This window comes from Lytechinus pictus, chromosome 14 (assembly GCF_037042905.1).
Source record: "Lytechinus pictus isolate F3 Inbred chromosome 14, Lp3.0, whole genome shotgun sequence".
Lineage (NCBI taxonomy): Eukaryota > Metazoa > Echinodermata > Echinoidea > Temnopleuroida > Toxopneustidae > Lytechinus > Lytechinus pictus.
This window is the reverse complement of record NC_087258.1, coordinates 19001814-19073902: the sequence shown is the minus strand read 5'-3', so window position 1 is coordinate 19073902 and position 72089 is coordinate 19001814. Positions and strand designations below refer to the sequence as shown.

The 72089-nt window shown below is 36.4% G+C and overlaps 4 protein-coding genes across 5 annotated transcripts in view; 1 reads left to right on the top strand and 3 right to left on the bottom strand.

Annotated features, from left to right (window-relative positions):
* Positions 1 to 15134, bottom strand: part of LOC129276517 (Parkinson disease protein 7 homolog) — a 21167-nt gene extending 6033 nt beyond the window's left edge. The window contains exons 1-5 of one of the 2 annotated variants that reach the window (XM_064109420.1): positions 14796 to 15134; positions 7390 to 7491; positions 5872 to 5931; positions 4808 to 4877; positions 3115 to 3201 (exon numbers count right to left, since the gene is read on the bottom strand). In XM_064109420.1, the coding sequence (XP_063965490.1) occupies positions 3115 to 3201; positions 4808 to 4877; positions 5872 to 5931; positions 7390 to 7491; positions 14796 to 14876 (400 nt within the window). In that variant the 5' untranslated portion in view covers positions 14877 to 15134. The remainder of the gene's footprint in view (positions 1 to 3114; positions 3202 to 4807; positions 4878 to 5871; positions 5932 to 7389; positions 7492 to 14795) is intronic. The other variant, XM_064109421.1, reaches the window with a different exon arrangement.
* Positions 15135 to 21941: 6807 nt separating this feature from the next.
* Positions 21942 to 33363, bottom strand: LOC129275747 (cholinesterase-like). Its single transcript, XM_064109144.1, has 7 exons — positions 33190 to 33363; positions 30812 to 30988; positions 27062 to 27221; positions 25862 to 25939; positions 24091 to 24209; positions 22936 to 23106; positions 21942 to 22388 (listed from the first exon to the last, which is right to left on the bottom strand). Exons 1-7 carry the CDS (start codon positions 33361 to 33363, stop codon positions 21942 to 21944), a joined length of 1326 nt encoding a protein of 441 aa, XP_063965214.1.
* Positions 33364 to 38786: 5423 nt separating this feature from the next.
* Positions 38787 to 56670, top strand: LOC129276521 (OTU domain-containing protein 3-like). The gene is made up of 9 exons (XM_064109494.1): positions 38787 to 38918; positions 43509 to 43795; positions 44459 to 44607; positions 45783 to 45895; positions 46341 to 46463; positions 47149 to 47301; positions 48107 to 48215; positions 48699 to 48865; positions 51987 to 56670. The coding sequence occupies exons 2-9, from the start codon at positions 43536 to 43538 to the stop codon at positions 52155 to 52157; spliced, it is 1245 nt and encodes a 414-aa protein (XP_063965564.1). The 5' UTR covers positions 38787 to 38918; positions 43509 to 43535; the 3' UTR covers positions 52158 to 56670.
* Positions 56671 to 58284: 1614 nt separating this feature from the next.
* LOC129276154 (sperm-associated antigen 7 homolog) lies at positions 58285 to 68210 on the bottom strand. The gene is made up of 6 exons (XM_064109301.1): positions 68054 to 68210; positions 66120 to 66276; positions 65158 to 65242; positions 63920 to 64009; positions 63048 to 63207; positions 58285 to 61858 (listed from the first exon to the last, which is right to left on the bottom strand). Exons 1-6 carry the CDS (start codon positions 68130 to 68132, stop codon positions 61638 to 61640), a joined length of 792 nt encoding a protein of 263 aa, XP_063965371.1. The 5' UTR covers positions 68133 to 68210; the 3' UTR covers positions 58285 to 61637.
* Between the last annotated feature and the right edge of the window lie 3879 nt (positions 68211 to 72089).

The following is a 72089-nucleotide window of genomic DNA, read 5'->3' as shown; positions in this document are numbered from 1 at the left end:
TTTTTTGAAGTGAGACCAAAATAATGACTGAAAGACTGTTATAAAAACCCTCTTTTCCCTAAGGAATGTACCCCCCCCCCCCCCCCTCTGGAAAATCCCGGATCCGCCTCTGTTGACGATGGTTTGTTGAAGAAGTTGAATAAGATCAACAATTCATTACTAGTATTATTCATTATCCATTACATAGTCATGATATTTGTGTTCATTGCACATATAGGCCAGTATTCTGAACTCTGGTTTAAATTTGTGGTTTAACTATGGAGAGCCAATTGAGGCACAAATCCCTAACAGCACACATCCAATTTGACACCCACATTGTTCCTAATTGTCTGGGAATGATAGATTAAGTATTTTCTTCATTATGAAAACAGTTTTTTACTTAATAAATATACAATAGAAACATATTTTATTAATTTCTGGCTCTCCATAATTCTAGCAGAGTTGAACCATGGTCTAAGTTAAACCTGACTTCAGAATACGGGCCATAATCTTTATATCCCTCAAAAAGTGAATGTCGTTAAATTCAAGCATTACCAAGGCAACATTTTTTAATACAAATGAACTCATGCCGAACATTTACTGTAGGTTTTGTTCAAAATCAAGGTGAGACAAATCTAATGCATGTAGATTTGGTAATCTTTGCTTTATTTGTCACCATTATCTTCTTTAATCTTATCAATATTATTTGGCAAATTAAGATGTTATTTGGTTTCTATGACAATGGCTTAAGATGTTAGATTTATACATTAAGCCACAAACATAATATTATCTTTATTTAGCAATGTAAAATTAGGGTAAATTGAATGATCATATTCTACATTTTTATCAAAATTTGTACTTTTCTTGATAAAAATAATCTGTTGCCATGGAAACAGCTCATTGCAACATTGATTTTCATCAATAAATTCAGGCGTCACCAAAGCGACATTAAGTTTTGATTAAAATTAAATAAAAAGTTCAAAGGTAACACATGTGGTTAGGTAATTTTTATCATATTTTCACCACTATCTTGTCATTCATGTTATTTTCTACAAATTCGATGTTATTTGGTTGCCATGGCAACGGCTTAACATATTGTATTCATACATTGAACCACAAACATATCTTTGTTTAGCACCATAGAATTAAGGGGAATGGAATGACGATCATATTCTAAATTTTTATCAATATTCTTACCATTTTGGGGGGAATAAGCTGTTGCCATGGCAACGGGCCATTTGCAACATGGATATTTATCATTAAATGCAAGCGTTACCAAGACAACACTATTTGTTGTCATAGAAATGAACTCATGCAGAACATGTACTTTAAGTTTTGTTCAAAATTAAATGAGTGGGGTAGAGTTAACGCATGTAAATTATGTAATTTTTATTGTTATTTGCCACCATTATCTTGTCTTCCATGATATCTTTTTGAAAAAGATATGTTATTTGGTTGCCATGGTAATGGCTTAAGATGTTGTATTCATACATTGAACCACAAACATATCTTTGTTTAGCACTATAGAATTAAGGATAATGGAATGACAATCATATTCTACATTTTTATCAATATTCTTACCATTTTGAGGGGAATAAGCTGTTGCCATGGCAACGGGCCATTTGCAACATGGATATTTATCATTAAATGCAAGCGTTACCAAGGCAACATCAATTGTTATCATCCAATTGAACTCATGCAGTACATATACTTTAAGTTTTGTTCAAAATAAAATGAGTTGGGTGATGGTAACGCATGTATATTGTGTAATTTCTATTGTTATTTGCCACCATTATCTTGTCTTCCATGATATCTTTTTGTAAATGAGATGTTATTTGGTTGCCATGGTAATGGCTTAAGATATTATATTTATACATTTAGCCACAATTATATCTCTGTTTAGCACGGTAAAATTAGGGGAAATGGAATGACGATCATATTCTACATTTGTATCAATATTCTTACCATTTTTGGGGAAAATAAGCTGTTGCCATGGCAACGGGTCATTTGCAACATTGATATTTCATATTCAATAAAAGTATTACCAAGGCAACATAAATTTCATTCTTTCTAATGAACTCATGCAGTATATTTACTGTAATTTTTGTTCAAAATTGAAGGAGTTGGTCAAAAATTAAGCATGTAAATAAAGTTGATTTTTATCATATTTTTCACCTGTCCATTGTCCTGTCAACCATGTTATTTGCGTAAATTAGATGTTATTTGGTTGCCATGGCAATGACCTAAGATGTTATTTATACATTTGGCAAACAACATATCGACGTTTAGCACTGTAAAATCAGGGGAAATTAAAGATAAATCAGATTCTACAAAGATTTTTAATCAAACTTTGTACGTTTCTTGGGGAAAATGAGCTGTTACCATGGCAACGGACCGAATTGGAACGATCTTGGTAATCTTGAAAAACTCTAAATTTCATATGTATTCAACTGGACGCTAAAAATTATTATCTTGGTCATCCATACCATGTTTATTTACCATTAAGAGGGGAATACACAGTTTTTTAAAGAAATGTATCCGTTGCCATGGCAACGGCCGAAAATGGCTTTAAAAAATTTACCTCCCATCTTTAAAATAAATGTTGTGGCATATACTAATACTTGTGAAAGTTTCATGCTTTAGTCATAATTTGCACAATTGTTGTGATTTTTGGAGCTAATCCGCTCTACTAAATGCCATTTAGTCCATCAACATTTTGTCTAACAACCGTTTGGCCATATAATCACTTTGTCTAATCACCAGTTAGTCTATGACCATTTCGTCTAATAACCAGTCGGTCTAATACCCACTTTCTTGTCATTTATTTCGCCCAATTAAACACTTATCCAATTAGACCAAATGGTTTATGGACTAAATGGCTATTGGACCAAATGAGTATTAGACAAAATGGTGAGTGGACGAGATGGCAATTAGACCATGTGGATAGAGGACGAATTGTTGATAAACCGAATGATAGCAGATGAGTTGGTAATTAGACGAATTGGCATTAGACCAATTGGAAATAAACCAGCATTGTCACCATAGTAGATGCCACTGGATATTATAATAATTACTTTTATGTAACAGGGTCCAGCAATGTGAAGCCCCTCTTGATAAATAAAAAAAAAATCTTACCACTATTTTCAAGTTTCTCTTTAACTCCAGGGTGTGAAGTAATTGTTTTCTTTACTCCAACACTATGTGTCATCAATGCCGTTGGTCCTAAAATATACAACACAGATAACAGAATAAAGAGAAGATCAAGCGTACTGATGACTTTCATGAATTAATATTAGGGCAATTCCATAAAATATGTATGTCCGACCCCCTATATGTGGGAACTTCGTGTAATTTTCTGTCTCTGACTTTTATTCTTTTGATAGTCTGTAATGTTCTCAAATGACCATGACTTGGTCAGTTTATGAAGTGAAGTTCAACTTGAAAAATGGGGTCGGACATACAAAATGAATAAATCTCACATTTTGTAATCCCCCTACTTTCCAACTAATGGGTGGGTGTTTCATAAAGCTGTTTGTAACTTACTAATGACTTTACAAACAACTGGTGATCCTTTCTTAGGTACTGAATCAATGCCAATCAACATCTGGTGAGTATAGTGAGACTACCACATATCGACAACCTCTTTTGAAACCAAACACATTGCTCGCATTAAAATTATTGCCTATTTACAAACGACACGCACAGGAGAGTAGTTGCAGTGTCCACAGGAACTGTAAGAATCAATTTCACGAGAGAAAAAGAAGGATGAAAAGGTAAAACTTAGTAGAATTTATCAAAATTGTATTGACCGGTCCAAAAACCCGCCGAAAGACAGTTGTTCATACCGAGAAATCCGATAGGCAACAGCTTTAGAACAAATATCCGTCATCAATCGTTGAATCATGTGTCAGAGCTCAGAGTGGATGAAGTGAGATGATCATTTAGCATGTTGACATCATAGAACTGATTTGGAAGAGTCAAAATATTTCGCCACCGCCGTAAACTTAGTGTATCGCCGGTGGTCGGTTTCAAAAGAAGGGTGCAAATGAGCAAATGTAAAATCATTGCATTCGTTGTTCGCCGATATATACGCAAATAGAATCGGAGTTGTCAATCGAAACATGGGAATCTGATCTGCTCAATTTTCTGCACAAATGAGACAAAAACTAGGTAAAACTGATAAATATTTTCGCAGATACGATGCTTAGAAAATTAGCTAGTCGATAAGGGGTATAAGGGGTAGTTCCAACCATGCAATTTACCACAAGAATTAAGGATCACAAGTCATTCATGAATTCAATCATCTTACAAACACCTTTCTGAAACACATACACAGGGATAATATTAGGAGCTAGGTTAGCACCCCCAGTTTTCTGTTTAATGAAATGCATATCATCTTCTTTGGTGTTCTACTACTAAACATCAAATTTGTGTTATTCTGTGATATGTACAAATACATGCAATATGATTAAGCAATCATAAATAATGAAAACCATAGAAATGTGTATTAAAGTGTCCACATCAAATACACAAACTGAAGGCCAAATATGTAGATAAAGCCTGGCAAACACACTGCAAATAGGTTTAATCTGCAGATTTCCAGCACTTGATACACTGCTTTGCTTTGATTTTCAAGATTCTTAATGAATCTTTTTGCAATTATTTTTTTTTGGGGGGGGGAGAGCAGAAATTGTGTTTTCTGTGAAACACTAACGTCTGTGATATGATTCTGTTTTCTGGAAAACTGGAATTTTTACCTAAGTTGACAAAGATAAATAGTAATTCTCAAAGATTAGAGAGAAGGTTCAGCCAAGAAAACTCAACTCACCAGCACAGATAGCTGCGATGATCCTCCCAGAATCCTCCTGTGCCTTCAACAGTTCACCAACTTTCTTGGACTAGGTAATGAAAGGGTCAAAGGTCAGAATAAACAAATTAACAGACAAGGGTTTAAAACCTCATGGAAAACCATTAAAAAGGGAGGTATTATCATTATTGTGTACAACCTATGGACTCTCATAACATACAATTTTGGGGTGTTGCAACTTGCAAGACACTTGCAATAGATCGAAAGTCAATTATAGGTCACAAACTCAATTCACAATTGAATTGTATATTCATTATATTGCATATTTGCGATAGACCGATGGTCTGTTATTAGTATGAATTGACTTGCTTTAGCTAAAATTGAGCCACCACTTGTAAATTTGCATATGAAATTTACAATGATTGCAAAAACTTTCTTGAAACGCCCCCGATAATTGATTGGCTGTGTACATGTATGTGAACACTCCACCAGCAAAGGTGGTGCGACTTTCCTCAACACAGGACCTGTATTTAACATCCTATCAGAGGGATTGAGTATTTGCCGATATAACATCCTGGAACCATAATACAGAGGGGAACACAACACATAACCTACACTTACTTAGGTCATCATCAGAAATACGAACCTTTGTTATTAAACCAAAATAGTATTTTGAGGGGAAAAAAGAGCATTTTGGACCCCCAAAAAAGAAGAAGATATTTTACAAATTTCTCACTGTAACAATTACGAGCCTGTAACTGTTTGATAAAATAAAAAAGGCATGGTATGGGGCCAGAGCAATCTACGCATAAGCTCACTATAAAGGATCATGCAGGTCCCAGACAGACCATTTAAGCACTTCAGCTCTGTCTATGGAAAGCAGATCGCACAATTTACATAACTATGGAACATACTGATGATCATAAACTTTTATAAAAATTAAATAAACAAAATTACCTTATTCATAGCATAAAAAGGAATAAATATGCCCCCAAAGGGAATGAATTGCAAAAAAAAGGAGGAAAAGATCTATGGCATCGCTGCAACCCCTTCAGTAGAATTCAAACCTAATTTTATTTACCTACCTCACACAGATTCTTTGCTCCTGGCCCACCCCCTGGAAGTATGATAACATCATAAGGTCCCTGTTGAAAGAAACATCATAAAAACCTTGTTAATCATACAGTCTTTCCATTCAGGAAATATAATGGTGGACAATGATTAAAAAAAAAAATCTTTGGTAAGGTATTCAATTCAAACGTTTGTCAGAGTACTTTACAGAAAATGCAAGATATCCCTCTCCGAAGTATACCTCTCTAAGAAAAGAAAATGCATATAAAAATTATGGGAAGGGTCCTTCCCTTGATATACTCTATAGGATATTAGATTTGGTATTCAAATCAGGGTTCCAGTTCTGGCTTTGTGGTTAGAGTTTAGGATTCGGGCTGAAGGTTTGAGTTTAGGATTAGAATCAGGAACAGAGTATAGAAATTGTTTTCTTGAAGTCACAGGTTTCTAAGAAACCGTTTTACCTCAAGTAACTGGAATAATATTTGATTGAGTAAAAGCCAAGCACTGGAAATACCTGCAATAGAGCTACATCTCTAGGGTCAATTCGCTTTCTCAGCATACTTTTATTATCTTACTTTTAGCATATTCAGTGAAATATATAGAGTAAATACATGTATCCAATTCCAAACTATATCTGGGAAAGGGACATTACCTCCACCTACTGGATAATCACACTTGAAATGCTTTAGGGTCAATGAATTCTCCCACAAAAGCTAGTCTGCAGGCACAGACTTATATTTGACACTTCAACCAATAACAGGTCTAGAGCGAAGACTAGACTCCAAAGACTCTGTCTGTGTCAAGAGCCAGCCACAGTACATACATGTAGTGAATCTAGTCTAACTACTTCAGACTCTGCATTATGCACTATGCGGATTGCGAAATCCAAGGGTCTATGCCTGCAGACTACACAAAAGCTGGTAACCATCCTAGCAATAAGACCCTATGCTCAAGATACCTCAGATTGGGGTCTCTGGCAAAGCTGTAGGATACTGAAATCAGACTGCTTTAAATGGGTTAAAATTATTCAAGGGGACGTTCACCCTGAAGAAAAAAATTTGTTGCAAAAATACCAGAAAAAAATATATTGGTGAAGGTTTGAGGAAAATCTGTCAAAAATTAAGAAAGTTATTAATTTGACTTTTTTTTTCATTTGTTCCTTCATATACCAGCAGCTGCCCAAATATGTTATACAATATGCATAAATTTCAATTTTTTACTGGATCACGACTAATTTTTTTTTCATTCAGCAGTAGGTGTGAAATAATTTGTCTGTTGAAGGTACAATGAAAACCATTTTCAAAATTTTGAGAAATATTGTACATTTCATTGATTTTTTTTTTACTACGCAATATATGTGGGAGCTGCTAGCACATGTCACAAATAATAATAGTAAAATTCGAACGACTTCTTTATTCTGTGTCTTTGATAGATTTTCCTCAAAGCTTCACCGATATTTTTAAAAGTTACTTTAACGATTAACTCTGCGTCAAGGTGAACTTCCCCTTTCGGTTGGCCTTTGCTCTCCTTACCTGTGAAACAGCTTCATCCAGAGTGACGTCAGGAACGATGGTGACATTTCTGCTGCAAATCACTGGATCCTTGCCAAACAATCCTGCCACAGTGACTTTAACCTGGAAATAAAAAGTCGACAAGGTCATCAGGTTTCCCAGCTTTTCAAGAAAACAAAATGCCCTGATTTTTCCCTGATGAAGTTTAAAAATTCCCTGATAATTATTTAAACCCATTCCCAGTTTCGCATGTTTTCTAACTTGTTGCAGTGAATTACATGTATTTTCAGCATAAAAACAATACTGGTATTGTAAAACTAATTAGTACCACCATAACCAGTCATTCAATTAATGTTGTTTTGATATGCAACAAAACATAACAGAGTCTGACTACCGTGCTTTCGACTTTTGGGCTGCTCGAAATTCCCTGATTTTTCCCCCATTTGAGACATTTCTCCCTGATTTAAGGTAATTTTTATCAAATTCCCTGATTTTTCCGTGACTGGAAAAAAAGTAAAATAATTTTCCCTGATGGGCTGGGAACCCTGGTAATAAATTGTTCTTCAAAACAGCATTTTGTAACATCGCTCATCGAAGCTACGTCATAACGAAGCGGATCAAGAGTCAAGTCTATTGTATTTGCGGTGTTTACGAGTGGATACACGAGATCGGTCTTGGTAAGAAACTTCTCATTTTTAATATTTATACAAAGAGATTTTTCACACCTTCATACGCATTAGGCGTATGAAGGTTTATAAATAAATATAGTCAAGCCAAAGATATCAATTTCTAGTAGTAAAGATGGATTTCCTAGGGAAAAAAACTGCTCTGGTTTACTTTGCCAAAGCCCTCCACAATATCTATCCTGAAATAAGACTTGGAGACAAGCGTTTTAATTTCAAAACTATAATAACAAAATTTTAGGTGTCACTTTTGATCCTCGTCTGACATCGCAGAGCCATATTGAGGATGTAGTGACAAGACAAGGTGCAAAAGAAAATTCAATATTCTCAAAAGTCTTACTGGAACTTCATTTGGAAGCTCGTCTAAATGTCTTCTTATTGTTTATAGGGCAATTATAAGGTCGTTAATGGATTATGAGGCATATGATAGCGCATCCCCAACAATAAAATCAAAATTGGATGCAATTCAATATCAAGCTCTAAGGATTTGTGCTGGAGGGCTCCCTCTTACCTCAAGGGAGGCCCTATAAGTCGAACTCGGGGGGAATTTCACTCGACCTCAGAAGGAAAGCTCTAACAGATAAGTTCAGAAAAAAAATTGAAATACACGAAGACCATCCAATTTTGAATAATGTAAAATCTTGTTGGCAACTCGAGCTATCCAAATCCCGAAACAACTATAAACCTTTCGGAATCAGAGCAGAAAAAATAAATTACCCTATAGAATCATGTGTACACGTTTTTCCTCCATGGCTTTTCCAACACCCCAAGGTACAGTATCAACAGAATTATACCAGCAACAAAGGAGCCTTGACCTTATTAACTTAAAATGGCAAAATCAACTCCATATTTATACAGATGGATCCAAAGAACCCATCACTGGAGCTTGTGCAGCCTCTTTTTATGTTCCAGCTTTTCATTACTCGCAGTCTAAACATCTCACCGACCATATTTCGTCTTACAGAGCTGAATTGGCAGCAATAATTTTAGCCCTCAGCTGGTTAGAAACAGTTGATGTTTACATTGGTGTAGTGATTTTCAGTGATTCACTAAGTTCCCTCGTAGCAATATTAAAACAGAGATGTACCCTTTGTTAGAGAAATTCTTATTTTATATGCAAAATTGAAATATCTAGGTTTAGACATAAATTTTGAATGGATCCCCAGTCAATGCGGTATTAGTGGAAACGAGATGGCAGACACGAAAGCCAAAAAGGCGTTGCACAAAAAAATTGGAAGTTAATAACAAATTATCTTTTAAAACCAAAATAAAGCATCTTATTTCTAAAAAATATACACTAGAATGGCAAAAGAGATGGAATGAATCTCAACACCTACTTAAACTATACCATCTCATTGTCAACCCTCCATTTTTTTGCTCTCTGAATAGATTATCTGAGACCATAATCCATAGACTTCGATTTGGTTTTATAGGACTAAACTATGATTTAAAATGATTGAACATACATCCCACTGGGTTTTGTGACAGATGTGGACCTTATAAGTAAGAAACAGTCAAAAAAAAATTAATCGAATGCCAAAGGTATATAATAAAAACAGCCATGCTACTCACAGAAACAAGAATATCAATCCCCCTAAAAATAAGTGATCTTTTAAAGAGTAGGCCTACTTAATTTGAAACACAGTCTGCGCTAGTCCGCAATGTCTTTAGAAAGGGGTTATACAAAACCAAACCTTATCCTTACATTGGATATTTAATTTGGTGATTTTTTCAGGATAAAATAGAAAAGGGAAAAAAAGAACATACATGCATGGTCAAAATCATTATCTAAAAAAAAAAATGTATTATTTTTTCCACTATTTTTACGCTATTAGCTCCCCATATGAATTGTGGCTTGTTCGTTTGGATTTTCCTCGTGTTTAGGTGTATATTTTCTTGCATATTACCTACTGTATAGGCCTATATGCATGCCTTTTAAGGAAGAGACTGTGTTTTTTTTCTGATGAATTCATAATTTACCAAGATGAACATACCATAATACTAGTAAGCCTATATTTCATATATGTGTGTATACACATATTACATAAATGTGTTTAACGATAGGCCTACATCAGGAACATAATAGTGAAACCTGTTTCTCTCTAAACGCATATAATTTTTTATGGGTCTATATGTGTATATATGAATATGTTTGCATATATGTACGTCCCTTCATGGAAGAGAGTAGACTACGTTTTTTTTATTTTAATTTTTGTTTATGTATTCATAACCTACTGAGACGATGTACGCATGTATGACTGTAAAGCGCTTAGACACGTCGTTCCGATGTATTAAGCGCTATATAAAAAACGGATTATTATTATTATGTGTATAATTATGCACGCCCATGATATATATACCGGGAGAAAATAAGGGTACCTATGTGTAGAGACAGGCACTAATTTCATGTATCATGTGAACACTTCCTTTAATCTAGATTGTATGCTGTGTGAACACAGCCTCTACTATAACTATAGAAATTCCTCTCTCTTGGATACAAGATGTTAATGACAATGCATCGCTTTCTATTATGCTAGCCTTATTAAGCTGCTGCATTGGGCAATTTATAGGGATCTATTATAATATCATGCCTTGCTCACTGATGCTTGGCAATGACATAGCAGTAACTCCTAGTAAAGCACAGGGTCTAAATAGGAGACACAGTTTTAGTTAGAAGTTGTTGTTTTGAGTCGATTACGAATGGATCCAATGCTGAAAGCGTATAGTGGCCTGCGGAAGTAACATACCCCGGCAGATACAGCCTACAGCTCTGCAACGCAACGGCATCTTCAAGTTAAAGTCCTGAGCCTCCAACCAGGCCTTCAATCTCCAACTTACTCAGAGATCCATTATTAAGGTTAGCTTAGTACATGTAGTTAGTAATTTATAGTTTAAGTTTATAGGCCATGATACAACATGTGTGTGTGTCCTCCCTCGATCTCTCTCCCTCCTTCAATTACCAAATGCAATATACAAATTTTCCCCTTAGGTAAAATATACTAACCAATATGTAATTATATGCATTTTGTGCGGGCATGTATGCATGTACATAATTATGAACTTACTAATTCCATACATTATATACTAAAAAGTCATAATTTATTATTATTTGTTCATTCATTTACGCATCTTTTGCATAAAACTATAATAACCATTATTATTATCATAATTAATTTGTTTTTCAGTCTTTCCTTCTTGCACTTTTCACTGACACTCCCTTTCACACAAGCCCCCAAATCCATTTTTTTTTCTTTCTCTCCGTGCTGTAGGACAACATAATAGAAGGTACTAAAAGAAATTCTTAATTCCAATCGAAACAAAAGCAAACGGAAACCAAAAAAGAGAAAAATAAAAGAAAAAGAAAATAAAAGGAAGAGGAAAAGAGAAGAAAAGAGGTAGAAACAAACGAAGACAAAGAAGAGAAAAAAAGAAAGATTACCTGAAAAGAAAACAAAGCTCAAGACAAAAAAATATTTAAAAAATAATGACCGAGTCTGAGAAAGAAAAAAAAAGAAAGTAAAATTAAAAAAAAAGATGTTGTAAATCGGATCAAAAATCAGATCGAAAATCGGATCGGCAGTTAAGCTTCTAAAATCGAAATCGAATCGAAAATCGAATCGGCGATGTTTAAAAACAAAGGAATACATCAAAATGTTGTTCGCGGTCGCGCGCATCTTCCTGACAAAGTCACAAAGACGAATGCATTGGAATGGAAGTCGCCAACATGCGCGATCGTTTGGAACATGTTTTAAAGCCAGGGGTTTTGAGGTGTTATAGCTTTAAAATAAACCGAGTGATTTTTATTAGAAAGATAAACGAAAGACGCATCTTCCGAGCAAAGGCGCAAAGGAAAATAAAATGAAAATATTTCTCATAGATCACAGGTTAATGAACGATCTGCGGGACATCTTTTAGAAGTATTTTTAGGTGCTAGCGATTTAGAATTATTGGAATGATCTCTTACGACGCATCATCTTAAAGTCGCAAGTGCAATTAAAATGAAGTAGAAGACGCAAGCACGCACGATGATTTGAAATATGTTATTAAAATGTTTTGGGTAGCTAGCGTTTTCAAATCAATTTGAAGTTCACGGCGGGGTCCGCTATCACCACGAGGTTGAAGATAAGATTTATATCATTATAAAGGGGGTAAGAGAGTAGCGCAGTGAGCTCCGTCGGTAATACGACCTTTCAAAGTTCACGGCGGCATCCGCTATCACCACGAGGTTGAAAATAAAATGTATATCATCATAAACGATGTAAGAGAGTAACGCAGTGAGCTCCGTCGGTAATACGACCTTTCAAAGTTCACGGCGGCATCCGCTATCACCACGAGGTTGAAAATAAAATGTATATCATCATAAACGATGTAAGAGAGTAACGCAATAAGCTCCGTCAGTAGCACGATCTTTAAAAGTTCACGGCGGGGTCCGCAATCACCACGAGGTTGAAAATAAAATGTAAATCATCATAAACGATGTAAGAGAGTAACGCAATGAGCTCCGTCAATAGTACGACCTTTCAAAGTTCACGGCGGCATCCGCTATCACCACGAGGTTGAAAATAAAATGTATATCATCATAAACGATGTAAGAGAGTAACGCAGTGAGCTCCGTCGGTAATACGACCTTTCAAAGTTCACGGCGGCATCCGCTATCACCACGAGGTTGAAAATAAAATGTATATCATCATAAACGATGTAAGAGAGTAACGCAATAAGCTCCGTCAGTAGCACGATCTTTAAAAGTTCACGGCGGGGTCCGCTATCACCACGAGGTTGAAAATAAAATGTATATCATCATAAACGATGTAAGAGAGTAACGCAGTGAGCTCCGTCGGTAATACGACCTTTCAAAGTTCACGGCGGCATCCGCTATCACCACGAGGTTGAAAATAAAATGTATATCATCATAAACGATGTAAGAGAGTAACGCAATAAGCTCCGTCAGTAGCACGATCTTTAAAAGTTCACGGCGGGGTCCGCTATCACCACGAGGTTGAAAATAAAATGTATATCATCATAAACGATGTAAGAGAGTAACGCAATAAGCTCCGTCAGTAGCACGATCTTTAAAAGTTCACGGCGGGGTCCGCTATCACCACGAGGTTGAAAATAAAATGTATATCATCATAAACGATGTAAGAGAGTAACGCAGTGAGCTCCGTCGGTAATACGACCTTTCAAAGTTCACGGCGGCATCCGCTATCACCACGAGGTTGAAAATAAAATGTATATCATCATAAACGATGTAAGAGAGTAACGCAATAAGCTCCGTCAGTAGCACGATCTTTAAAAGTTCACGGCGGGGTCCGCTATCACCACGAGGTTGAAAATAAAATGTAAATCATCATAAACGATGTAAGAGAGTAACGCAATGAGCTCCGTCAATAGTACGACCTTTCAAAGTTCACGGCGGCATCCGCTATCACCACGAGGTTGAAAATAAAATGTATATCATCATAAACGATGTAAGAGAGTAACGCAATAAGCTCCGTCAATAGTACAGTCTTTAAAAGTTTATGGCGGGGTCCGCTATCACCACGAGGTTGAAGAGAAGATTTATATCATTATAAACGGGGTTAGAGAGTAGCGCAGTGAGCTCCGTCGGTAATACGACCTTTCAAAGTTCACGGCGGCTTCCGCTATCACCACGAGGTTGAAAATAAAATTAATATCATCATAAACGATGTAAGAGAGCAACGCAATAAGCTCCGTCAATAGTACAGTCTTTAAAAGTTTATGGCGGGGTCCGCTATCACCACGAGGTTGAAGAGAAGATTTATATCATTATAAACGATGTAAGAGAGTAACGCAATGAGCTCCGTCAGTAGCACGATCTTTAAAAGTTCACGGCGGGGTCCGCTATCACCACGAGGTTGAAAATAAAATGTATATCATCATAAATGATGTAAGAGAGTAACGCAATAAGCTCCGTCAATAGTACAGTCTTTAAAAGTTTATGGCGGGGTCCGCTATCACCACGAGGTTGAAGAGAAGATTTATATCATTATAAAGGGGGTAAGAGAGTAGCGCAGTGAGCTCCGTCGGTAATACGACCTTTCGAAGTTCACGGCGGCATCCGCTATCACCACGAGGTTGAAAATAAAATGTATATAATCATAAACGATGTAAGAGAGTAACGCAGTGAGCTCCATCGGTAATACGACCTTTCAAAGTTCACGGCGGCATCCGCTATCACCATGAGTTGGAAGAGAAGCGGAAGAGAAGATATCTATCATCTTAAACATCGCCATAGATAATACCGCGTCTTTCTCCCTGAATAATGCGACCTCTAAATAGCTAGCACCTCAAAAACAATCACGCACTGTAACCAGATCTACGCCGATTTTTTATTTTCGATTTTTTCCTTCAAGGGGCATGATCGAAGATCGGCAAGTGATTGCCGATTGTGGTGAAATCGAATGGAATCGGTTGCCGATTGCAAAATCGGTTACAAGCTTAGATGAAAGTAAAGAAGCTTTTCATCCTCTCAAAGTCAAAGAAGGCTCCAAATTAAAGCAGTGGCAAAAACAGTCATATTATTCTCCATTACTGACTCAAATCAATAATAATAACTTATTTCCCTCGCAAGTATTCATCGGATCCACACCCTTGAGTTCCCCCACCTTCGCCGGCGGAGCTTCTGGGGCTGGGCAGAGGCCCGCAGTAGCTCCTCAGCTACCCCCGGCCAGATGGGTGAAAAATATTATTCTCATGTTGACGGCATTTCAACCATCTCTTTACCTCAGCACGTCTCAGAACATCAACTGGAATGACAGTTTCCATCTCCTCCGCTCCGGGAGCCAAAATCAGCATCACAGACATTATGAAAGCCAAGTTACGATATCGATTTCGGATCGATTTTCGGAGTGAACTTTGAAGTGATTTCGAGAAAATGTGTGAAAGTGATATGGAACGCCACGTGCCATCTGGTTTTATTTACCGTATATGTTCATTGAACTATCCAGGCAATTAGTGCAAACTTATGAAGAATCAAAATATCTAAAGATTACTTTTTTTGCTGTTTTTTTTCTTCTTAATCAATATGAATGCAAAATCTTTTCGAGATATTATGATAGTTCTATGGAACGCCGGGTGCTGAGGATGGAGAAAACAAGGGGACAAGTGAGAAATATTGACAGCGGAACGAATATCGTAATATAATAATAATAATAATAATATAGGTATATTTACCCAGGGAAGCCACTTCAGTTTCGAAAACTGTTCTACCAGCGGGCCCTGCTATTATTATGTTTTGTTTAATGTATATCTCTCGGTGAGATGTGTCCTTTCTTCCAGCATCAAATTTCAATTTCATCAAAGTTCCATATACAGAATTTTCCTTTAACTTTTATAATACATCAATGATTTCGTACATTTCATATGGAAATCGGATTGAGATTATATCATATATATCAACTCTCCAGCATAAGCTAGGTTGTGAAGATTGTTTATCGTTTGTTTACAATAATGCTTGATATCAATTTTTACTAGTTATGTTGAACCCATTTATTTTCATTGCAAAATCTGTATAAGAATACCTCTTTTCTATCAATATGTGCATAATTTTGAGAATTTTTTAACAGACGTGTATGAATGATTAAATTACATAACACATCCAGACTGACTTTCATTTTAAATCAAGAAATCAATCTTGCAACGGCCCTCTTCATATCCCAAACCTCACTTTTCTGTAATATGTATCTATTTATTCTTGGTTTTATGCCACTTGGTATTTGTCTTACTAATCTCAGTAAAAAATTGTATCGGTTTCCATGATCGCTTTATATTGTGACCACCACCCTTTTTTAAAATCTGTTTTTAGAAACGTGATATATTAATGATACACTAGTGCACCCCAACAAAAATAGAAAGAGAAAAATTCAACAAGCATAACATTTAAAATTTCATCAAAATAGGATTTAAAGCAGATACGAACCAATAGCGCAATCTCGAGTCCTCAACTACTCATACCTGGCCAGTTTCCTGACCCATAATGCTAGTGTAGTCTAGTAATATAGACCCACTTGAATGATAACATGCTAATTAACTACTCAATATACATTTATACCGCAATGAGTGTTACCAAGTAGCAAACCAATTACTTTTCCTCTCATAACATTTTAGTCTCTCTACTACAAATACAATTATAGATCAATTTACTCTCTGTAGATATTTGAAAACGTATATTTTAAGACTATGCATTTATAACACACTGTCAATGAGAGACCAACACAGTTCACTCCCCCTTTAAAATAAGAAAGTTATGACATTTTAAAGTTTCTCTTAATTTCACAAAACAGTCATATGCACAGATCCTGGTCGGTATGCAAATGGGATGACTGATAACGTCATCCGCTCACTGTTTCTTTTGTATTTATTATATGAAATATTCAAATTTTCTCCTCATTGCCAAGCCACTACAATTCATTCTTCCCTGAACATGTGGAATTGGCATTGTTTAATACTATATGGTTCAGTCAAGTTGGTCCTTAATTCAAACAATAAAAAGCAAAAGAAATAGTGAGTGAGGGACATTATGGACTGTCTTATTTCCATGTCCCATAATTGGGTATATCACTGTTTTGTGAAAATAAGCGAAACTTTTAAATGTCACAACTTTTCTATTTTACACCCCAATTTTGATAAAAGTTTTCAGCGTTATGCTAGTCTGATTTTTCTTTAATGATTAAAATCGATATTTTTTGGGGGTAGACTTGATTTTTAACAACAAGATCCGGATTGAGATAAGATACGAACATAATGATAGAGATTTGAGAAGATTTAATCATATAGCAAAGAAATCAGTTTCAGTATCTCACTAAAGTATAAATATATTGACACGTAAATTCAATTTGATTCAATTCAAGATTTATTAAAACATGAGCGCAGCTGTTTGACAGCTGAATTGAAAAATGTTTCACAATACAAAATTAAATACACATCCAATTAACAAATTATAACATTATAACAAATCAAGATATCATGAAAAACAGTATCATACAATTTATCCAACATCAAATCATAATTTGTATCAAACGTTGTTCTGTTGGAAATAAAACTGAATTTGAATTTGAATGTGAGTGTATATATCCATGCTGTCCTTGCATTATTATTCCACAGTCTTCTCTTTTTGTTTCCATAATTAATACAAATAAAAATATGCATATAAAGTATACTTTGATTGAATGGATCCAATGCATAAAGTGTAATGTACAGGAACATATCTTATACGATGTGATATGAGGAAAATATAAGGTGCAGTATAAGGAACTCATCTTACAGGGTTTGGTACAAGGAACCCATCTTATAAGGAGTGTATAAGGAATTCATCTGTGTTTGGTATAAGGAACCCATTTTATAAGGTGTGGTATGAAGAGTTAATTTCATAGGGTTTGGTACAAGTAACCAATCTTATAAGTTGTGGTATAGGAATTCATCTTATAAGATGTGATATAGGGAATTCATCTTACAGGGTTTGTTATAAGTAATCCATCATATAAGATGCATTACAAGGAATTCACCTGTCAGTGTTTGGTATAAGGAACCCATACCATATAAGGTGTGATGAGGAATTCATCTAATGAGCTGTGATATAAGGTATTTATTTCATAAATACATGCGGTATAAAAAAATAACCTCTAAGGTGCTAATGGCTTGTATACCCTTCCTTACTTACGAATTGAATGGAACCCGTTAACAAGACTGACACATGATAAGCCTATTAAAATTTGTGATAATATGATATGAAATGAATTAATTTTATTTCTTTCAATCCCTTCCGAGCTATATCGGAGAAATATAACTTACAACAATCACAAATTGGCAGTTTAAAGCCAACACATGAAATGAGGTACCGTCTAAGTACAAGAATATAAGAACAATTAGAATAAAAATAAATATGAAATAATGAGGTAAGAACATATCTTACACTTTACACTTGTAAATTTACCTACTAAACTTTTATGACATCACTTTAACCTAGCAAGTTTAAACACAGTGGCGTAACTACGGGGGGGCATGGGGGGCACGTGCCCCCCCAATCGGCTGGCCAAAAAAAAAAAAAAAAAAAAAAACGGGGAAAAGGAGAAAAAGAGGGAGAAAGGGAAAGAAACGTAATGGGAAAGAAGAAATTATTGTTAATTATAATGTTATATTATATTATGATTATCTTATGTTATATTACATAAATAAATTATAACTTTATGAAACATAATTTGCACAGGGCCTAGTCTTCATTGTTCCTGGTGCTCGCATTGTCTGTTTAACAATATATATAATCTTCTTGTACTAAAACCTCCCGTTTTCAAGTCAATATACACCAAATATATTTTCTTAGACTTCGAATTATTATTGTTTTATGTAGTGACATATACTTTTTTTTCATGACTACTTAAAGTGATTGCCCGATTTTAAGGTCTTAATATAAACCATTTCCTGTCCGTACTTACGTTCGCATTCGTGGATTGGTGAGATATGTCTGTTCTTCATGAATTTTCTAAAATCAGTCCTTAAAATGTCCCTTTTTCTGATCTGAATGTAAAAAATTTCAGCTTGCGCTTCGCGCTCGCATCATTTGGTTAGTGAAATACGCATGGTCTTCGTGAGTTCCTAAAAGCAGGCCTTAGAATGCCCCTCTTCAGGTCTGAATTTCCTAAATTTTCAGCTCGCGCTTCGCGCTCGCAATATTTGATTTCTGCGATGCGTATGATAATCATGATAACAATGACTACAAAAAGTGATTCATGTGTTTAGATGTAATTCTAACAAAATCAGCATTCGCTTGGCACTCGCATCAGATGACTATGGTGAGATATCTGTACTCTTAATGGAATCCTTTAAAAAAATAAATAGTCCTTATCCCTCTTTTGGGTCAATATATACAAAAATTTCAGCTCGCGCTTCGCGCTCGCATCATTTGGTTAGTGAACTACGTATGATCTACGTGAATTCCTACAAACAAGCCTTGAAATATCCCTCTTCAGGTCTGACTTTCCTAAATTTTCAGCTCGCGCTTCGCGCTCGCAATATTTGATTAGTGAGATGCGTATGTTAATCATGATTACAATGACTACAAGTGCTTCATGTGTTTAGATGTATATTATTCTAACAATATCAGCAAGCGCTTTGTACTCGCATTAGATGATTATGGTGAGATATGTATACTCTTAATGCATTCCTAAAATATAGTCCTTAAAATGTCCGTTTGGGGTCGATATATACAAAAATTTCAGCTCGCGCTTCGCGCTCGCATTATGTGATCAGTGAGATACATATCCGTTTAATGACACTGTCCTTTAAATGTCCCTATTATGTCAGTATACCTAGCAACTGAGCGCGCTTCGCGCGTTCTATAAGTGACTCATAATTTTTGCTGGTGCCCCCCCAATGCCGTGACCCACGGTACGCCACTGTTTAAACATCTTTACATTTTAAATTAAACAGTTCCTTCATTTTCAAAGTATTTGGATTAATTCTACATTTCTTAGGAATAAAGACAAGAGTTGACAAGATAAAAGTGTAAAAATCATATGTCATCTCAGTAACTACGAACGATTATAACTTATGGCTGATAATTTTATATAATGCCTCTGGATCGAGTTCCGGTATGACTGGTTAACTGACGTTTGGGTTGATGTGCCATCTTGATAATGGCTGTAGAATTTTAGGTGTTCCTGTTCTTGGTTCTTTTCCAAGCCGTGAAAAGATCTCGCCATGCCTTAAAATCCCGCTTCCATTGTTGCTCAACTTCCGAGATGGATGCTGTCCGAATGAGATAAAACAAGACCGAGTTTTTAACATATAAAAATAATGCCAGTTGTGACGATTCCCAGGACAAGTGACTTCTAACCATTGAACTCTTCCCACCGAAGGGTAACCTCAAAATAATTCTGCCCCATAATACGGACATTGTTCGAATTGAAAATGGTTTAATCTTGTTTTAAGTTGTTTATCAAAGTCCCTCCTTATTTTATCTTGCAGTTATCATTCACAAAATATTGAAATTCTAGTTTGTGAGGGTAAGTGCGTGGGTGTGCGTGAGAGAGAGTGTGTGTGTGCGCGGGTGTGTATTAATAATTCTGCCCCATCATACGGATACTATTCAAATTGAAAATGGTTTGTTCCTGTTTATTAAAGTTCCTACTTTATCTTGCAGTTATCATTCACAAAATATTGAAATTCTAGTTTGTGAGTAGCGGATCCTAAAACCTACTTCTACTGTTCTGCTCTTTCCGCAGCTGTGAACATTGCTGATTCAACATCTACTGAATAGAGACAAACGGTACAGAGACCCATTTATGTTCACAGCTTTTAGACCCATTTAGTGAGGGTAAGTGCGTGGGTGTTTGATTAACACTTCTAAAGCAAAAAGGTGTGTTTTTCGGTCACTTACCGGTTGATGCTTTCAATCGTGGCATATACACATTTAAGAAGTGACACTCCCTTGCCCTGGCTGCTTTGCCGTTGGGGAATGCAGGAGACATGTCTTTGTGCATCAGGCCATCCTCGGTGAAAGGCAACCAAGGTTCATAAGCATCATTCACAAAACCACCTCTACTCGCCTTGTTTGGATCACTGCAATAATTATCAAAGATATGTTACTCCATCTACTTCTAAGAAGCACCTTAAATATTTATATATATATATGTTCAATTCTTCATAATTTCATTTCAAATTTATCGAAAAGCGCACTTGGTAATCTATACAGTGGATATGGCGCGTTATAGGTCCAATACATTTATCATTATTATGAATGATGATGATGATGATAGTCGCATTCTCCCGACACCTCATCGACACACACATAAGTGAAAAATTCCCTATTCTTCTAACATCGAGTGATTACTAACCACACTGATTATCCCTATCACGCTTATAGAAACATTCTGAAAGCATGTGAACAGAAATTTCTCTGCGACGCTGCCGCATGCACTCGAAATTTCTCCCAATATTTTCACGTTAGGAACAATCAGTGCTCTAGTCTGTTAAAATTATCTCTTTTTTTTGGGGGGGGGGGTTATATCTTAACAAAAAAATCAATCTGTCATTTGAGCCACCTCATGGCAGATGCTACAAAACACTCTGTGGAAAAGCTCTCTATGAATTCTATAAATCTATATTACCCTGATTTCGCAAAGTTGGTCCAGAATAGCATGATCTGGAGAGAAAGAGACCTTTCTTCTTCTGTGACATTAAATACATGAGAAATCTCTTCAACAAAGGGCAACCCGAAGACAAGGGTCACTTCTTCGGAATGAGTCGCCTTTAACTAACGAGTAGATGTAGTGACATCAGTCTGTGTTTCATGTGTGAATTCGTAAATACTCCTGTAACAAGGAACCGAGGGGTAAAAAAAGAATATGCATCATCCAAGGTTTCAAGAGAAATGGTTATTATTTTGCTAACCCAGGTAACTGTTATGAACTTGAAGTTACATTCAGTGGCGCCAGCAGACTCGGTGTCCCAGCAAAAGATATAATACACCTTACCTAAGCTCTGGTAATGCTCGGTGAGATGAGTTATGATGAGGTACGTTGTCGAATGTAATACTGTTACGTCACGTTTATAGGCTAAATCTAGTCAAAACTTAAACTTGGATTACTGAGGTTTTTAAGAATCTTAGACGAAGGTTTAAATTCGTACAAACATGTAACTATTGTAACTGCTGGCATTCTTCCATTCTGGAGTTTGCTGGCTTTTTTTCTTTGACGGCGGTCATATGGAGTCCAAGCTATGATAACGTTGTAAAAAGCATATCCCGTTTTATGTTCTAAGATTGGTACAGTGCCCCGGGTAGTTCCTTATGAAATGCCTATATGGTCAAACTTCGCCTAGATGAAAATGGGTATATATCGAGAAAAAAAACAAGTACCAAGTACATATTTTGACTCACTTGGTTGGTGCGTGTGTGAAAATATACTTGAAGATTGGGTGAACACCCAATGCCTGGGCTTGAAGAACTTTGTCCGTGGTACATGCATAGTTCACATCCGTGAGTACGTCCACGAAGGTACGGGAGAAGTTACCATTGATCAAATCCTTGGACCAGTCTGTGTACATCTCCAGAACTGCGTTACGGAGGATCATTGATTCGTTGTACCCCTTCCATGACATGAAGGATAGCACGTGGTCATGAGCAGTTGTCAGGTTCATACTGGGAGGGTATTGTTCGTGTCGATGTTCCCAGAACATGGATCGCAGTCTGGCCGTGCCTTCGTCTTTATTGTAACCTGCCATGATGGGACATTGTTTGAAGTCGCCCATGCTATAGAGGTTGTCCGGTGTGTCCTCCAAGAAAAGGCCATCAACGTGGAGCTTGTATCGCCAGTCATAGACCTTTGTGGAAAAGAAAATGAACATGGGCTATTCCATAAAATAGTCAACCTTTTTGTGCGTCCGATCCACATTTTTCTAAATTCTTACTTCACTTCATAAACTGACCAAGTCGTGGTCTTTTGAGAACATTATAGACTGCCAAAAGAACAAGAAATCAGAGACAGAAAATGTCATGAAGGTCCCACATATATGGGATCGGACGTACATATTTTATGGAATTGCCTACATAGCTATCGGTCTCTAGAAAAACAATTGACTCACTAGGGGGATACAGTATGTCGATTGAGCTCAAAGGAGAGAGAATATTTGTTAAGATAAAATGATGATGACGATGATTACGATGACGGTGATGATGATGATGATGAAAATGATGATGACGACGATGATGATGATGATGATAACGACGACGACGATTATGTCATGATGATTAAACAATGATAACGTGAATCCCATAGGAAAAGGAGAAAAGTGAATACATAAAAACGTACTTTAAGTAAGTGAGAGAGATAGATGGGAGAAAGAAAGAAGAGAGAGAGAATGCGAATACCGTTCCTGCAGCCATCATGAGATCGGTGGCATCTTTAGATCTCAGGCATTCAGTCATGGCGGGCACAGAATCAGTTTGACATCCCATTGACCGGCCGAGTTGTAGAGCTTTCTTCCGATCATCCTGTAATGGAGTATTCTCAAAAGCCCACTCGGCATAAGCATTTCCACTCTAGAAAAGAGAAAAATTTTATAATTCAAAGTGACACAAATCTACTGTTAGTGATGTGATCACTCAACACATGGCACTATTAATCTCATTAGCCTTAGGCCTACGTCTTAACAAAAAACATTTTTAATACATGGGCCCTTTTCATAAAAACAATTAATGCACATGCAGTTTAAACAAGAATATGATCAACCAATCAAATTGAATAATTTAAGTAGCTTTAAACTGTATTCAATTACAAATGTTTATTCTAGCAAGTTTTATGAAATAGGGCCCCAGAGGTCTGGTAAGAGCCTTACGTCTATAATGGTGAGACCAGGGCCCTGTCTTACAAAGAGTTACGATTGTTCCAATCAATCGTAACTCTATGGCTATCCATCAGGGTCATATTTTTTTCTCAAGGAAATTCACAAAAAGTCTTGTAAACAAAGGAGAACACACCAAATTATCAAGAAATCAATGAATTAATGGATAAACATTCATATCTAGAAACTTTTTTGAACAAACATGCATTTCATGTGTTAACTTTGATGGCTTTCCATATTTGCGATTGATTAGATCAATCGCAACTCTTTGTAAGATAGGGCCCAGGATATGTGCCACAGTGCTTCTCAGCAAATGAAATTCAAGTAAGATCTCAGATCTGACAAAGAATGTTGATAAAACGCGCCCCAAGGGCCCATCCGCTGGTCGGAAAGACAACTTACTTATCGGAATGGTTGTCATGAGGACTGCTGTTCATAATAGAAAAAGGTTCATTTTTCATAAGGGTCATTATTCATAACAAGGAAAAGGGGTAATCAACCTAGCTGAAGGGTCTCTCTTCATAACATGGAAAGGGTCATTATCCACAAGGTTCAATATATTACTATAATAAAAAAATTATAAAATAAAAGGTCGTTTTTCATAATGGACAAGAAGGTCGCTCGTCATCCCAGGCCAGGTGGTCATTATGCATAACTGAAAAACTGTAAATGGAGTGGTTACCTGCATTATAGCTTGGCTAAATAGTCCCCGACTCAACTTAGAAAGCAAGTGAAAGTGTACACTTGCAGAACCAGCGCTGGCACCAAATATCGTCACCCTGTTTTGGTCTCCACCGAAAGCTTTTATACAAAGACAGCGGAAAACCATGTCACAATCAAATATGAATACCAGTTGTGGCACGATTTTGCAATGAGTTCGTACAGAATCATAAAGAATGTCTGCACACTTAAAATGTTAGGCAACATACTGCCCACTGTGTTGGGTAATGTATGTTGGTAAAAAAAATATATGGGCAATTATTATCCAATCGAGCAAATTGATTACCCAATTATTAGTTTTTATTATCCAATTTAGACAGATTGTAACCAATACGTGTGTGGACAGGATGTTGCCCAGTGATGGCCTTTTTTGGCCCAATTTTTTTAAGAGTGTGCCTAAGTGTCTGTATGTATATATAGATAAATATGTGCCAAAGGATTCTGGAAGAAAATGTGAATTTAAGCCAGATTTCGGGTCTTTTTCCAAGCAATTCTGACCCTAACTTCCTGGACAGAGGTTTAAAAAACCCCAGCGCATTGGTAATTGTCATAGGAGGGGGGAGGGGGAGGTTCGCACCGCAACTCAGAATGAATTCAAGAGCACAGTAAATGTATTGAAAATACCCGACAAATGACAGAGAACAGCTGCGAGGTCTTTGTCGAAAATTGGTGAACCGGAACATCAGGTTTCGTCCAAGTTTCGGAGCTGACGAAAAATTACAAATATGTCGCTTGTCCATGCAGAGTCCTGGAGGGTGTTTCATAAAGCTGTTCGTAAAGTTATGCACGACTTTACGCACGACTGGAACATGTTCTTAGGTCATAAATCAATAATTTTTATATAGGGATACCACATAGCTCAAGAAAGGATCACCAGTCGTGCGTAAAATCATTCGTATCTTACGAACAGCTTTATGAAACACCCACCAGGACGAAACTGCTATTTTGATTTACCAAAGTTTGGACAAAGACCATCTTGGTTTTTCTTTGTCTTATTATAAAAGGGCATTTGACAATACATTTTCTATGATCTTGAATCCGTTCTGGGTCGCGTTGCGAAAAAAAATCCCTAATAATCAGAGCCGCACATATCGTACGGTATACATGACAAAAAGATGTAGTTTTTGTTTCTTAATTATGCCAAAGTATACTTCTCGTGTTTGCAGCCCAAATTATGACAGGCACGCGTATACGCTTATAAATACCACAATGTAAGTTTTCATAGTGTACATAAAATCTAACAAATTTCTACTCTTTCGTGTCTCTTTTGGTTACAAATGGCTGCCGATTTTATCCATATTATAGTAATTTGTTCATATGATCCTTTACGGTTTATTTCCAATTCGTCTAATGCCAATTCGTCCAATTGCCAACTCGTCTACTATCATTTGGTCTATCATCAGTTCGTCCACTATCCACATGCTCTAATTGCTAATTCGTTCACTCACCATTTAGTCTAATAACCAGTTGGTCCGATAGCCATTTAGTCCATATCATTTGGTCTAATTGGACTAAGTGATACTTGTGCAAAATGAATGAAATAGAGATGGATATTAGACCAACTGGTCAAGAGACGAAATTGTGATTAGACGAAGTGATGATTGGACCAAATGGTTGTTAGACGAAATGTTGATGGACGGATTGGCATTAGACTAAAATTGATGAAAGTGGCCCATGTGGTGAGTGGACGAGTTAGCAGTAGACGAATTGGCAACTTACCATCCTTTACATACCTCCGATATTTCGCTGTATCCAGTGTAAAGCTTCTACCTGATCAAGCATGCCATAGTTACCTCGTGAGTCTTCTGTCCCTTTTAAATAGAGAATATATAATGATTGTTAGAATTAACACTTTATAAACTTCATAAAACGCATACACGCTCAATCCCCATCCCCGACACACAGACGATAGCTCAGTCGATAGAGCGGGGGTTTCGGATTCCAGTGACCCGGTTTCAATTCCCACTTGGTGCGCTAATACCCTTTGGTAAGGCATTAATCCTCATTACCAGGTCCCTCGGAGAGGACCTTACTGCCGTTGGTCCTCTGGTTGCTTGCTTACAAGCACTCATGCTTTCTTAGCAATCAGGTTAAAAATCACCATCATTTACCATTTACTTTATTATTCCCCCTATCCCTCTATATCCTCCTATATCTCGCTCATAAATAGTGTTCCACTCATTTTTAGTCACCCCAAGACCAATTATTCACCCCTAAATCACTCTAATTAATCATGCATTAATGAAATATAATTGAAAACTATCAATTTTGTGTCATAAATATAAATTATTGGAGCTCCGAACTTCTATAATCACCACGTACGTATGCGCAGAGGATTATTGTTCCTATGGGGCCATCTATTGTTTCGCCCCCAAACCAAATTGATTCCAGAAGAGATCACCTAGCCCCCCCCCCCGTGCACCAGGGACGTCCCTGCAAACTAGGTTAAATTTAGTCAACATTCCCGGTGACCTATTGACTATAAAATATCCAATAAAATGAATTTCAGCAACCTTTGCCCGGCAATGAAAGTAACTTTCGCAGAAGTAATTTCCTTCCTTTCTGCGTGCAGATTTGCTTGAAAATCCAGTTTTATTACAATTCTTCTAATAAAATACTCCAACGCAAAGTGCAAGGATGTAAAATGAACTACACACTTAATTTTTTTATTTTTCAGGTTAAATAGGGGCGGGTGAGTCTCTTCCAAACGGGCATTCCTACAAAATTAAGTCTTTTCGCCATAAACATTGATGTATGCATGTTATTAGCTTTTTTTGTTGTATTGTCGTTGTTGACCAGGCGCACCTTTCTTTTTTATTTTTCTTTCTACTCCCGATGATCGATCTCTTCACTTTGTCGTATACCCCCCCCCCAAAAAAAAAAAAAAAACATCTCCCCATCCCTATTTTTTTCTAGGATCATGCTTGACTAACACGTTGAAAATCGTGAAAATATTCCGACTCTGTAATTGATGGTGACAACGATGACGTCACCTACGGCAGCCAATGGGACTCCATAAAACATGTACGTCATTGCTGAACCGGTCAAGAAAGACCCACCGTGGATGAAAACTAGCACAGCGGATCGCTCCGACTAGAAGTCAATAAATGACAAAAAAGTTATATTTTGAGAAATTGCCAAAAACACAAGAACAACAGCAACACAGTTTTATTGAAAACATTTATAGAAGGTCATACACTGCAAAAATTCCGGTGTTGATTAACCACCAGCCCCGAATATATATGTTCACACCAGAGAAGTGTTAAACAACACCAGTTTGGTTTTGGTCTAGATAGGTGTTTATACAACACCAATTAGTATTAAAACGGCATCGGTTTGATTATGAACTGGTGTTGTTTCAATACTTCTCTGGTGTGGTCATAATAAATTCCAGGCAGGTGGTAAATCAACACCGGAGTTTTTTGCAGTGTATAAATCTAAATTTGTAATTGCAGTCAACCATCTAATACATTAGCTGTATTGATATGAATGTTAACAAACATGTGATATTTTGTCGTCCATTAACTTAGAGGGTGTATACCACCCCCCCCCCTCCTCCAGAGAAAGGAGATTTCATTATATTGCCCGGATGATCACACGGAGTGAGTATGGTGTTTATGCTGTTTCAGCATAAAATGAATCTCTTGTGACTTAATTGGAAGAGGCAAATAACTCAAAATAACATTTATTTATATATTTATTTATTTCGTTTTGTTTACCCAGGGTAACCCCATTACTAAACACTGTTTTTCTTGGGGGCCCTGCATACAAGTAACAAATACATATATTAACAAGTACAAACAATGAAAAGGTATTAAACAAGGAAGAAAATATGTTCAAAGAGACAAGCAACCTGCAGGACATACACACAGACATACTGAAATACATGTGTGTATGTAGAACAAAAGTCAACATATATATTGTGCATGAGCAAATCCAAATAAGTATATATTCCCTATGATCATATGATTATTGATTAATTTTGTGTTTGAATATTTGTTTGCTTGTCCCTGGAACCAGCCAGATAGGGGTAGTTATTTTAATTCAGTAGTTTCTCGCTCTCCAATAAGATGTAGCGAAGGAATGCCTCGAGACTGCACTACGGGTACCACTATCCAGCTGATTCCAGAGAATGGCAGCACTATGAGAAAAGGCCTTTTTTCCAGCCTGTGTGCGTACAAGCGGTACCACTACACCATTCTGGACTGAGTTTCTAGTTCTGTACGAGTGGACATTACTAGATCTTACTACGAGTTCAGAGAGATATATTGGCGCTTCCTCGTTAAGGATAATGTGCATTGTTTTACATCTATGGTATTTCCACCTTTCTTCAATCGACACCCATTTGAGTCTATGGAGCACCTGTTCAATAGGTGTAGAAAAATTAACTTTTAGGATTAGACGGGCCATTTTCTTATGCTGTCTGATTAAGCCATCCTTAAGATACTGTGCACACATGCTCCAAGAATTACTACAGTAATCAAAGTACGGTAATATAAGTGAATTAGCTAAGACTTTTGAACTGTCAATCGTGAGGTATTTTCTAAGCCTACTGAGAAGAGCTATCCGTGAGCCAATCTTCTTCATTGATTCTTCTACATTCTTTTGCCATGTCATGGTATCATCCATCCATACACCTAGATATTTATAATTATTGACTCTTTCAAGCACATTGTTATTAACAACTAGGTTAATATCATCACAGGTTGGTAGTTTCCTGGGGGATCCAAAAATCATGTATTGCGTTTTAGATAAATTTAGCCTCAGATGGTTTTGTGTCAGCCATTTATTCACAAGTTCAAGTTCTTTGTTTAATACTTATTCAATATCATTGATATTTTCAGCACTATAATACAGTATAGTGTCATCAGCATACATCATAATGTGACACTTATCTAGAATGCTGGGTAAATCATTCACCATAACTGAAAACAACAGAGGTCCGATAATCGAACCTTGCGGAACGCCTGTCTTGACATTAGTAATGTCAGACAAAGTTCCTTTGACAAATGTACGTTGGGTTCTTCCAGATAAGTATGATTGAATCCAGGTAAGCTCTCTGCCTTTAACACCCTAGAAGGGAAGTTTCTTTAGCAACAATTCATGACTGACAGAATCAAAGGCCTTTTTTAGGTCAAGATATACGACACCTGTTAGACGGCCATGGTCTATTTGCTTCAGAAGATAATCAGAGAAATAGGTAAGTACAGTATTCGTCAATTGAATGGTTTTTCCTAAAACCAGATTGCTGTTTTACAAACAGATAATTATCACTAAAATGGGCATGGAGTTGATCATGAACCACTCTTTCAAGAACCTTCATTATGATGGGAATGATAGATATCGGACGGTAATTATTTGGATCCTGTTTATCACCATTTTTGTATATAGGTGTGACTTTAGCAGTCTTCCATTCATTTGGTATTAGCCCGGTCTGGAGAGAGACATTGAAAATCTGAGTCAATTGTTCAGATATAATTGGGGCGGCTTCTTTGAGCAATTTAGGATCCAAACCATCTATTCCTGTTGCCTTTTTAATGTCCAGTGCTTTCAGAATCTCTAGTACACGCTGAGAGTTGATGTCCGTGAATGCAAATTATGGTTACAAACAACTCGATGCAAGTTACCGTCATCATAATGTTGTGGGGCACCCTCAGATATAACACCAAAATTTGCAAATGAATGGTTTAGTACGTTTGCTATCTCGAGTGGTTCATGAATGTACTCATCATTTACTCTTAGACTTTCAATGGAAGATTGGACATTACTGCCACTGAGACCTTTCAAGATTTTCCACAGTTGAGCGGGGTTTCGTTTATGCTCAATTATATTAGTTACATAGTAATCCTTCTTTAAGACATGTCTATAATTATTGATATGATTCCTACAAAAGCGATACTGTTGCCAATGGATACTCAGTCCACTAACTTCTGCCCTTCTTTTTAGCCTATCCCGTTCATATGATAATTGGATATACTCATCGTTTACCCAAGGTGTTTTTTGCCCTCATAAAGCTCTCCTTCGAATTGGGTGATTTTCGACATTTATCTCGATTTATGACATGGGTTCTATATACCAAACAACTCGATTTAAACTAAAAAGAAGTTAAGTTGACTTGCTGTAAATACTGTATTTATGCACAAATTGATTTAATTAAGTCAAATGAATGTTGTTAAATAAGTTTGTCTATTTTATCTGTACAATGTTGCTCGAAAAAATAATGGCTCTGTACGAGTAGTTGTATTGAATGAATATGAAACAAACCCCTAAAGTCTAACCGTATGGCATTTTCATAACATTTAATTGATACAACATGGAAGTAGGAATAAAGGATTGAAGGTTTATTGTCAACTAATGTGGGGGTGGGGTATTAAATCCACAACTCCACCGCTTATCCCACCCATGACTATCATCGTTGGTGGCAGCACAAATAAGGCTTCTCTGCCTTCTAAGCTGTCTCCTCGTTTCATGAATTATTCATATTTCTTGTATATTCCTTTATGTTTTGTAAATGTTATTTTTAATATATGATCGAAATAAATGCAAATGAATGAATGAATGTTGTTTGGATATTTTCGACATCACTATTTGCGTTAAATTTTCTCAAATATTATCAAAATTAAACTCAAACAAATCACATTTATAGGTCAACATATTATACCGATCAAAATTATAAACTATACCTTATGTTTTGGGGAATATACATTTAGGTAAAGACAGTCTTCGTTGATGTCAAGAAATCGTGGATTGGTCGGCTGCATACATGCTGATTTGAACTCGGTGGTGTTTAGGGTACCTGGCCATGGACCCTTGGGAACCGGTGCTCTGAAACGTTCCGGTGGTTCCGCATAAGGAATTCCCTGTATTTAATTTCAGAAACATTTAGTTTTTTTTCGAAATTCTTAAATTAATTACATTTGAAAAAAGCGCATGCATTCGTAATTCCGAAGGTTCGTTATTCCGAAGGTTCGGATATTCCGAAGGTTCGTTAGTCCGAAAACGAAATGAGGTTCGTAATTCCGAAGGTTCGTTAGTCCGAAAACGAAATGAGGTTCGTAATTCCGAAGGTTTGTTAGTCCGAAAACTAATGATTAACGAACCTTATTTCGTTTTCGGACTAACGAACCTTCGGAACAACGAACCTTATTTCGTTTTCGGATTAACGAACCTTCGGAACAACGAACCTTATTTCGTTTTCGGAATGACGAACCTTCGGAACATCGAACCTTATTTCGTTTCGGATTATCAAACCTTCGGAATAACGCCACAAATGTTCGGATTAACGAACCCTTTTACGTTTTCGGATTAACGAACATCGAGGTATAGGCAATTTACGTGTTTCGGAATTACGAACCGTCGGAATAAAGAACCTTCGGAATTACGAACCTTTGGAATTACGAAGTGTAACCGAAAAAAGAATCAGTTTGTACGAGATATGTTTTAAGAAGACATAAGTAAGCAAAAAGCTTGTGGCGAAGTTACTCCAGCCTTGTAGACATTAATTAAAAAAAATAAAATATACGATACAAGTAACAACCTTGAAGCTTGCCATACAAAGAAACAAAGGTAAATTAAAGTAATGGTTATTTTTTAATACACATTTGGCCCAATATCATTATGGATCCCGAGAATTATTAATTCATCAACATCGTTTGTGATGTCTTGGGCATTTTGTTTTCATTATTGAATTATCTATATTTCTTCCTTTCGACTTACACCAGAACAAAATCTTAAATGAAATTAGAATTCACTTAAAATAATGAAAACATAATAATCAAAATGAAATAATCTTGATCAATGAAAAAAATACATGTAACTTTTTTTATGAGGCCGCCATCATTGTCAAGCCTAATCGCTCACGATAGTTGTCTCCTGCATTCTTTTAGATTTATTTGTCTCTTTGTTTAATGAGTAATACATTTGTTTAAAGGACAAGTCCACCCCAACTAAAAGTTGATTTGATTAAAAAGAGAAAAATCCAACGAGTATAACGCTGAAAATTTCATCAAAATCGGATTTAAAATAAGAAAGTTATGACATTTTTAAGTTGTGCTTAATTTTACATAATAGTTATATGCACATCCTGGTCAGTATGCAAATGAGGGAACTGATGACATCACTCACTCACTTTTTCTTTTGTATTTTATTATTTTAAATATGAAATATTCTAATTTTCTCCTCATTGTCCTGTAAAATAAAGTTTTATTTCTCACTGAACATGTGGAGTTACCATTGCTTAACATTATATGGTTTAGTCAAGTTGGTCCTTATTGTCAAATCTGTAAAAATTGAAATATTGTATAATTCAAACAATAAAAAACAAAAGAAATAGTGAGTGAGGGACATCATCGATTCTCTCATATGCATGATGGTAAATTGTCCATATAACTATTTTGTGAAAAATAAGCGAAATTTCAAAATGTCATAACTTTCTTATTTTACATCCGATTTTTATGAAATTTTCAGCATTATGCTTGTCCGATTTTTATCTGTTGATTCAAAATGACTTTTTTCTGTGGTGGACTTGACCTTTAAATAGAATTGATCCAATGCTTATACTACAATATCGTTATACATTACATTTGTACATATTACTTTGTAAATTAAATATCTGATGTATTTAATGAAGAAATAAAAGCAATCAATCGGTCAAAATAAATCTATAAAAAGGCAAAAGATTGCTCTTCCGTCTGTTTTCGAATGAGACAAATTTGTTCATGTTTAACACGTATGATCAACAGAGGTATGGAAGTTCAACATTGCTTTGAAAATGTTAAATGATAATGCGCCATTTTGCTTTTGTTGGAATATATAAATATATAGCATTTTGCATATCACAACATTTTTTTTGCAGGATTTTCTGCATTTATTGGAATAATATACAAAACAAATTTACAATGCGTGAGACATAATCATAATATAGCACAAAGTACATAACCAAGTGACAATCTTATATATAGTGACTGGAGAAAGACATAAATACAATATAGAAAAAACTTAATGAGTAAAATGCAGAGGCAAACTATATAAGCAAATATATACTTGAAGCATGACAACTTACCAAAAACACATCGACTGGTTTACTGATTTGAATATTTTTATGTTCTTCAAATAAGACTGTCTTTCCTTCTATCAACCCTTCGTGTAGTCTTATCACGGGCTGGCCAAAGGTGTCCAGTGAGAAAAACACCAGAACAATCAAAACACATAGCATCGTGTTCTTCGCATTTTCCATTATGCTATGAAAATGAATAAACACATTATGTATGGGAAGAGATTGATGTGCAATGGATATACAGGCAGTAGATATATAGGCATATAACAACTTTATGTGAGTCATGAGAGCGACGGACAAAATCTATGAGTTCTGCGGTTTCAGTAGCGTAGGGCAGGAGGGGGGGGGGGGGCAGGAGTGACGCCAAGCTATTGGAAGCTGAGAAGCTGGGGGGGGGGGTATAAGACAACATTGGTTAATCCAGGGGGGGGGGCTATGCCCCCGGCCGAAACCTTTCAATTTCAGAATATGTAAAAGCGCTCCCATGAAAATCTCGGCGGCCTATAATTAGTTTGCGTCTTACCCCATCCCCCCCCCCCCCGGAAAAAAAACGAACGACCATGTATGAAAGTACTGCTAACGGTTTGTGTATCATTCTGGCCACCTATGTATAAGATAAACAAAGATTTAGACCAATAACCCGAGGTTAATTGTTTGTCATATTCCGCCCCCAAAATATTTATTCGTTATGGAACTCAAGAAACCATGCCTTTAGTTATTTTAAATGTGTAATCCAAACCGAAACGTTATATTTAAAGAACAGGGTCGATTTTTGTCATTTATTGCATGTCTTTCGGTGACTTTTCATTAGCTTGGATGGGGTGCAGATTTAGCAGTTGTCTCACCCCCCTCCATAGATTCGCCTCACTGCTGGGCTCCTTTCTCATGCTATAATGGTCAGTGGAGTAATAAGTAAGAAGAGGGGCAGAAAATAACTTGTGAGAGCATCATTTTTAAAATCTTGCGAGCGAGCGAAACTGCATGTTAGCCATTTTTTTATGAAAATCTAATTATTGGTAGATTTCGATATGATATTCAGAAAATTATCCACTCTTTTCCCCTCTCCTTTTCTCTCTCATTCTCTTGGTCGTGGAAGTTTGTCTCACCCCATGGAGGCCTATATATGCCAGTGATAATGATGAAAAACATGAGAAAAGATAATATGGGGCAGAACATTTTTTATCACACGATCCATCAGTTACGTTTTTGTCAAGTGCACAAAAATTGTTTGTATTTATTTTTATACAAAATTATTATTAAGACCCAATATTTATTTGTTGTAATTTTGTAATGTAACTAAGATAGGGGCTTGTCTCTTGTACAAGCTTTGCTTTTTTTCGGCAAGTCCCTCCGTTTTACTTTTAAATACAAATGTCATTTGAGATATCTTTATTTACTGAATTGTGTTCCTTAAATCTATGATGATGATGATGATGATGGGTTCTTGTATAGCGCCGGTATCCGCCTCAGCTGGGCGCTCATGGCGCTTGCTCAAAAATAGGAAATATCTCACAAATTTCAATGTCTTCAAACAGTGCTTAGGATCATCATTCAGTTCAAGTACTATGATTATGTTATATATATTATATTTTGTCTTGTAGTATTTTCGACCTTGTTATGTTATGTTTATCATATTATGTACAATTGTGAAACGGAAATAAATAAATCAAATCAAATCAAATCAAAATTTTGTGAAAAATCGGTAGTCATTTTTAAATGAAAATCTAATTTTGTGAGTGATTTCGACTTAATACTAAAAAAACAATGTCATATTTCACCACTTTGTCGTCATCAAAAGTTTTTATAGTTGGGTGCCCGGTAAACGGATAGATGAATTCATTATTCTACTGCTGAAGATTTTCCACTGAGTAGTTCAAACTATCGTGCCTATAAGTAAACCAAAGACTTTAGACCTATTCAACTGAGTTCGAAAAAAAAGGAAGAGAAGGTCACGTGCACGGGTCACGTGTCGTTGCTGCATCGGAAATGGATGAGAAAGTCATACATCGTGTGCAACACTAGCCTAAATGGGGGGGGGGGGGGGGGGGGGGTGCCTTTTGAAGCTTGACCTCCAAAAGTTCCACTACCGAGAGAGTGAAAAAAAGAAATGGACTGGGATCGAAAAACGTTGAAATATGATATCATTTTATAAACATCGTTTCAAAATATTTACACAAAATTTAATTTCCGGTTTTTTTTAATGTAAAAACATAAAATTACTTTTTATTTAAATTTTGCCCCATTTTTGGCCCCTTCTAAGATTTTTGTTTATGGTGGCATGCACTGCATGTTCTAGACTCTGTATAACAGTTCAACTGTGTTTTTAATCGTGTGATCAATACTGGCAGGTCATAAACAATTAAATTAATCTTTAAGACTCGATCAACGACCTTGTGGGACGGCGTTGATTGAATGAATCATTTTTTCATCTGTGTTTTATCTGATGCGCTGAACGATAAATAACAACCGGGAGTATAAAGAATTTAAAGATACGCTTTAAATTATATATATTTCACAGTGATCCAGATATGACTCAATGCTAAACGTTAAAAGAAAAATAAAGAGAGAGGGAGGGAGAGAGAGAGTGGGATATATATAGAGAGAGAGTGAGAAAGGGGGAATACAATCGAGAGAACAGAAGAAAAGAAAAAACATGTTTCATAATTAAAAGAGATATGGCTTGGGATCACTATCCAGGGGCGGATTCAGTTTTCACCAGGGGGGGGGGGAAGCCTGAAATAAAATTCACCAATATTATCCCCGATCGGCCACTCAAAATTGAGTTTGTTTGTTTCTTTGTAGGGTAGTACTAACACTTATTTTTAAAGATTTGTTCTCATAATACAACATAAATTTGTAATAATCATCTAAATAGTGCAAGGTAAAATTTTAGGAAATGTCATGTATTTTGTCCTGAAAATGTAACATTCTTGGCAATCCTGAGCAAGATGCGCATGTAACTAGATTAACTACTTCAAGCGCGAAGCGCGAGCAGAATTTTTAAAAATCTACGTTCTGGCCTGATCTTGAAGAGACCTGTGTAGGACTGTTTGCAGTTAGCCATGAAGACGATAAATATTTGAACATTTTTGACAATACGACCTAAAAGAATGGACATTCTAAGCTCTTTTTGTAATCATGAACGGGATAGATATTTAACTAAACAATTTCGCGCAAGCTGAAAAAAGGAGATTTCAGACTTTAAAAATGGGACACTCTATTCATGTTTTGTGAATCGTGAAAAAATGGGTAATTGGGTTTCTTAATGTGAATACGAATTGTGAGCATAATTTTGTCTATATTCTGATCTGAATCTGAATAATTCAAGCACGTTTTAAACAAAGAACAAGCTGCATATCTTAATAAACAAGCTAAATAAGCTGATGTTCGTTTTATAATTATTTTGACCTAGGGCCGGAACATTCTAAGGACATTTTGTCAATTGTCATCATATAAAAATGATGACTTTCTTCCTATTTCTCTACCTACGCGCGATATGAAACTTCTGGATATTTCATTCTGAAAAAGGGAATAATTTTGTTATTAGGAATTCATGTAAATGTTATTATATTATCTATTAATCTAATAAGCCTAATGAGAGTGAGAAATTTGTTGATCATTAAGGCCTGAAAACTGGATATTTTAAAACTGTTGTAATTATGAATAGGATGTATGGGTTGATATATTTTGAACAATTAATGCGAGCGCGCAGTACTAGCTACGTTTTGACAATCAGACCCGAAAAGGGATAGTTAGAGAATTTTATGGAATACTCGAAGACAATTAGGTACTTGGTAAATCAACTAAAGCGAACTCTCTCAGTTTCTTTCTGTTTTAGTCCTCCGCTCGGGCATCCGCTCTGCGGAGATTAGCGATAAATCGAGGTCAATAATACTAGCTAGGATTGATGAGTTGAAATCTATAGCTCATTGATTGATTGATTTTATTTGGCAAGTCACCATAACATATATACAGTAGCATTAAAACAACAGGCTTGCACAGGATGACCCACGAAAGCTCGAAAGCTTATTTTCAGTGGGGTCCTCGACATACAGAATTAAGATAATAAAATGGTAAAATTATACTATTTACATATCAAAAAAGCGAAGAAAAAAAAAATCAGAATTTACTATTACCAATAAATAAGATAAATAGATAATATATACAAGAATATCACGAAGAAGAAGAAGAAAAGGAGGAGGAGGAGGAATAGAAGAAGAAAGGGGAGGAGGAGGGAGGAGAAGGAGACGGAAGAAAAGGATGAGGAAGAAAAATAATAAGGAGAAGAACAACAGCAAAAACGGCGAAAACAATAACAACACGAAGAGGAGAATAGAAGGAAGAGATCAAAGAAATAGAAAGAATAGAAGAAAGGACATATCGAAGCTTCAATCAAAGTATGTAACATAAATAATAATACCTGGTAAGCACTATGTGAAGAGTACAGGCGATGTCCTTTAATTTTATATAAATTATATAGTGAAGAGTCATCTTCAGGATGGAATCGTTAATATGATGCAGGGACGGGTCATGCGGCAAGAAAATGGCGTAAGTCATATCAAAGGGATCCTGGATGTTGAGTAGGATAATTCTTGGAGAGGAATGAGCTAAAAATGTTGATATTCAGACTAAAACAGACATTGCAAATCAAACAGTATGATGAAAGCTCGATGTCCGAGTTGTGATATGTTTTGTATATTGACTTCAAAATTTGATATTTTAAACTCCATGTCAGCCTATTGAGCAAGATATGTATCTCATCGAACAATGCGAGCGCGAAGCTCGAGCGAAAAATTTATATAGTGACATGAAAGATTTATTTTTTATTTTTCAAGTCTTCCCCTAAGTTTATATTAATATTCACTCGTCTTCCTCTCCTTATTTTTCTTCTTCATTTTTCTCCTCTCTTTCTTCTGCCTTTTCCTCTTTTTTCTCTATTTTTTTTTGCTCCGCCAAGGGGGGGGGGGGGGCGGGCCCATCGACCCCTGGATCTGCCTATGCTATAGGCCTATGTGAGGGCCTTCTCGCGTGACATTTAATTTATCTTCTTAAAAAATACTCTATCCAAATATATCAACAAAGTTGAGCCAAACTTATTTACTTAATTCTGTTTTTATGTAATATAAAATTGGTAAATTGTATGCAGAAATTTTTTGTTTGGGGGGGGGGGGCAGTACCCGTAAACTTTTTCAAAAAATCAAAAGCGAGGGAGTGAAGCGACCGAGCTAGTCATTGGGGCGCTTTTGCTTTTTTTGAAGTGGAATCAAAGGATTTCTTTCATTCTTTTGGTGAATTTGTGAAAATTCTCAGCAAAAGTAATGTAAGTTTTCAAAATTTCTGGCTGCCGGGCAACATGCCCCCCCCCCATGCCCCCCGGGATGCCCCCCTGCCCCCCTATATATGCTGCATACGACAAGCTTGGTTCCTGTTTCATATAGACTTGTAATGATAACAAATGTACTATATTAGCCAATCAGTTTGAAGGATTTCAGTTAACTGTTATTCGTTGTAAAAACAATCTAGTTTGATGAAACGGGCCCAGGATTGGGAAATCCCATACAACTGCGATTTTTTATTATTATAATCATTTTTTGTACAATGACGTCATACAATGTTGCAAGCCGGTTGAGAAGGAAGGGAAACAAAATATACCGTCGACGTTTTTAACGCTTAGAGAATCATTTTAATCTTATTTGCAAAGGGAATTTGCTTTCCGGTAAATAAATACATCTCAGGTAACGTATGGTTTTATTGTATTTGCATTTGAAAGACGTTTTCTGTGTATTTTTTGCTTGAAATCTGTGTAGATGAGACAGTGGAAAGGCCATTTAATGACTCCTAGTCCCATGTATGTAAAATCGTGTTATCACTGTTAGGAAAAGCGGTCGAACATTTTCATGAGAGAGAGAGAGAAGGGGTGGAAAGGTGGGGTATATTTATAAGTGGAAATACCCCTCCATGATTATCAATAAACATGCTTTTTGATCTACAGATCTAACGTTAGTTTTGGTGCCAATGGTTAGACCCTCTTCAATTTTAAAGGGGTGCTAGCGACACGAACGACTTGCAAACTCGTATTAAATTAGCCATTGTCATTGAATAAATTATTATTGGCAATCTTCAACCTAGGCTTCAGTTTTGAAAAAAAAGTTTAAAAAAAATCTTACTCAAATCTTTGTATGAGATGAAAATAACCACAAATACTTTTAATTAGATCTGTTTTAAAACACTTAAGTTCTCCTGAAATTGATCCATTTTTAAATAAGAATGTGATGAATTAGGCCTACACACTTCTGGACCGGCGACGTAAAATGGGTAAATTTTAAGTAACTAATTCAAAACATCTAATGCATTACCAGGGTGCGACATAAGCGCTTGCCCGATTGCCCGGGGCAAGTAAAAGTTAGAGTCGGGCAAGTGTTTTGAAGCAAAGACAAAAACTGATTGCCCGAATCGGGCAAGCAAAATTCTCCTATGGAAATTATATTTTAGGAAGATTCCCCATATTTCACCATCAAAATATAGAAAAGAAAAAGAGACCAAAAAAAAGCAATATCATTAATTTCTTCTTTCAAAAATTTTATAAGTCATGATTCCAATTACAACATTTGCGCCATTTTCTGCAATAAACACACAGCTCAGAGACGTACACACACAGAGAATCAATGGCAGTCTAGCATACCTAGCTAGCTAGCGGCCTATAGTCCACGCAGCCGATGCATGTAGTTAAGTTTCTAGCTGCACGAACGAAGTTTGCTCTGGAAGAAATCTCCCACAGAACTGTCAAAATTCACATTTCTTACCAATGAAAATTCTTGTAATGTCCATATTTCCTAAAAAGTGGGGTAGCTCTGTCATTTGTAAGCAATAAAAGGAGAAATTTTCACTTCTGTTATGCTTTAAAAAGATCGGGTTTCGAATGATCGAATGATCTGTATCGCACACACTGAAATACATTGTTTGACAGTCCGAAATATGCATTTGTGTGTATGTTGATAAACATGGTTTCTTTCGTAACTATTTTTTTTAGCAAAGGAAATTGATAAATTTTCTTCTTTATTCATGACTGGATAGTTTGAGCTTTCTTCCTATCTATTTTCTTTCTTTCTGCCTATCTTTCCTTCTTTTCTTTTTAATCTTTCCTTCTTTTGAATCTCTCTTTATTTCTTTAAATTTCTTTCCTTCTTTTGTTCATTTTTTCTGTTACTATAGCTGTCTCTTTTTGTCATTCTTTTCTTTCTATCTTTTTTCTTTCTTCCTTCCATCCAACCTTTGTTTACCTCTTTCTTTCCCCCTTCCTTTATTTTTTCTTTATGTCTTCTTCCGTCCATCCATTCTTTACCTTTTTTTCCTGTCCTTTTTTCTTCCTTACTTTCTTCATCCCTTTCATTCTTTCTTTCCTTCATTCCTTCCTTTCTTTTTGTCTTTCATTCTTTCTTTTTCCTTCCTTTCTTTCTTTCCTTCTTTCTTTCTGATTTTCTTTATTTCTGTCTTTCGTTCTTTTGATCTTTCTTTTTTCCATCCATCCTTTCTTTTCTTCCTTATTTTTTCTTTCTGCCTTCATCTCTTTCCTTCATTTCTTTCTGTCTTTCATTCTATCTTTCTTTCTTTTTTTCCTTCCTTCCATCTATCCTTATACCTTTTCTTTCTTCCTTCTTTCCTTTCTCTCGTTTTCTTTCTTTCTCTTTCCTTCCATCAATCCTTAACCTTTTCTTTTTCTCTTTTCTTTCTTTCCTTTTTTCTTTCTGATTGTCTTTTTTTGTCTTTCTTTTGATCTTTTTTTTTTTTTTCATCCATCCTTTCTTTTCTTCATTTTTTCTTTCTGCCTTCTTTCATCTCTTTCCTTCATTCTTTCCTTCATTTATTTCTGTCTTTTGTTCTATCTTTCTTTTTTTTTCTTTTTTTTCCTTCCTTCCATCTATCCTTAAACCTTTTCTTTCTTCCTTCTTTCCTTTATCTCATTTTCTTTCTTTCCCTTTTCCTTCCTTCCATCAGTGATCAGTCCTTTTCTTTTTCTCTTTTCTTTCTTCCTTTCTTTCTTTTTACCTTTTTTCTTTCTTTTTCTTTTTTTATTTGTTCCTTTCTCTTCCTTTCTTTTTTCTTTCCACCCTTTTTAACTTTCTTTGTTTCCATCTTTCTCTTCCCCGCAGCTATTCTTTCTCTCTCTTTCTATCTTTATTTCTTTTTTTCTTTCTTCCTTTATTTCTTTGTCCTTTCTGTCTTTCTTCTCAATTTTTTTTCTTTTATTGTCTCCCCCTCCGTTAATTTCTTTTTGAAAAGTTATCTTACTTGCATTACAGAGCAATGTTTTATACATAGCAATTTCTATGGTTATTTTCAGTGATTTCCCCTTTTTTATTGTGTGTCCTAGTCCTCTCCAAAATATATGGAAAATATATGAGATTAGGAAATTAATTACCGTAAGTAACGGACTATAAACCACCCCCGTGGATTAACCGCACCCCCAACTTTGGACAAAAAAAAAAAAAAAAATCCTTCTCTACATGCATATTTGAGGTGCGAAGAAACAAAAACTAAGTTATAGATTTCAAAGTATCCAAAGAGTTTACCGGTATGTGGAAATCTGCTGTTCTTGATCAATTCATCTTCAAATGTTAGCAAGAAAGAAAGGTGAAAGGTCCCGACAATATTGGCCACTTACACACTCACTCACCTCACAGTCAGTGTGCACACACAGCACTGCCGTTCTTGTACTTTGCAAACTACGATACGATACATCTTATCAAATTATGATCTGTGTCTTTCCCGGCGTAGGAGAAGAAACATTCACATTTCTTGCATCACAACCTCACAATCACTTTCAGAATTTGTCTAGCATTCGATGTCTTAGCATGAATTTTAGATACGGGATTACAGGAAGGTTCAAGAAACAAAGAAATTTGCATTTTTTCCTGTTGTTTTTACGGCTTCGTGCTGTCTCTCTCATGCGTGGTATACATGGTATCTTATGAAAAGCAAACGGGAAAGAAAAAATAAGCTGGCGCGAAACGGAACTTTGGAGGGGATATAGGGGTTAAAATGAATAGTGCCAGCTTAAGTCGCACTACAACGCAAACCTCTCGCTCAGCTGTGACAAAATATTAGTTATTACCGAGTATGCTTGGCGTCTCTTTGAACTTAGCCAGGGAACTTCGCTGCTTTAATCGAGAATAAAGTCGAAATTAGTGTCATGAAGGTGGGTGCGTTTGTTATGGACAATATTTGAAAGACCATAATAATCGCTTCCCATTACCTGCGGCTCATACCCCTCTAAACGACATTGCCCTGGGCGGCTACGCCAGGCCACTCAATGTGTTGTGAACTGGCAGACGTCTTACATGTTCGAGAGGGGTTACGACGGGCTGGCTCAGACCCGTCACCGTGGATAAACCGCACCCCCGACTTTTGCTTCTATCCCACCGAGAAAAAGGTGCGGTTAATAGACCATTACTTACGGTAAAGAGCATATTGACCATATATTTTGTCATGATGTTCAAGATAAAAATCATTTTAAAAAAGAAATACAACTACAAGGTACATCAGTAGTCATGTTAAAAAATGTATTTTTAAAGCCGTCAATGGTATGGTATGTAAAACCATAAGGCTATAACTTGTTTTGAAGCAATAAAACTTTGTTTTGAAGGATTTTTTCGGGCAAGTGATATCTATATTCGGGCAAGTATTTTCCAACTGTTTGAAAATTTACTTGCCCGACTGGGCAAGTGCTTCAAAAAAGTTATGTAGCACCCTGATTACAACACAGCCATATCATGCATGTGCACACACACGCACTGATCATACACAAAAGTGCATTGACTCAGATTCATTCTCGAAGCTTGTCCTTGCAATGGGATATACATCAAGTTGCCACCCATCTTACTTTGATAACAATTATTTCATTTATTTCCACTTCAAGATGAAAAATTATACATAGGCCTAGGCCTACATAATTAACCAAAAAATAATACATATAATCTCTGGTCGGAGGATCATGAAGAGCACATGGATGGCTTTATTTTGATACCAAATATTGGTAACTTGCGCTGGCAGCTTTGGAAACATCAATTAGTGACAAGCACTAACTAGTGTGCTTATATGCCAATGGAAGTGTGTACTGGACAGGAAGAAGGTGTTTGAATTTGTCATTTTTTTATACAACCGTACAGGTCTATTTTTTAAATCACTAGTTTATATAAAAAATATAATAAGTTTAACACATCTTTACACCAAGACACAGAATTACCATACTCTCAATCCTAAGTCTAATAGTAATGAGTATTGCATGTCTATAAAAGTCTTTACTTTTTTCTTGCAAAAACCTTCAGGGCTTTTATCGTAGAACGCCGTAAGAGATGGCCCGCTCTGCAGCTCAGAACCAACAGCGCCAAGGCCAGCCGCGGTCCACTCAGTCACAGAGACAGGGCCAGGCCAAGCCAAGCAAGGGTCAACGTCAGGACGCGGCAGAACGGAAGAGGGACGAACGAGCCATCAGGAATGCTTACAGGAAGATGAAGAAGGATGAATCTTACCTTGCCGACGATCAGAACTTTGCCAGCTTTGCCACCCAGCTACAGAGCATGGGTCTTCAACTAAGAGATATCCCCGGCGATGGGTTAGTTTCACTCAAAATATCATTTTCTGTGTTGAAAAATTTGTTTTCCTGTGCATTCCAAATGACACTATGTTTTTATCTTAATGGAAAATATTGGGGGCTCCTTTCCTACTTATCTCTTTAAAACTATTAACTGTTTAATTTTTGTTATTTTTTAAATTTTTGAATGTTAATTTGTTTTAAGTTTTATTATATTTCTATTTTATTTCATTAAATTTGTTTATATTTATTATTATTATATTTTTTAAGGGGGTCGGGGCTAATGGGCACTGGCCCCCATGTATCATTTTCCAAACTCAAAATGGAAATTGTGACTTTCTGGCATGTCCTTTGTAATTCATGATTCCATCCAAAAATAGCCTGAGAACTGTGATGAACTCCATTTTACGTGTCTCATTAATTTGATAAGATTTCATTGCAATCTGCAGATTGATATTTCACGTAACAGGAGGCGTCTGTCTGTAAATGTCTTGAATATCATGATGCCCTATAAACAGACTTGGGGCACCATAAATGCTGTGAATCATTTATCAATAGAAGCTGAAAAGAAACTAGAATGTGGTTTATATTCTATCAGTGGGTGGTGAATGACAATTTAGATCAATTTCCTGACTAGTATGAAGAATGAGTGTGACTATTTTGCTTTCATGATGATTCTCTCAGGAACTGCTTATTCCGAGCCCTTGGGGATCAGTTGGAGGGACACGGGCGCAACCATATGGTCCACAGGTTGGATGTAGTACAGTATATGAGGGATCACAAGGAGAACTTTGAGCCGTTCATGGAAGATGATGTTCCCTTCGAGAGGCATTGTGAGTCTCATTTTTTTCTTTTCTTTCATGGGCGATGATTTTGGGAGACATTTATTGTGGGTACAATTATTTGTTAACATGTTGTTGGCAGTGATTTTTGCAGAGCTGCCAAGTAGTACGATTTTTCCGTATTTAGTACGTTTTTGCAACCAAAATACGGCAATACGTTTTTTCTTTAAACAATACGTTTTTTGTAGTTAAAAAAAAAAAAAAAAAATCATCTCTATATGTCTCTATTTCATAAAACGTACACAAATATGGTTATTAGATCAATGTAATTTCAGGAAACTTGTTTTTTTTTCAATCATTTTGTAAAAACCAGGGTGAGATATACACAAGTTTCAATGTTTTTTTTTTTTCATCTGCAAGAGCAGTGCACATTTTAGCTTGCATGCAGCTTGAGCGCCGTGATGGGCGAGTGCGCCAAGCATTTTATTATGAAATACACTTTTTTTGGGAAAAATACAAAATATTTATCTCACACGGTAAAAATACTGATTTTGGGGGATAAGAATACTGAAAATGCAAAATACAACTTGGCAGCTCTGTTTTTAGGACCAATGTTGAGTGGAATTTGGAAGCCAGTAGTCGTAGTGAATAAAACCACCACCACCACCACCACACAGGTTGTCGTAACCTTAATTGAAGGCATTGTTTATACTAATATTTTCCCCAAAATTTTATGATTGTATCTCATTTTTAGGAATACATGGAAATGAATTTAATTGATTTTGTAAGCTAATATATTTTCATTGAAAATTGAAAATTAGTTTTATTTCAATCAAAACAGAGAAAAAAAGGATGAAGCAAACTGATTTATTGAAAAAAAAATTAATATTAAAGCTTTCATCTGTCAAACATATATTGGTCTCTACAGAATTTTGATTTAATGTCTTATTTTGATATGAAACCATTTTGTTTAAAGATTGATTTTTGCAGCTCCAAAATTATTAAAATTAATATAATTCACTTGAAGGTACATGTATTTATATCTTTTACAAGCATATACCGATCAGATATGATAATTATGATTACATCTGTCTGCTGAAATATGCAACTTTGTTTTGAATCTTTGTCCATGGCTAGATTACCAATCATACACCAAAACACCCTTTTTATTGTCAGAGCTTGATTTGGTAACAGTATTTCATGTCTCTTTGTATTTTTACATACAGTATCTAACTTGGCCAAGCCTGGTACCTATGCAGGGAACGATAGTATAGTGGCCTTTGCTCGCCTCTTGAAGGTTAATGTGGTCATTCATCAATTGAATCTTCCGGTTTGGAGGGTAAGTATTCTTTTATAATGGTGATATTGAGATTCAAGCAACGTATCCATCAACCAATCAATCATCGAATCAATCAATTAGATATTAAAAGTTTATGCAATTATTGTATCATATGTAGTCAATTGTTTGATGAAGTCAATTGATATATGATTTATCAAGTACCAAGAAAGTATTCAATCAATAAATACATCAATCAATCAACCAACCAACCAATCAGGAAATCTTACCCATCTATTTTTAGAACAGCCTGTCATTAATCAATAGATATATCAGTTGATCTATCAAGTTAATCCATTTTATCAACCAATCAGACAGTCAATCAGTTATACCCTGGCCTGTTTAGATCTATCTCTCTGGTGTCACACTACACAATTGGCCTTCAAGATGCCATATTTTTACCATCGCCCACATAACCATCATATATTTCTTGCTATTTACCTTTTAGATTGTAGGTTCAGAGAAACCTTCATGCAAGGAGCTTCATATATCCTACCATAATGGAGATCACTACTCTAGTGTAAGGAAACTGGGCGATAATTCAGAGAAAGCTACCAACTTTCGTGGTGAGGTAATTAAAGTCACATTACTACATGTATGATCTTGTAGACCATAAATGTTGATATTTTCAGGGCAAGTCCACTTTTCTGTGGAGCAAATTTCCCTATTACAGCAAATAAGAAATATTGAAAAGGACGCAAAAAATATCAAAGTCTAAGGCATTGAGGAAAGTCAATAAGGCAGCCAAGACCTCTGCTACTTTCTCAAGCTTCAATTATTTTGTATCCCAAAACATCAATGCTGAAGCACTGGTATCAATCCTTAAAGAGAAAATCAATGAAAATCTAAAGAATAAAGGCTTAATTCAAAAGTGAAAATCCATGGTTTTAAAAAGATGAAAATCCATATTTTATTGTTCGAAATAGACAAAAGTGGTGTTATTTTTGCGAATTTGCAACTAAACAACTGCAACATGTTCTTTTCCGGACATGTAAGAAATTATGAAAAAGCGAGAAATTGTGAAAATATGTTCTTGTGAATTTCCTAAGTTGAAGTGAAATGATGTAAAAGTATTTTTATGAAATGTATGACATGTGCAATTATATCATGTAGATCCTTAGTGTAATAATAATAACGTCCTATTTTACCCAGGATAGCCACTTCAGTTCTGAAAACTGTTCTACCAAGTGTGTGTTATCTTGGGACAGCTCCTCTTTTACATATATTACATTAGTTTCTTCTCTTGCTCTTTCCAGTCATCTAGTTCAGATGATATAAAAACCAAGACCAAGTCCAGGACCAAGTCCAAAGAAAGCGACGAGACCGATTCACCATACACGAATGGGGCGGTAGAAGAAAATGGTCTTACGGATCTAGAATTTCATATCATGGATGAGACGGGTTGTGAGGTAAGTCATTTGGTGTACCAACGGTTGGTCCAATTTTCCAACCAGAAATAAAAGGGTCTTACCGATCTATAATTTAATGATATGGATGGAACAGGTTGTGTGTTGAGTCAGAGGTACAAAGTCATTTGATCTGCTATCAGTTGGTCTAATTGTTATATTTTTCCAACTGTAAAAGAACATTGTCCTACTAAATAAAAATTGCATATATGGGTGAGGCAGGTTGGGAAGTAAGACTTCACCATTGTGGCCAATTTGAAGTCTCCATATTTATAGTGATTACTACTTTTTAAAACTTTTGAAAATGAATTGTCCAATATTGTTCAAACTTTTACCTATCTTAATGTCTGATTTTTTTCCTCTAAAATTTAACTTTTTTATTGTATTCATCATTGAATCTTCCAAGAAAGAAGGAAAAATTAAAATTTTCTCTCTCTGATTACCCTTTTGATTTTATATGAAAATAAGGAGCAGTTTTTTTTTCATGTTTACCTGCTTACATGTATCTCCCATTTCCACAGATACTTTTTTTTCTATTTAAATTATATATTATAATTTTTCTACAAAATTTACCATATTTTGTATAGATCTTTATATATGTTAATTATCATTGATGTTGTTGAATATAATTATAATGACAATGATTTGTATCGTAAATATTTTTTATAAATGTATGAAAATGATTTGTATCAATATTTATGTCATTTCTGTTGGAAATATATCTGAATCTGTATATTGTAAAGTACTTTGAACATGTTTAAGTGGAAACAATGCTGTATAAATATCAACATGTCTATATTTCTTGCAGAATGTGCAATTAATACGAGATACCTTCATGGACCAAGATTATAATGTAGATGCTACTATAGGAATCTTACTTCAATTAACTAATGCAGATTGGGACACTCTTTCTCACGGTAAGATCACCGACTTTAAATAAAAGGGTTTGTGGTATACAGAAAAGGACTGTTTTTATTCATACGATGACCAGGGTAATGATAAGGGGCTACCAAATGAAAAGAATAACAATTGATCAAAAATATAAACATATCTGTAAAAAATACACTTATCTATATTTAGTTTGACTAAAAATTGCATGATAAGTTTGATGCTCTCAACTGCATAATACTGATAGTAAAAAAAAATAAAGGTGAAATTTGTATCAAATTGATTAGTTTAAAAAATAAAGGTTGCCTGTTAGGTGTTTCATAAAGCTGTTTGTAATTTACAACCAGCTTTACTAAATGACTGTTGAACTCCTTCTCGTGGTTAATAATACATATGTGAATTATATTTTCATAGGTGTTGATTTAGTTCTTTAGAAAGGGTCATCAGTCGTTCGTAAAGTCACTCGTAACTTTACTTTTTCTTTTGTGTTACTAAATTCCCCCCCCCTACAGATAGTAACTCTATAAAATCAGGGGAGCGATCGCCTCAAGGGGCGGCAGGCATCTGGTCTGCCGACGGTTCCGGGACTAGGTTGTTTGGCTTGCCAGAGGACAGCGATAGCAGTAGCAGCAGCAAGACGCAACCCAACAGGACTGGAGGCGGGAAAGCCAGAAACCAGGTATGGTAACAGTTTATCATCTTCTAATACGCCATCTAGTGGTTGTGACTCCTGTCTCTCAATCTGGGGAACGGGGGTTCGATCACTGATCTCTCCCTTATCTGGATGGGAACAATAACGCTGATTGGCCTATTCCGTGTTGAAGCACCGGAAGTTGGTACCTCCGCACGCCGAGTTCCCCCCAAAAAGCTAAAATCGAGGTAGAGTCTAGTTCACGGCAATACTGTCAATTCTTAATCATACTTACCAGATCAACTCTTATTACAGCACTTTTCAATGTGAATTTATACCTGATACAAAGTTAAAGATGCCGTCCTGTGCCGCGTATGATTGCACTAATCGGGACGACCGTGGAAACAGAGAAAAGGGGATTACTTTTCACAGCTAAGACAAGCTGGTGAACTGCATAGTTGTAGACTTTATGTAGTCCCATGTGCTCAAATACATGTGTGGTAATTCTAAATTACCAGAGCAAGTTTCCAAAACTTTAAAACTCTAAGGGGGTTATCGCCCGGGGGTTATCGATTGTTGTGATTTCTCTGGAAGCGTGATGAATCTAAACCATGATTCAAATTAATATTCAGGTTATTAATATTCATAACTGTCACCAAGTTTTATGAGTTTATCAGAACGAAAATACTGACCGTGTAGCCTGTATTCTGAAACTTTATGTAAGTTAAGTTAAGACTGGAAATCTGCCGTTTCGGAGGAGTTTAAAAAAAATGCTTTTTTGCGAAGCACAGATCCTGACCGAAATAGACTGATTTTCCGGTCAAGGACTAGATCTACAAGGTATTCTGAAATTTATTTTATCTTTTATTTGTGTTAATTTCCTTGGAAAGGACAATAACATTTACAAGCTAGAGGTACATGTACGGTAGGACTTTAGGAGGCTAATGTAACTTGTGGCATGTGAATTTGTGATATTTCTCTGTCAACAATAGATCTAATTATTTTTCCCAAGAACTTATTTTTTTTTTAAGTACGTAAAAAGACATTAGGCTACAGAGACGTATTTACAGACTTCAGAAACTTCACAGAACTTATTTTGAGATGATGAATGTCTTCAAAGAAAAAAATGTCTCGGTGGAGCAAAAAAAAAGGGGGGTTATCAACCAAAAATTTAGGGGGATGACGCAAGAAAAATGATCTGACAAGCAAAAAAATGGTTAACCAGAATTTTAGGGCGGACCACAACAATTTAAGGGGGTCCACCTGAATTTAGGGGGGATGCAGGAAACAAAATTGACAAGCAAAAAAAACAAAAAAGGTTATCAACATAAATTTTGGGGGGTCTGTCCCCCAACCTAAAAGTTAGGAGGGACAGGACCCCCCGGCCCCCCCCCCCCCCCCCGCTGCCTATATGAACAAACTGGGGAGAGGATAATTGAAGAGGGATGATCGATGTGAAGGAGGGAGAGAGAGAGAGAGAGACACTCTTAAAGGGCGAGTCCACCTCATGGAAAAGATTATTTGAATAGAGAGAAAAACCACACAATATGCTGAAAATTTAATCAAAATCAGAAGTAAAATATGAAAGTTATGATATTTTAAAGTTTTACTTAAGCGATGAATTTTTCGTTGTTATGCTTGTTTGATTTTTTGGGGGGTGGACTTAAATAAAAGGGGGTTTCAAGCCCAGTGTTATAAGCCTGCATAACCTAGAAAGTCCTCGCCCTATCTATGCCCTATAAGATGTTATTATTTTGGCAAACCTCCAAAATACCCCTAGACAAGTCAAGGATTTCATCCATTCTTCCTTAGGTGAGAAAACACCAACCCCTTCAAAATTATGTTTCCGAAATGTACTGGGAAAGTACCATGGTTTCAAGAAAATTGCGAATTCTGGCACCTTAAATAAATGAAGTTTTGTATGAAAAGCGATGAGAGCTTCAGTGTGCAGACAGCTATATATCGCTCACAATGCAAATGCACATGCTAGTGGAGCGATCGCGTTCCTTTTGGGGGAACTGGTATGGCGGACAATAGAACTCGCGGGCTTCAAACAAAGGACCCTCCCCGCATATCCAGTTAGTGGAGAGATCAGTGGGTTCGATTCCCATCCATGGCATGTTTTCCTTCAGCAAGAAATCTACCCACTTTGTGCTGCACTCAACCCAGGTGGAGAGAATGGGTACCTGGTAGGAAGAAATTCCTTGAATGCTTGAGCGCCTATGTGGCGGCTCGGCTACAGCCGGGGTAATAATAGCAGCACTTTGTATCCTCAGGCAAAAAGTGCTTTATAAATCCAGCTAATATTATTATTGTTATTATTTCTTATGGGGCTACCCTGTATAAATAAAACGAAATAAATTAATAAATGAATTGTTATTAGTTTAAATGGGATTGAATTATTTTTACAAAGAGTTGTGTGAGACATAAGTTGTGCATGGATGAAAGTGTGATTACTTCATTAGATTTACAGTCCCTTTGATGGTTATGAATTGATGTATGTCAGAAGCATAATCTTACTGGTGTCGTAAGTGTTATACATCACATACAAATGTCTTCAAATATGCATAAGGGAGGGAGAGGGCGGGATGAGAGGTTCTGTTTATCTTTCATGAATATCTTTGAATATTCATGAATGTCTTTGATAGGTTGATAGGACGTTATATGAAGCATTTCATCAACATTTGTTGTCCAACAAGTTGCAGGATTGGACAACTTTCCTTGATTGGCTGAGAAGCACAATTCCTACGGTACATGTAACTGCAGGATAAGATATACATGTACTTTGTCAGCTAAGACATTCGACAAGTCCTTTCTTGAAACGCTCCCCTGGTATAGATGAGACTAATTGCATTTGCATAATAATAACCGACTGCCCTGGGTTTTTTTTGTAAAAAAGTAAGGGAACTTTAGTCTAGTAGTCTACCTGCACCCACCAGGGACCTGTTTCATAAATGACTTGCAACTGTTGTAACTTTGCCATTATGGCAACTACCATGGTAACCTTGATTATGGTAGGCTGCTGAGCCCTGTTGCCATGGTAGTTACCACAGTTGCAAGTCCTTTATGAAACGGGCCCCAGATCTGAGAGATTCAGTTCGCTCTTCCCCTCCCAAGCACAGGTGATTCCAAACAATAATTCAACTGCTCCTTTTTCTCCTTTCTTCAGACTTCCCGGCAGCAGAAAGCCCAGAAGAGGCTGGAGAAGAAGCAGAGGCAGGCCGAGAGGCATCGGCAGAGAATACAGGGCGAGAACTGCCACAGCAACACAACGACTAGCAGCGATGAGGAGAACAGCAGCGTTGTGCTGGTCGGCCAAATGGGGGAGCTGTCCATCTGACGACGAACGAAGCGGGCACTTAGTTAGATTTACGAAAATAGACACTTCAGGGATTTGATATAGTATCTGCATTTTCGTTCTGTCCGTGGCGCCTGTGTTCCGGCCGTTCAACATGGCCAGCTTGCATTGCTTCAGTTCCTCCATTGATGCGATGAAATAGGTGAATTAGCTGCGGAACCCTATATGCATTTCTTACTCTAATTGTGTGAGGGGATGTTGCAAAAAATATTTGCAATTAATTGGAAATTGTTCTTTTGCAATTTTACAATTGATATATCAGTTGTTCTTGTTGCAAGTAAGTCTACACTCATTGCCGCAAGAAACAGATCTGGGCCCCGTCTCACAAAGAGTAACGATTGATCCAATCAATTGTAACTCTATGGAAATCCATCAGTGTCATAACTTTTTTTCTACAGAAAATTTGCACAATGTCCACAAGTTCTTTGCAGTGCCCCATTTGAGTATTTCCCAAGGGGCCATTGCTTATAACGCAGGAAGGAGCGTTTTTGACGGGTAGCGGACATTGTATGGTACTTCATAGAAAATGTTGGTCTTGGGAGCGCTTCATGGGGTTTCATGAATGGACTGGCCAGAAGTTTTGTCCAACAAGTCGTATTTCATCTGACAGTTTCCATAGTAACAGTCTTCTTAACAAATTAAAATCAAGGAAAGTTGTCGGATCTGACAACCTGTCGGACATAGTTAGAGAGTTTTAGGAGTAGTGAACGAGAACGGCGTCGCAGTCGTCTGATCGTTCGAGTCAACGTAGTCGTGTACGTACCATCTGGCGTACCATCGCCTGACGACCCGGTCGGGTGATGTGAAGGTGCAGCTTGTTTACACTTGCCCTTTCACTTGCTTTGATTCCTTTTTACGCGAGTTAGGATATATATTGATATATATTTTGGAGATAAAAAAACATAATGCATCGTACAACTTACATTAGTTTTGTGAAAAGTCACTGAAAACTGTGTTTTAATTGGGAAAGGTTGATCTTCATGCTGAGCTTGAGCGGTTGAAACGACGTTACTCACGTGCATGTCGACTATGATTTAGGACAACCGCAGAATGGATGTGGCGAGGTTCTCGATTCTGATAGTCGACGAGTGCGAGGACCTGAGGCATATGGCAGTCCAAAAAATGATGTCATCTCTTACCAGTCGTCTATGTCCTCGTACGCTTCTGAAAGTGCTCAATATTGATGAAACGATCCCCTGAACTCCGTGCTCTCAACCCCGCCCCTGCCCCACTCGCACTCAAAATGAATTATTGGTTTTCTCAAGTACAACTTTGTGCATTCTTTTCTCATTTTTTGTATTTTTACTTATATCCTGAATATATGGCATACCGTATCATCAGTGCAGTGCCTCAAAGCACTTAATACAGTTTTCTAGAGAATTTCCCATTTAGCCCCAATGCTTTGTTGCTGCACTTTCTTTTCACCGATATTGCAGCTGCAGAGCTTGACTGAAAATGATAATGAAAATATATAGAGTTCTTCTTCAAGTTCTTGAAATTATAATATTTCATCCCTTTTCAAATGAAAGTTGATTTATTTACAGAATTAAAACCTCAATTCCGGCAACGATATACCAGGCAATGAGAAAAGCCACGAAAACGTAATACACATTATAACCAAACAAGTCTAGTCCTGTCTCTTTTATTTTGGTCATAGATGTATTCAAAATTATTTCACATTATGGTATAGGCTTCATGCCTCAAAATAGTGTATTTTTGTGTTAAAAGTGTCACTTTTTCAATCTTAGCATGGAGAATTGTGCTACATCTTAAATATTATTTCTTGTTTTATATTTATATATTTTTTTATTATCTTGCCCTTTGGTTCCTTTTGATTCTTACAATTATTTATTTTAAACAATGTGGTGAGGAAAATAAGAGCACTACGAGTATTATGCAGTGGAAATTCATCAATGAGATTAGAAATGATGTATCAGTATTCTTAATATGATAAAAAGGTGATATATATTTAAAAAAATTGTATCGCTTTATTGATTAATTATGATTAATTGTTGTAGTGATGTGTAATTTCATAGTCCCAAGGACCTTTTTTTATACCGACTTCAGTTTTGAAAGGACTTTTATTATATTTTTTCATACATGTATACTTTAAAGGGCATACAAACCAGCAGCTTTAATAGCATTACCTCTAGTCCACTACTACTCATATCTGTCCAGGTTTATCACCCATAATGCATTCTCAGCAGTGTAGTCTTGTAATGTAGGCCCACTTGAATGATCAACTAATCCACTACTCGATGCAATAATTATACTGCCGAGTTGGCGAAATAGCTACTTTTCAAAAAACATTTGAGTTTATCTGCAAAAATGAAATCATTGGCTAATTCATTCTCTGTTTTACTAATGGTAGTATCTCGAAAGGTATATTTTAAGACGGTAAATCGCCAATTCGTCTATTGCCAACTCGTCCACTCATCACATGGTCTACCTTAATTTAGTCTAATACCATTCCGTCCATCAACATTTCGTCTAACAACCATTTGGTCCAATGACCATTTGGTCCAATAATCACTTCGTCTGAACACCAGTTCGTCTATGAACATTTCGTCTCTTAAACGGTTGGTCTAATATCCATTTTGATTTCATTTATTTCGCCCAATTAACACCAAGTCCAGTTAGACCAAATGGTATATAGACCAAATGGCTACTGGACCAACTGGTTATTAGACAAAAAGGTGAATGGACAAATGGGAATTAGACCATGTGGATAGTGGAAAAACTGATGTTAGACCAAATGATAGTAGACGAGTTGGTAATTGGACGAATTGTTAAACCAATTGAAAATAAACCTTTAATTAAGGCCCGTATTGTGACACAAATCTATATGTGCTCTATTCTGAACTCAGGTTTCATTCAAACTCTGGTCTGAAGTTGTAGTTTAACTATGGATAGCCAATTGTGACACAAATCTCTATCTGCCCTATTCTGAAGTCGGGTTTAATTTAAACTGAGGTTTAAAGTTGTGGTTTAACTATGGATAGCCAATTGTGACACAAATCTATATGTGCTCTATTCTGAACTCAGGTTTCATTCAAACTCTGGTCTGAAGTTGTAGTTTAACTATGGATAGCCAATTGTGACACAAATCTCTATCTGCCCTATTCTGAACTCGGGCTTAATTTAAACTCTGGTCTGAAGTTGTGGTTTAACTATGGATAGCCATTTGTGACACAAATCTCTATCTGCCCTATTCTGAACTCGGGCTTAATTGAAACTCTGGTCTGAAGTTGTAGTTTAACTATGGATAGCCAATTGTGACACAAATCTCTATCTGCCCTATTCTGAACTCGGGCTTAATTTAAACTCTGGTCTGAAGTTGTGGATAAACTATGGATAGCCAATTGTGACACATATTTCGATGTACTCTATTCTGAACTCGAGCTTAATTTAAACTCTGGGGTTTAATTATGGATAGCCAAGAGTGCAATAAATCTCTTAACAGGAGAGGTTCATAGTGTCAGCTCATTTGACTCTCAAATCATTCTTGACTCTTTGTGAAGGATAAATAAGAGAGCTTGCTTCACCATTCACAAGTTGGCAGAGCACAGTAATCATTAGAAACATGCAATATGAGGAAACTTATAAGGAAATTTTTGGCTTTCCATAATTTTGGAACGGAGTTAGACCATGGTCTAAGTCTAATCTTACTTCAGAATACGGGCCCAAGACTAGCTATTAATAACCCAGTCAGTGAGAGACTCCACACAGTGGTGGTCAATATGCACCCCCCCCCTCTTTTTCTTGGGGGGCTGTTTCATAAAACTGTTCATAAGTTAAGAGCAACTTTAAGAACGACGGGTGATCCTTTCTTACAAATAATCACCAATTAATGTATACACCAAAATATTCATCGGCGATGGTTTAGCGCGTAAGAAAGGTTCACCAGTTGTTCTTAAAGTCACTCTTAACTTTTGTTTTTAAAATTATAAAATCAAAGTAGAGCAGTAAGGGTCCACTTCCAATGAAAGTTTAAGGCAGACTGATTGTCTGATTGTATCAGCCAATCAGGGTTCGTGTTGTATACCCATATGGTTAACAAAGCTGACATCAAACCAATAAAAATCGCTATTTCAAACGTCCAACCCCTTTTGGGCCCAGTTGTACTTTTATTGACATCTAGAGTATTATGTATTTCTTACTTTTCATATTGGTGAATTTTGTTGCTTTTATATCGACCTCCTTGCAATGTTTAGATAAATGAATTACCCACAGTAATTGGTACTTAATGAAATAATATCGACATGATTTGTTAAAACTTGTTACTAGATATTAGTTTGGTAATCTTCTAGATTGATGTTTATATAACATTAATGGTTGAAAATAGAGACGAATATACTGTAACACAAATTTTGCACTTATTTCTATCATGCCGGAAGTGAAAGCTATCTTTGCAAGAATGAAATGTTGCTTTTGTACATAGTAGAATATTATTGTACAGTCTAAACTAAATATAATTATATGAAAAAAATCCAAAGGTTTGTTATGTTGTTTTCTTTTTTCTTTTGAAACACCTTGGCTTGTTTTTTTATTTTTTATTTACATCTCTGAAAGAAATCAGTATTTGATTTTTACATGTTCCCATTTTTAACATGATTACCGTATTTACCATAGGTATCAGTTCGATAATTTCTGTTTCCCAATATTTACTGGATGTTAACTTTCTATTTTGTTTGATGAAGGCCCAGTAGTACAAAACTTTTTAATTGATAGGATACCAGGAGGGTGTTTCACAAAGATTTAAGAATGAATTAGATTGGCACTTACAAGCCTAGTTGCCTGCGATATAAAAGGTATGACCGAGATCATGCCAAGAGGATGCGCACTACTGCACGTTGATCAATAAGGTTGTGTGTTTCATATCATGCGAATTGTAAGTCATACTTAAATCTTTGTGAAACACCCCCCCCCATAAGATTGTGTTTCATATCATGCGACTTGTAAGTCATACTTAAATCATTGTGAAACACCCCTCCCCCCGATTATCTTTGAAACTCCTGATATTTGAGCTTCTAGAACGTTGAGCATCCTCATCTCATGTACTCCTCGCTCGCTTCAAGCCGTCGTATCTCATAAGGGGAGTGTTTCACAAAGATTAAGTCTGACCAGAAATTACTCTTGGATTTCCAGTTGCAAATGATGTAACACACATCACTGCATTTGTTGGCCATGGTCATTGGACCCGCATTACTGCCTATCAATCAATGACATTACGTTTTAGATGTGTGCGTTTGGGTTTAAGCATGACTTACTTTGTAAAACACCCCCTGAGTTACTGTTCTTGTAATGACCCTCACCAAGTTGTCATTTTCCACCTTCTCTTTCAAATCTCACCCAATCTCTTTCCTTTCATTTCCATTTCTCATCAACTTCCACAATCTCAACAGCCCTTTTCAGGGACTAACTAATTGGTGAACCCAAATATTTGTTTAAGGGTGAAATTGGTGTGGGGATACAGGGTTCCCAGCCCATCGGGGAAATCAGGGAAAATTATTTTACTTTTTTCCAGTCAGGGAAAAATCAGGGAATTTGATCAAAAATACCTCAAATAAGGGAAAAATGCCTCTGAGAGAAAAATCAGGGAATTTTGATCAGCCCAAAAGTCAAAAGCACTTTAGTCAGTCAGACTGTTATATTTTGTTGCATATCAAAACAACATCCATTGAATGACTGGTTATGGTGGTACTAAATATTTTTACATTACTGTTTTTTTTACTGAAAATACATGTAATTCACTGCAACAACTAAGAAAACATGCAAAACTGGGAATGGGTTAAAAAAATTATCAGGGAACTTCATCAGGGAAAAATCAGGGAAGTTTGTTTTCTTGAAAAGCTGGGAACCCTGGGATAGATGGCACTTTTTGTTATGGCTGCCATATTATTTTCATTCTGCTAGATTTCATTGCGTATAAGTTACCATCGTAGTTACGGGACAGGCAAAATAACTATAATGCAACAAGGCCCTCAAAATTTATTAGTCGCTTTTTCAGATACAAGTATTATTGCACCAACACGGTATACTTGTCACTTCCTCTCCTGACAAACTTCACATCCGAGTAATCAATACCAAAAATTCAAATACATTCACATAAATTCTTCTGCCTTATAAGAGCATTTTTATTCTGCACTCCACAGGCCATTGCATGACATAGAAACTGAGAACTTGAGGTCAAATAATTAATCTCTATTTCAAATGTGGCATTAAAATAGAATACAAAAGAAAATATTACATTTCAGTCTGTGAAACAGCAAGTGTGTCAAGCTTAAACTACAAATATCACTAACTGATATTTATCCCTGTCCTTACAATGAGAGCCACAAGTGAGGAATATATATAATGTTTTGAGGGAAAAAATTACATGGGGGCTCTGGGCAAAAATCAACACCATTCATATGATAATGAAATACTTCATTCATTGACGCTATATGACATTCGACCTTGATCATGTGACCAAAGACTTGAGCAAGATGATCAGTGACCACATTACCCTGACCTGACTACTCTTACCTCCACATGTCATGAACTAGATCCATAAACTTTGAAAGTTACCATGGCATTTCAACAAATACCCCCAACGTGGCCAAACTTCATTGACCTTGGTCATGTGATCTAAACCTCAGGTAGGATGTTTAGTAATACTTGAATAACCTTATGTCCAAGTTTCATGAACTAGGTCCATATACTTTCTAAGTTATGATAACATTTCAAAAACTTAACCTCAACCGCCGCTGTCAGAAAAGCGGCGCCAATAGTCTTGCTATGCTATGCAGGCGAGACAAAAATTAAAGGGCATGGAGCGAAATGGTACATGTATACTTATATATCAAAGTACATGATATGATATTAACACTCCACTAACAACAGCGGAAGCTAAACTCAATCATTATATATTTGTAAATTCTAAAATGAATTTTAAAAGCAAATAGGTTATAAGTCTATATGTATACTCTTTTTCTCATATATGATCAACCCAAAACTGCATGGATACACTTACAGGAAAGTTCAATCTGAAAGTAAATTTGTTTTCATAACGTCAAGCTTTAAAAAATTACCAAGACCAGAAGATGTAGCAAATTAAATGAGTAGTAGGTAAGATGTAATCTTTAGAATTTTTAACTGATGGATAATTTATCATGCTTTTTATCACTTATCACACATTATACAGTGCATAAAAAATGATACATCATTTTCAAAAAGCTGTCAAAATTATGTTGCTAAATATGAACAAGACGTTTGTTTATATCGATAGATACACTAACAGCTACTCTATCACACGAAACAAACGAAAACTGTTCGTGCTTGACCACACACTTGAAAGCAGCAGCCTGAATTGAGTTCACCCAATCAAATGATTTTCTGTATTCATTTACGATTTGAGATGAGAATGATTTACCAAAGAACAATGATTCACATAATCACATTGCTATCTTATAAAACAAAACAATACACATAATTTTTGCAAAGGCATTAGTACAGTATAAGTAACTCCTTACATTTGGAGTCTTGGTCAAAGTCTATTACCCTCAGCTGCACCTCGGGCATGTTAGAACTGTTCCAAAGGTACCTCGGGGGTGAAATTCATTCTAATGCCTTTGCTGACATGTATTATTTGTATAATATTCAGAGAGAGATTCAGACATTGTGTTCTATAAAAGCTGTGCAAAGTAATTACTTATTTCTTACACGTCTTATATAAGATTGTTTAATTCTAGATAACATGATTACAAAATGACAAGATTGTACTGCGAGGTACAGATAGGAACTTACTAATCCTAAAAATATGACAATTTTTGTGTGGCAAAAACAATATTTATATCAACAATGATAATCATGGTAATGATAATAATTTATATGGCACTTTTTCTAGCGAATAGAAAATGCAACTATTATTATCTCTGCTTTCGCTCACAACTCACATTGCAATAAAGGAACTAATCCTTCCACGTACCCATTCACCTCACCTAGAAAGAGGAAAAGGAAAACACACCATGGCTGGGATTCAAACCCACGACCCTGTTTGAAAGACGAGTCAGAACCCCCAGATCACGATTCCCCCCCCCCCCAATTTTTTTTTGGAGCAAAACTTGTTCCCATAGAAAATGTGCACATTAGAGGACGAACTGAGATATGAAGCCTATAAAGTAAGGCTTGATGCTCTCCAATCGGGGTCTTTAAAAAAATCTGTGCCTCGTTTTGCTGCGGCTTTCAGTGGGAATAATCATCACTCAGCATCTTCTCCCTTACTATAAATCAATCAATTTCTGCAGAGAAAAAACAATGAAGGATCAGGAAAGCTGGGATGGAAACCCTCTGCATTAAGCCGCAGATGAAATTTGTGCAAAGAAATCCTATTGCAGGGGAAAAGTTTGGTTCATCAAAACAACGACAGACGACGGATCCTGATGAAAACAATCGTGTCAAATCTCAACACTCAACAACACTGTCCGACAGAGTGATTCTGAAGGGCACCCTGCCCTTGTGCCGGGAAAATTACTCTGAGCATAATCGTAAACAATAAATATCTAAACACTTTGGCCTGTATTCTGAAGTCAGGTTTAACTTAGACCACGGTCTAACTCTGTGCTAAAATTATGGGAAGCCAAAAGAGTCAAAATTTTCATTACATTGTATGTTTATGTTTACTGTGCTCTTTCCTGATTCATCGATGGTGAAGGCAATCATCTATTCACACTTCCTCGACAAATAAGAATGATTTGAGAGCCAAATGAGCTGAAATATGATGTCTGTACTGTTAGTGATTTATGTAGCAATTGGCTATCCATACTTAAAGGTCAAGTCCACCTCAGCAAAATGTTGATTTGAATAAATAGGGAAAAATCAAACTTGCACAATGCTGAAAATTTCATCAAAATCGGATGTAAAATTAGAAAGTAATGACATTCTTAAAGTTTTGCTTATTTTTCACAAAACAGTGATATGTACAACTCAAATGAGACAGTCGATGATGTCCCTCACTATTTATTTTGTTTTTTTATTGTTTGAATTGTACAATATTTCATTTTTTATATATTTGACAATAAGGACCAACTTGACTGAATCATATACTATTAATCAATACTCATTCCACATGTTCAGGGAGGAATTAATCGTTGTTTCACTTGACAATGAGGCGAAAAATAGAATATTCCCTATTTCATGTAATAAAATACAAAAGAAATGGTGAGTGGATGACGTCATCAGTCTCCTCATTTGCATCCTTACCAGGATGAGCATATAACTGTTTTGTGAAATTATGCAAAACTTTAAAACTTTCTTATTTTACATCCGATTTTGATGAAATTTTCAGTGTTATGCTTGTTGGATTTTTCTTTTTTATTCAAATCAACTTTTTGTTGGGGTGGACTTGTCCTTTAAACCACAAGTTTAAATCTGAATTTAAGCTAAACCTGACTTCAGAATACGGGCCTTTGGCACCAATCATCAAGGATCTTCAGCGTTGGACGTACTGCTTGTTTCTCCTTCTCTCGGGCTAGAACTTTCCACTTGGTGGGTGTCTTCTTGTTTTGATGTACTGCTGGTCTCGGCATCGGTCTGCCCTGGGACTTGGTGGATCCCGCTCTCGGATTTCTTCTGTTTCTTCGCTCGTATCGCGTCCAACGTCTCCTCTACAGAACGCTTATCCCGTTTATTATCACTCGGAACTACAGAGAGAGAATAAATGATACAGTGTCTCATGAAAAATTACCTTATACATACATGTGCATGATATCGCATGTAACGAACTGGAAGTTTATCTCGTTCACTACCACTTGGAACTGCAAACAGAGAATAAATGTGGTATAGGTCTAATGAAAAATTGCATTATATGCATGACAGAGGCTCCACACTGTGATTTTCCCTATATTAATGGTTGATTTAAAGCTCAGGAAATCTTTCCAAACCCAAGAGCAGATAGCTTTCATATTCAATTTTGATAATAATAATAATAGCCAATTTTTATATAGCGCTTTTCCCAGAATGGCTCAAAGCGTGTTACAGTATATTATTACCCCGGTCATTGGATTCATTTCAATCCCGCACGAAAAGTGCACAATTTCCACTCCCTGGGGAGCATTCCTTGCATTCATCCCAGCCTCATAATGGCGCTGGCAAATTCAAACATACAATATCTTTCGCATCCTACCGGGTACCCATTTAGCACCTGGGTCGAGAGCGGCAAAGTGTGGATTAACGCCTTGCCAAAGGACGCTAAACCGCGGTGGGATTCAAACACACGACCCTCTTGTTTACAAGGCGAGAGTCAGAACCACTACACCACGGCTCTTCCACATACATGATACATGTATATAGCAAGAACTTAACTGTACATTTGTTTTGCTGACTTTTGCGCACATTTTGCCAACTCTATGACAACTCAAATTGGATAAGCTGGTTTGGTTTTTGCCTTTTTCTTTGATATACACACAAACACACAAAGTCTGCATACAGTAGGCAAACTACAATAATTCTGTCTGAACCTATGACATCGGTAAGCAATGAGCTCCGCTATCACTTTGCAGCATTGCAAGTCAAGCATTTCGTTTTAATAAGTAGACCAACCAACTCGTAGGCGGAGTTGATACAAACCTGTCTGGGCTCAAATTGAGAATTCAAAAGGGCAAGGCAATTTTCAAATAGGGCTCTTAACAAAAGCGAAAGCCGGAGCTCACTTTATGGGTATCCAAGGCCATTAAAGAAAAGGCATCAGTAGCAAAATGTACTTTTTTCAATGGGACACGTGCACTGGAGTACCACAGGTCATCAAGACCATTCTGAAAGCATCGGAGGCCATGGCCTTGGGTTAATTCGAGCTCTGCTCAATGCATCAAAATATTGAGGAAGACGACTCACCGAAACCAAACTGCTTGTTCGGCGTGAGATGGCGAGCGGCATCTTTGGCACTCTCCTCGCCTATGAGATCTTTGTACTTGGCCTTGTAATCTGAATTGGGTACGACCTTGGCTGGTACTCTCGCTTCTTCCAATAGCCTTGCCTTCTCCGCTTCCTCTGCCTGGGGAGGGTTACACAAGATGGGAGGGGGTTACACAAGATGGGATAAACAAATGAAATTTCATTGCATAATTTGATATTTACAGTGCCCACCACCGTAATCATGAGCAGTATCATCACTTTGACTAAATACAATACTATGTTCATGGTCATCATTCATGATGATCATTATCATCATGACCAATATTATCCTTCTCCTCCTCCTCAATGATCCAATCAACTTTGCAATCATTCCGCATCATCATCATCATCACCATCATCATTGTAATTGTCATTATCATCATCATCACCATCATCCCCATCATAATTATCGTCATCATAATTGTCATCATCATCACCATCATCATCATCGTCACCATCATCATCGTCACCATCATCATCGTCATCATTATCATAATTATCATCGTAATTGTCATCATCATCACCGCCATCAACATCATGATCACAATTACCGTCACCATAATCAACATCATCCACAACCATTATCGTCACCACCAACAACACCATCAACATCATCATCGTCATCACCAACTTGACACTTTCTCCTCATTATCATCACTCTAAATCAAAATTTAAGACCACCATTAATTTCATTATCCAACATTTCTCCAAAGTAATCATTTTCCAAAATTTTCAATGTAAACATTTTTATGAGTGAAAATAATCTACAATAAAGGAACATAAAGTTCCAATGAAATTTAAAAAAAACCTACCACTTTCTTTGCTAGGAACCTGGCCTCCTCCGGGTCCCATTTTTCTCCTCTTCTGTATGCATCAAGTTCCTCATCAGTAGGTGGGATTTCCTGAAGTAAGGAAGTATTTGCATCAAAGGAATTCAGTGCTCAAATTAACCCATGGCCACCCAGGCCATGGCCTCTGATGCCCTCACAAATGGCCTTGATGCCCTTCCAAGTATTTTTGCCTGTGGTCTTGGTGTCCTGCGGTAATCCAGTGCATGTGTCCCATTGAAAAGTCTATTTTACTACTGATGCCTCTTTTAATGGCCTTGCATGCCCCCTAAGTGAGCACCGCCTTTGCTTTCCTTTAAGAGCCCTATTAAAAGATGGCCTTACCCCTTTGAATTCTTAATTTGAACCCTGGGAATTACAAACTATAATGGCTTCTTGGAAGACCATGTTCCATTATGCAGGAGAATGGTTATGAATTTAGACATGTATGTATTTACATTATCATCCCTTTTTCAATAGGGGAAGTCTACCATGATGTCAAGTTGGTTTCAATAAAAACAGGAATAAAACATTAAAGAACAGAACACTACTACTGGTATCCTTCAATTTGATGTTCACTGAACCTTCATTAATAATAAATCAGGGTTCCGTTTCATAAAGACTTATCATAATAACAAATACATGATTTCTATAACAAATTCACTATCAGCCAATCAGATTAAAGGATTTCAGTAGCATATAACTGTTATTGTAAATTTGTTATCATAACAAGTTTTATGAAATGGGACCCGGGAGTGTGAGTATTCATAAATAAAAAAAGAGCTTTAAAAACTGAGCATGAAAGGTCTCCCATAATTATTGTACAGGGGAACGCTAACATACGCTGAAATGAAAGCTGAAAATCAGAATTAAAAAATAAATGAAATCAGCTAAAAGGCTGAACTCTCACATCCCCCATATTTGTATGATTTACACATTTTCCTTTTATCAAAACTAATGAAAGGTTTGGGAGGACTTCCCTTTAAAGATATTTGCTACAAACACTGGAGTTTCATCGTATCTTCTTTCTTTTTCATTTTAATTATCATAAAATTATATTTTTCCTATATTCAAAAGTAATAAGTTCGGAATGTAAGAAATGAAGCACTCCTATCTATCCATGTAAATAAATAGTGCAGTTGAAAAAATATGTTTGTTGATGATTTCTCATGCTTTATATCATTATCATTACATATTCCGAAAAAAAAAACTGTATTACATACCTTTTTGAACAACATGATATAGCGATCTACCTCAGCCTCACCGAAAGAGAAGGAAGTCATACCAGCTACTTCAGCAACATCATGTCTACAAGACAAGAAAAAAAAATGGATGATGCAATGATTCCAGAAGGTTACATATCTTGAGCAAAAATGTTGATCATACATTTATTTAATTTGCCAAGGTACTGCATATCTACATGTACTGTTCACATTAAGAATTAACAATTTAGATCATGTTGGCATTTCATACTAATTTTCAAATGCATTTTTCAAATGCAATCAAGTTACCATACTGAAAATGCATTATTCCTGTAAGGGGCCCTGTTAAAGAAGACTGTCACAATTAAAAGATTGTAGGCATCCTTTTGAAGAATAAGTTGACATAAAATATTTTTCTGAAATTTACTGATCATGCTTTCAAGATACTGGGTCCTTGTGTGGCAATTTGATAACAATTTGATTTTGTATCACTGTTTTTCAATATCTAATAAAGGAACAGTGTACATTTATAATCAAAATACAAACATTTACATAATAATTCACAAACCCAATGGGTGATTTCATTTTCAAGTCCGGTGTTGGCGTTGGTGTTGGTGTTAGTGAAATTGGATTGCTTCCCCTAGCTCCAAAACTTATTCAGAGTTTTTAAAACTGATCCAGATCACATTATTCACATCTCAACAATCAGTGAGTGACTTTTCAGGAGCATCTTCATTCTATGTTTGGTGTTATACTCATGTAAAAATTGACCTAACACCAACACCAAAAGGGCAACACTGAACTTGAAATCACCCAATGAACAGAAGAAATAAAATTTGTCAAGATTGTCCAGACATACAATTTGGAACATATAGGATAACATATTATAGAAGAAATCTTTATTAATCTTACAATAAATTCTTATTAACATGAACACAGTCAAAGTAAATCAATCATTATTGCATTGTTTCTAATATGCTTACATTATGCTGCGATAGACCTTATCCATGGGTGGATACTTGAGCCTGGTCCTCGTGCTGTCATTCAGAAACGCGTCCACTTCTTTCTCCACTTTTGCTCTGAATTCGTTCTTCCGCTTCCTGTCCTCTTGCTTCATCTTCTCCATCTGCTTTTTCCTCTCTAAATCAAGACAGGAATAGAATAGGGTAGGACTACAACAATACAATCAACTCCATAATTAATTTTCCAAATGTATTCTTACATGATGCAACAATCATGAATCATGATTTCAAGTTTGGTGAACACGATGAAACATCCCCGTAAAATTAGCTTTTACAAGCCATGAGTATGGCAGTGTATCCTATTGCCGGACACCTATATTTCAGTGCTTTAAAAATGACAACTAGAGGAAATACAATCAAGAAAAATTCACACTTGCTATTCCAAATATTATGAAAATTATGAATATGATAAAATTATTTTATATTTACCAACCATTTTCTTTGCATCGCACTTGCCGCATACCCCTCCACGAAAAACAATTATTTTCGTGCGCGACAAATTACATCATGATTCCAGACGCGCGCCGGACGGGTAAATATATCCTTGATTATAATGATGTAAGAGCAAATTTGTGTGATTTTTTTCTTCTTATATCATATCATGAGTAAATTCTAAGTATTATTTGCTTTTTTTATATCGAATCTGAGCAGATGTTGGTAATAAATTCGTGTTTGATAACTTATTTTATTTTGTCTTGTTAGCTGCATGTTCCATGGCACTTTCCAATAATAATATGCTCGCGTTCGTATCGTGACGCTCATCAAGTTAATCGATGTGCTGCCGATCGACGGCTCTACTCACGGTAAACCTCGCGCACGGGTACCTTGAGAACTAGCCATCGACGATCACCCACAATACACCACACCTCATCATTCGATCGAAGGAGTGGACGAGATTGAAATTCGGCAAATCAGGCCCATATTTCCGTTAGAAAATATATCAATTGTTAATACAAAACTATGTTATATGATATTTTAAGCATTTTCTGTCATTTTTAGAGATAATTAGGGCCTAGGTAAAAACTGGATTTTTCGCCTTGTGTTTGCAATCTTGTTCTATGTATTGCTCTGTAAAATTGAATTGCGGAAGTTTTACGGTACGAATTTGTTTTAGAACGCAGTAATATGCGCGTCCGGAATCATAATAGTGTCCGGTAATACAATACGTGACTATACAAATCATTTGAGCTTTATATATTTTGATGAAGAATAATGTTCTCCCTTTCGAATTCTTGAAGTAATTAAAGCATTGGTATTCTGTACGATGAGAATTTAATGCATTTCTCTCTGATTTCATTTTCGTCATCGAGACTTCTCACGTGAAGTTGAGATGATTTAGTTGCGCAGCGCAAAGGCGTGACGTCATGTGGATGTGCTATCGATAACGCAATCGGTATCATTCCTCTGGAGCTCGGTTCAGTAGCCTTTTTACGCTCTCAACACCAACATCAACACCGAACTAAATCACCCACTGGGTCAGGTGGATAATATTAATAAAATGGTGGATGGGCATTGTTTTTTTCATTTTAATTTTTTTTATAATTTTTATAAATTTATTGATATCTGTCATGAGTTTTAGCTTGAACACTGATGTCGGCAGATGTCTAATAATAAATTCAGGAAGTCAGGGACAGAGACTGACAATCAATTAGAAAATCCCGGCCATCACCATGTCCGTGCCCGCGCCGTCCAAATATCGGACAGAAGCAGGCACTGACTGAGCGCTAAGCCTGAGCATCGGACTCGTTATCTCTCAACAGCCGGAGGCACTGGGTCGGAAATGACTGGAATTGCGGTAGATTCCTGCTTCATGGGGCTCCAAGTCCAAGACAGAGTCCAAGTTGTAAACAATTCACGTACGTCAGGGAGGAAAACTACAAATAAATTACTCTCACCTTGAGCTAACTTCTTTTCTTTCTCTCCTACTGAAGGAGGTTTCTCCATGGAATTCAGAATACTTCCCAGTAAATCCATTATTTTGTAGGTTGTTTCTTCGACTGACGTGAATGAATTCGCGATCTTTCAGTTTCAGCTGGGTATACTGAAGATAGCAGTCTATTTTTAGGAGCTAGAAAGAGCTTTGTGGGGGGGGGGCAGATTTTTAATTTATTTTTTGCACGGTTCCAGAGGATAGAAGGGGCGGGCACAAGTACCCCGTACAAAAATGCGAGATGAATTTTTTCTTCTTATTTATGGGGGGCTAGTCATTTTTTTGTGGGGGGGGGGGGGCTAAAATAAAACGCCCTTCATTTTTTAATGATTTTTTTTTGTTACTTGATTATCTCTCCGAAGACCACTGTGCTTCTTTTTTTGAGTGATGATTTTTTTATATACTTGTCTATTTTTTTTCTGGAGGACAAACGCCTTTCTGTTTTTAACGGTGACTCCCCCCCCCTTTTTTTTTTTTTGCTTGTCAATTATTTCTGAAAACCAAACGCCTTTACGGGCGCCTTTACTTTTAGTGATGACCATTTTTGGCTTGTCAAAATACGGAACAAAATTCACACCTTCAGAAAATTCCCGGAGCCGTGTCTGTTTTGGGGGGAAAGGTAAAAGGAGAAAGTTCGTAATTGTCAATGGTCCTGGAAAGCAGGAATTTTCATTGGGGTACGTGCTGCATGTGTATTCCATGCATAGGCAGCACCCCCTGGAAATCTGGTAGCAAATGGCAGAAATATAATGAAAATAAACGACATTTTGTAGGAACCCCCCTTTTTTTTGCTTGTCAAATTTCTCGGGGCAGAAGGCACCTTCATTATAGTGAAAATCTGCACTAAAAGTCGTTCATAGGACTATGTAATTGGCACTAGCTTATAAAAGAGTTTAAATATACCTTCACATAAAAAATATACACGACTAAAACACAGTGGCGTAACAGGCGGGGGGCAGGGGGGCAAGCTGCCCCCTGGCGGATTTCACCGGGAAAATAAAAAAACGGGAAAAGGAGAAAGGGGGGGGGGAGAAAGAAAGGGGAAGGAAAGGGGAAAAGGAAAGGAGGAAAGGGAAAAGTAAAAAGAAAACGAAGATTTTTTTTATGGAAAAGGAAGGAAAGTGGGAAAAGGAACGAAATTAAGAAGAACATTTGAGAAAGAACAAATCATTCCGAAATAGGCCTATGTAATGCAATAGCATGATGGGAAATAAATTAAAATATGAAAAAGTGTTAAACAATAGCAGGAAACGATGGTAGAATGGAATTAGTCAAAACTAAATTGGAAAACAAAGTAAAGGGACAAGAAAAAATTAACTTAATAACATAGGCGGATCCAGGGGGGAGGGGCCCGCCCCCCCCCCCTTATTGGCGGAGCAAAAAAATTAAAAAGGGGGAAAGAAAAAAAAGGGGAAAGAAAAGAGGAAAATAGAGAGGAGGGAGACGAGTGAATAAAATGGCAGGGGAAGACTTGGAAAATGATTAAAAATAGGCATGTCATTATATTAAATTTTCGCTCGCGCTTCGCGCTCGCATAGCCTGTTCGATGAGATACATATTTTGCTCAATAGGCTGATATGTAGCTTAACTTAATATCAAGTTTTGAAGTCAATATGCAAAGCATAGTTCAGTTCAGACATCGAGCTTTCATTATTTTGTTTGCTTTACAAATTGATGTGCTCTTTTTAATGTCCGTTTTATGGTGTGAATATAATGAAGTGCGCTCGCATTATTTGATTTGACAAATTCTATAACAAACTACTTAAAATCCCCCTTTTATGACAGTTTATCAAAAATTTCGTGTCGCGATTTGCGCTCGCATTGACATCCACTTCACAATTTTCCTACACAGTGCTCTAGATAGTGCTTAAATTCACCCTTTTCATATCGGAATATCAAATATTTTTCCGCTCGCGCTTCGCGCTCGCATTATTGATTTCCGTGATAAAAAATGAATTGTATTCAGAATGCCCAGATTCTGTCTAACTCTAAAATACGCGCACAAAATGTTTATTGAGATACGCAGCTTCATCTTTATTCAAAACGTGCTAAATTATCCAGTTTCAGATCAGAATATCACAAATTTTCTGCTCGCGCTTTGCGCTCGCATCATTAATGTAGGAAGATACCAAATTACCCATCCTCTTTTATGATTTACAAAACATGATTAGAGTGTCTCATTTTTAGGTCTGAAATTTTAATTTTTTCCGCTCGCGCTCGCATCAATTGTTTGGTTTCATACCTATACCGCTAATGATTACAAAAAGTGCTTAGGATGTCAATTTTTAAGGTCGGAATGTCAAAAAAAAATTCAGCTCGCGTTTCGCATTCGCATTATTTAATAGTTAAAATATGTATCGTCTTAATGGCTAACTGCAAAATTATCTTAACAGGTGCCTTTTCGATCAAGCCAGAACCCATATTAAAAATTTCTGCTCGCGCTCGCAGTAATTATCTAATTATATACGCATCTTGTTCACGTTCACAAACATTGCCCAAAATATTCAAATTTCAGGATAAAATACAAGAAATAAAAAAAAAATCAGCTCGCGCTTCGCGTTCGCACTATTTAAATAGGGCTTATGAGATTATTACACTTTTTATGTTGTTTTGTAAGAATAAAGCTTAGAAATGACTGTTAGGACATCGGACATTACGACCAAGAAAAAAAAAGAGAAAAAGAAAGGGATAAAGGAAAAATATAGGCCTATTATTTTCCAAAAATGTTATGTCAAAATCTATAAAATAAAAATCTATGAATTATCAAAATTTAACATTGTAAATCAGACAATACAAGAATAATGGATTAAAGATGAAAATGACAATAAGTCAGGGGCGGCGATCCTGGGGGCACAGTGCCACCACTTTTTGATGCACTGAAAAAGTGCCCTCTTTTACGCAAGAAAAATACCCCCTTTCGAACGTGTACTGTGCCCCATTTACCTGAGGAGGACCCGTTTTATGTGTTAGCAATTAAGTGCCATTTCTAGTATCAGTGCAAAGTTTTACCCAAAAATGCCCCTAATAAACGTGTTCTGTGTCCCTTTTCACCTGAGAAGGACCAGTTTTATGTGTGACCAAGTGCCCCCTTGCCTTCTTTTAAGTGCCCTTTCTCGAATCAGTGCCCTTTTTTACCCAAGAAAAGTGCCCCTCACAAACGTGTTCTGTGCCCCTTTCAAACCTGAGAAGGACCCGTTTTATGCAGTTAGCAAGTGCCCCTGTACCTAATATTATCATGGAGGTAGGAAGTGCCTTTTCTCGTATCAATGCCCCTTTTTACCCAAGAAAAATACCCCTTACGAACGTGTTCTGTGCCCCTAATTTTACATGAAAAGTACTCGTTTTTGTGTTAACGAGTGCCCATTTGAAACAAGAAAACAATATTCTAATTGTTATTATATCACTTCTTATGAAGGAAATAAACTTGTTGGAATAATCCTACTTGCCTTTAAGTTTCATGAGTTATGTGAGTGGGGTAGATAAGCAGTGGCGTACAGATGGGGGACTTGGGATCTTGCCCGCAATTTTTACGACCAAGACAAACAAAAAGAGAAAAGGAAAGAGAGAGGGGTGAAATACATGAAATATGATATTATAATTTTTAGAATATTATGTCAAATTCTTTCACAAAATTGGATTTTCGTTATAAAAATCTCAAAAATTTTGCTCGCTCGCTTCGCTCTCCCGCATTTTCAATTTTATGTGATACGACATATCAAGCCCTCTCAAAATTTTTGGCTCATTACGTCACTTTATTTAAAGTTTCCGAAAGACTCTGAAGGTGCTCTTTTTTCCCTGTGCCCCCCCCCCCCCAATTTCAACTTCGCTCCGCCGCCCCTGCAATAAGTGGAGGTATATATGCGCTGGAAAGCAAGACTTGTGTGAACCTGGGCCCCGTCTTACAAAGAGTTGCGATTAATCCGATCAATCACAACTATATGGACGGCCGGCAGCGTCAACATCTATTATGCATGTTTGTTCAAAATATTTTGTAATTTCAG

Coding starts and splice junctions, on each gene's coding strand:
- LOC129275747 (XM_064109144.1), bottom strand. CDS start 33,363: ATGGAAAATGCGAAGAACACGATGCTATGTGTTTTGATTGTTCTGGTG. Junction 30,989..33,189: donor AACCAGTCGATGTGTTTTTG/GTAAGTTGTCAT, acceptor AATTAAATACAG/GGAATTCCTTATGCGGAACC. Junction 24,210..25,861: donor GATACAGCGAAATATCGGAG/GTATGTAAAGGA, acceptor TTTGTATAAAAG/CTTTCGGTGGAGACCAAAAC.
- LOC129276521 (XM_064109494.1), top strand. CDS start 43,536: ATGGCCCGCTCTGCAGCTCAGAACCAACAGCGCCAAGGCCAGCCGCGG. Junction 47,302..48,106: donor TGGATGAGACGGGTTGTGAG/GTAAGTCATTTG, acceptor TATTTCTTGCAG/AATGTGCAATTAATACGAGA. Junction 48,216..48,698: donor TTGGGACACTCTTTCTCACG/GTAAGATCACCG, acceptor CCCCCCCTACAG/ATAGTAACTCTATAAAATCA.
- LOC129276154 (XM_064109301.1), bottom strand. CDS start 68,132: ATGGATTTACTGGGAAGTATTCTGAATTCCATGGAGAAACCTCCTTCA. Junction 66,277..68,053: donor AGAAAAGAAGTTAGCTCAAG/GTGAGAGTAATT, acceptor GTCTTGATTTAG/AGAGGAAAAAGCAGATGGAG. Junction 61,859..63,047: donor GAACAAGCAGTTTGGTTTCG/GTGAGTCGTCTT, acceptor CTCTCTCTGTAG/TTCCGAGTGATAATAAACGG.